This window comes from Pelophylax lessonae, assembly GCF_965119305.1.
Source record: "Pelophylax lessonae genome assembly, chromosome: 5".
Lineage (NCBI taxonomy): Eukaryota > Metazoa > Chordata > Amphibia > Anura > Ranidae > Pelophylax > Pelophylax lessonae.
In genome coordinates this window covers 324,186,934-324,247,881 of record NC_138772.1, presented here as the reverse complement: position 1 = coordinate 324,247,881, position 60,948 = coordinate 324,186,934, and the positions used below count along the sequence as shown (strand labels likewise).

At 43.5% G+C, this 60,948-nt stretch overlaps 1 protein-coding gene across 1 annotated transcript; it reads left to right on the top strand.

Annotated features, from left to right (window-relative positions):
- The first annotated feature begins 288 nt into the window (after positions 1–288).
- On the top strand, positions 289–58,023 carry RPP40 (ribonuclease P/MRP subunit p40). Its single transcript, XM_082259658.1, has 8 exons — positions 289–517; positions 27,370–27,514; positions 28,797–28,865; positions 41,587–41,682; positions 41,770–41,895; positions 50,349–50,541; positions 52,144–52,278; positions 57,790–58,023. Exons 1-8 carry the CDS (start codon positions 401–403, stop codon positions 57,986–57,988), a joined length of 1,080 nt encoding a protein of 359 aa, XP_082115784.1. The 5' UTR covers positions 289–400; the 3' UTR covers positions 57,989–58,023.
- The last annotated feature ends 2,925 nt before the right edge of the window (positions 58,024–60,948 follow it).

The window sequence follows — 60,948 nt, the reverse complement described above, 5'->3', positions numbered from 1 at the left end:
TATATATATACATCAGACTAGATAGACCACTTTGTCTTTTTTTCCCTGACGTCACTTTTTTACGTTTCTATGTTAAAAATAAAAAATAAAAAAAAATGACAATTGTTCTAATCTATCTCCACTCTGTCCGAAATGTTAATTAAATGTGCCTTTAGTTGTACTGTAAGTATCAGTGATCACAATGTTATGGCTGATCGGTGCCCAATACTGGCTCTAGGAGTAGTGCAGTTAGCTCTCCTCCCAGCAGATGGCAGTGTGGTTCAGTGTAGCCCCAGGCACAGACGGCCGTACACGAAGGCAGGCAGGAAATGCTGGGGAGATCCTCCTCTTCCTCGTCTCATAGTTCGGGTGTTGTCAGTGAGCGGCGTTGTCACGTTTGTTACCCTTAGAGGGGTTTAGGATGCTTCCTACGTTAAAGACGTGTCCCCGGCACCTGCTGGTGTGTGAGAAGTCTAGTTTCCTGGTGGAGAAGTCCCGGCATGCCTCCCACGTGGAGACACACTACTATAACTATGCTGTGAGTAGCCCATGTGCCTAGTGTGCATGCTGTGTATATATGTATATATATATGAGGGGGGCAGGAGCAGGGGACAGGGGCATGGTGCCTTATACATGCTATATTAGACTTTAGCATTCTATAACATTGATTTCAATGAGCCAAGCTGGTCTAGGATGCATGCTGCTTTGTGGGTCCACATTCTGCAAGCACAGTGTATCAGCAGAAAGTCCATTCCTCATAGATCTCCAGTCTAGAGCCCTATAGAAAACAAGGGGGACGGTTTGTCATTTTATTGTTGTGATCTAAAATCAATGTAAACAAATGCAGCATAAAGTACATATGTAATATCAGCACCATGAGATTTGTGTGGAGAGGAAAGGTCTGTAAATAAACTGGCACCGTCCCCTGGGATAAGTATAAAATAGTATATGTGTCCAGGTTGGTAGGTGATTGATCAGGGAAGGGGGAAAAAAGGACAGGATGGGATAAATCCTACCAAACCCTGGAAATGGGGATTTGAGTGTGCCTGAAATACAAAAAATAACCAAACATGAAAAAAAAAAAATTATATAGTCTGTTTATTAAAAATGTATAACAATATTAAATATATAAATCAATCTTCAACAATCATGTTACTAAAACGACGTGTGTCTGGAATGCATCACATAAAACGTTTGTGGATCGACGCATTTCACTACATTAGCTTCCTCAGGATCCAAACATTATGCACAAACAGACAATCAAGATATCATGATATCTAGAATAAAATAATACAATTCAGTATACAGCATATACAATACTACAAATAAACACTGATCATACCTAGAGTAAAGCAATACGTCATATCATTGGAAAAATAAATAAATAGTTAAAAATTGGTGAAAAAATAATATAATGTAAGCTAATGTAGCGAAACGCGTCAATCCACAAACGTTTTATGTGATGCATTCCAGACACACATTGTTTTAGTAATTTAGTAACATGATTGTTGAAGATTTATTTATTTATATATATAGTATTGTAATACATTTTTAATAAACAGACTATATCATTTTCTTTTTATTTTATTTTTTTCATTTTTGGTTATTTTTTGCATTTCAGGCACACTCAAATCCCCATTTCCAGGGTTTGGTAGGATTTATCCCTTCCTGTCCTTTTTCCCCCTTCCCCGATCAATCACCTACCAACCTGGACACATATACTATTTTAATACCAGCACCACTTCCCTTGCAACCGATTTTTGCTCTCTTCCAGAGCTAGGATCTTCAGCATTCCATTCTTCCGGGCACGTCCGATGTCTGGTCCTGCGCGTTGATTCACTCTGCAGGCCATCACTTCCCTGAGTAAAAGCAGGCAGGACACATTGTATAGTAAAACACTGGCTAGGCACACAGTTAACATTTTGATCACCCTAGATGTTTAACCCCTTCTCAACCAGTTTCATTAGTACAGTGACAGTGCATATTTTTAGCACTGATCACTATATCAGTTTCACTGGTTCCCACAAAGTGTCAAAAATGTCAGTTAGTGTCCGACTGTCCACCACAATATCACAGTCCCACAATAAGTCACTGATCAATGCCATTACTAGTATAAACAAACAAAAATTCCAGTATATATACCATAGTTTGTAGATGCTATAACGTTTGTGCAAACCATTCCATATACGCCTGTTACGATTTTTTTTTTTACCAAAAATATGTAGCAGAATATATAGTGGCCTAAATAATTACATTTTTATTTTTTTTTTATTGGATATGCGTTATAGCAAAAAATGAAAGTAAAATGTAGTTGTTTTTTTAAATTGTTAGTCTTTTTTGTTTAATAGCGCAAAAAATGAACAACACAGAGGTGATCAAATACCACCAAAGGAAATCGCTATTTGTTTGAAAAAGTTATATAATCTTTATTTGGCTAAAGCATTGCATGACTGCACAATTGCCAGTTAAAGTAAAGCAGTGGCGTATCACAAAAAATGGCCTGATCATAAAAGGGGGTAAATCCTGCAGAGGGCAAGTGGTTTTTCATGCCATGATTAAGCCGAACTTCCAATCAGATCACCTAGGTGTTTCAAATGGAAGTAGGAGCAGGCACTTGTCAAAACTAGGTACCCACTCCTTGAAAAACCAAAAACTATTTGCATTAAAGCAGGAGTAGATTTTAGTATATATATTTTTTTTCTTTTTAGAGGTCCCCTGCAGGTATATGCCATAATATGGTAGCATGCATAGCTTATTAGCACATTATGGCTGATGTACCTGTCAAAGAAGCCCTTCAGTGCCGAGGAGTGATGAATTCAGTGGGTCCCAGGCACTTCCATTTTCGCTGTGATGAAATCTTTCCCGCACATGCGTGTGGGAGTCACATCTCCATGGTACAGATCGGGGGCTGTAAATGTCCACTGAGCTGTGCATGCGTGGCTCAGTGTACATGACAGCTGAAAATGTCAGTATATTGTTTAAACGTGACTGGCTTTACTACCACTTTAATTAATGGCGGGGTGGGGAGGAGGAGTAGTGAAATAGCAAGAACCTAACTGAACTGAAGTTCCACTTTAAGCCATCTTTTGTTATGGATCATTTTAGGTAAAAGATTGGATTGTTTGTAAGGTTATTGATGTCTTTGTCCCTCTCTAGTAGGAGATTTCCCCTCGTATACTATATGGGTCACTGGGGTAAAAAGTGAGAAAAAATGTCTTCAACAGGGAAACAAACTGCAATGAAAACACATTACAATGGGAAATGGTTAGAATTGGAGATGAGCTCAGGCATCCTCTAAACTCCTCTCTAACCTGAACCCGGAACTCAAACTTTTTTGTACTTGAGTGAGCTTTGGGCCGGGTCATTTCTTGCCCCGCAGCTCATGCGCCCAAGCTTAGTTTTGTTTACTTGCAATTTGAATGCCAGTTTTGGCGATTTCTCCTTCCTTTCTATACAGAAGACTGTTCTCACCAAGACGTGAAGCGAGGGAAGATATAGAGCATTTTTACCACTTAAGGACCAGGTCTATTTCTGACACTTGTTAATTACAAGTTAAAATCAGTATTTTTTGCTAGAAAATTACCGAATGTATCGGCATATAACACGCACTTTTTTCTCCTAAAAATGGAGGACAAAACAGCAGTGCATGTTATATGCCGATATATAAAAAAAAAAAAAAGGCCAAGCAGTGCTGAGAGGCAGAGGGGGGCGGGCCGAGCAGAAGGAAGGACGAGCGGGCGCTGTCATAGGAAGACCCACCTCCTATGATAGACAGTACAGTGGTCCAATGCCGGGATGTGCGATGTCTTTCATAGGCGCCGGGACTTCCTATGACAGCAGCCTTTTGTCCTCCCTTCTCTCTTTGACCCGGCCCGCCCCCCTCTGCCTCTCAGCGCTGCCTAGCTTTTTTTTAAAAAAATATATAGCCGATCTGTGCAATGTCGCTGGCGAGGCTGCATTGCTGGACACTGCGCTGGGGAGGCTGCATTGCTGGACACTGCGCTGGGGAGGCTGCATTGCTGGACACTGCGCTGGCGAGGCTGCATTGCTGGACACTGCGCTGGCAAGGCTGCATTGCTGGACACTGCGCTGGCGAGGCTGCATTCATGGGCATTGGTAAGGCTGCATTTAATTAAAACATTTTTTGCTGTTTATTTCAAATTTAAGCTTTTTTCCTAAAATTCCCCTCCTAAATTTGAGGTGCGTGTTATACGCCAATAAATATGGTACCTTTTTTTTTTTTTTTTTAGAGAATAAAATGGAGAATGTTGCAATACCTGATGGCACACCATATTTGTGCAGCGGTCTTAGAAACGCAATTTTTTGGGAAAAATACACTTTTGAATTGAAAAATAAAACAGTAAAGTTAGCCAAATTTTTTTATAATGTGAAAGATAATGTTACGCTGAGTAAATTGCTATGTAACATGCTTCAAAATTGCGCACGCTCATGGAATGGCGACAAACATTGGTACTTAAATCTCTAGAGGCGACGCTTAAAAAATTTCTATAAGTTACCAGTTTAGAGTTACAGAAGAGGTCTTGAGCTCATGCTATAACGATCGCGGCAATACCTCAGGTGTGGTTTGAACACCGTTTACCAATGTGGGCGTGACTTGCGTATACGTTAGCTTCTGCACGCGAGCCCGAAGGGACAGGGCCCTCTAAATTATTATTATTTTTTTAATTTTACTTTTTACTTTTACACTGTCCCTTTAAAAAAAATATTTTTGATCACTTTTATTCCTATTACAAGGATGTAAACATCCCTTGTAATAGAAATAAGCATGACAGGTCCTCTTTAATATGAGATCTAGGGTCAAAAAGTCCTCAGATCTCACATCTACACTTAAAAAAAAAATAAAATAAATAGGCCCTTTAAAGCTGTTGGACAGAAGCAACATCTCTCCCTCTGCCCATAAAAGTGATCCTGTGGCGAATCTGCTGCTGGGAACACTTTTATGATAAAGCGGACCGCCGGCCATGTAGAAAAAATCCGGGGTATCTGCTGCCATAACCCCGGTATTTAAAGTCAAAGTAGCGATGTAAATAGATGGTGGGCTGTCCAAAAGTGGTTAAGTCCTGATAGAGATTTCTGTCCGCAGCTAAAAGCATTTTTGTTGGCTTTAAAGAATAACAATACTTTTTTTTTTTTTTCCACTTAATCCTACTGGCCATTTTCACTTTCTACTGCATATACCCCTAAATACAGATCTCAGGTCAGGGAGCAATGTGGAAGGAGAGCTATGGCTTCTGGCCCAGCATATGCAAAGAGATTAAGCTAATATTGTTATCCTTTAATCTTGAGATGCATATATAGTATAATTTTAGGGAAGGCATCAGCAGCCCCAGGCATTGAGAATGCCTGCAGTGCCTCTCAGTAGAATGCCTCTGCAGTGCAGTTCAATGCCTGCCTAGATGAATGCCTGCAGTGGTACCCTGCTTTCCTTAGGTAGAGGGTGTGGGACCGATCAGAGAGCTGAAGTGCATGTGTTGGAACAAATATGAGGCCTGAAGTTTATGTATTTGGGCTGATGTGAGGTCCGGAGTGCATACATTAGGGCTGTTTTTGAGGTCTTGACATTTCATACACTGGGGCTGATCTGAGGTGTATGCATTGACACTGAACAATCGTGTGTATACTAGTTAAATCAATTTTTGCACTCATAGTTGTATGATGGCAAGGTAGACTCCTAAATTATTGCATATTAATTGAGTGCATCTTGCCATTAGCAGTACAATAAACTGCAAAGAAACTAAGGCCGGCCACAGACGGTTCGAATCTCGGTTCCAAGAACCGGCCAAGATTCTAACTGTGTGTGGGCAGGCTGAATGTACCAAGCTGATCGATCTATCAACTTGGGTAAAACCAGCCTGCAAGATTCACTTGCGATTATCGCTAGCGGCTGCTATAGCCAATAGCGATAATCACTGTCTTCTCCTGATGGGGACAACTTCCCCTGCCTGCCCCCTGCTCGAAACAGACAATTGCTCAGCAGGAGGGATTCCCCTGTCAGCACTGTCTGTGTTGCTGGGGGAATTGTGCAAACCCCGGGGTTGCAGGAAAGACAATCGCACTGTCTATGGCCTGCCCTAAGGCTGGCAATACACAGTTCAAATCTAGATCGGTTCAGCAGGAATCGGCCGAGATTCAAAACCGTGAATGGGCAGGCTGAATGTACCAAGTTGATCAGCTTGGGTACAACCAGCCTGCTGGATTCTCTTATGATTATCACTAGTGGCTGCTATAGCAGCTAGCAATAATCACTGGCTTGTCACTGTCCCTGCCGGGAGCAGACGGTTGTTCGGTAGTAGAGTTGCACGATTCTGGATAAAATGAGAATCGCAACTTTTTTGCTTCAAATAAAGATCAGGATTCTCTGTGTAACATCATATTTTACATTGTACAAAATATTTGGTTAGTTTAGTTTTTTTTAAATTCATTAAAATGTATTTTTTCCCCAAAAAACTGCAATTGAAAGGCTTCTTTGCAAATACAGTGTGACATAAAAGATTGCAACAATCACCATTTTTTTTCTCTAGGGTCTCTGCTAATATATATATATATATATATATATATATATATATATATATATATATATATATATATATATATATATATGTTTGGGGGTTCTTAGTAATTTTCCAGCAAAAATACTGATTTTAATTTGTAAACCAGTGTCAGAAAAAGGCTTAAAGCGGAGTTCCACCTTGGAATTTTTTTTTCATATTCGTCACATATGGGGTATTAGACTTTGCTCCGAAGGAGTAGCTAGGCAACAGAATATGTTAACATTAAAGCTTTTAACATATCCCACCCTCAAGGGGTGGTCCCCTCAGTCAATACCCTCCTACTTCCTGCAACCATATCTCAGTTTTAATGTCTAGCTTGTCAGGAGTGGCTGGCTTTTCCTGTGCTGGGGCTTTCTGCCCCAGACTCTTTCTTCTTTTTGAAATTTTGTTTGAGTTTTCTCTCTACCTTTACTTAGCTGTTATTTTTGTCAGCGTTAGTTAGTTCTTCTGATGAAGAGGATCATGCGGGCTGGGTCTCGGGCTGATCCCCCTGGTCGCAGGTCGTGGGTCAGTGGCTTCCCAGCCTGCCATTGAGCGTTCAGCCAGGTAACGCTCCTGGCACAGTGAACGACCCATCCCTGTTCGGTGCAGGGATGATTGGTGAGGTGGCTACCTCACTGGACGCCGTGCGGTTTCTTAACCCCCATTTTGTGCGTCTTGAATTGCGACTCTCCCTGCCTCATGTGCAGCGGCTTGTTCGCCTGTGCGGGTCCCCCACGCCATTGAGAGGTAAGTGTATCTATGTGGGGACCTGTCTGTCTGGGGGGGTGTCAGTCTGGGACTGTGTAACCTGCCTCTATTCACACTGCTTGTCTCCCTATCTCTCGGCTGCATGCTGTGGGCTGCAAGGGGGGGGGGGGGGAGCTGTGTGACACTGTGTGTCAGCCTGGTCAGTGTGAAAAGCTGTGTGCTGTGGGGCATGTTTTTTTGGCATGTTTGGGCATATACAGCGATCGCTGCGGCGATCTGACATGTGTTCTTATACATGGATGACATGTGTGCATTACTGCACTGTGGAGCGGCGGTTTCGGCGCCAAACGGCGCCATTTTGCCTACACTCGCTCCGGCCGCATGTTTTACATGCATGGCGGCCATTTTCTTGTAGCCTCCATAGGCTTTCATAGAGCGCCCTGGCAGCATCACTTCCTCTTTCCTGGAACACCGATCGAGGCAGCAGCAGCGGCGAGGGTCTCCTCAGGTTTTATCCTTCTGTTCTTGCTATCCATTGCCTGTGTTCAATTTGCATATTCCCTGTGAGGGTCTCATTGTGCTTGAGTGTGGTGCGGTGGGCTGCGCTTGCCGCGCTTGCTTAAAGGGGCAGTTTACCCTTTATTGTCTGGCATTACAGGGGCAATGGATTCTCAGGAGGGCAAATTTCCTACCGCCTTGGTGGAAAGCCAGGGGACCGCTGTTTCCCCCCCCAGGGGGGGATTTAGCCACTATTGTGGCTGGCCTTGCTGCTCAGGTGCAGATGCTGGTGGCTGCGCAATCTACTAAAAGACCCAGAATTGCTTTTTCCTCTGATTCTGAGGGTGAAGGTGATGGGGTTGTTATGGCGGGGGCCTCCTTATCGGGGTCCCGCTCCTCCCTAGATCTAGTGGGGTCCGAAGTGGAGGCTGAAGTTGAGGGGGTTGATAATTCTCCCCCTGGCTCGCCTGAAGAGCTTGCAATCATGGATGAATTGATTGCTTCCATAAAGCAAACACTGCGTTTGCAGGATGAAGTGTGTCCCCCCGCTGCCTTGGCGGCCTATGGGACGCAGAGAAAACGCAGGACACCGCAGGTTTTTCCCTGCAATGATGATTTTCAGCGCGCTGTTAAGGAACAATGGCGCAATCTGCGCAAACCTTTTGCTGTACCAAGTAGGTTCAAGCTGCGTTATCCTTTCTCGCCTTCCACTGATGAAAGGTGGTGTGTGCCTCCCCCAGTGGATCACGCAATTGCGGTTTTAAACAAGGCCGCTGCGATTCCTGCAGAGGATTCCCCTGTGTTCCGTGATGCCACGGATAGGAGATTGGAGTCTCTTGCCCGTCATACTTATTCTGTTACGGGTTCTATGCTTAAAGCTCTGTTTGCTTCTCTCATGGCGGCCCAGGCGATCGCAAGTTGGACGCAGATGCTTAGGCGCGTCCTAGTGGCCGACTCGGCCTCGCCGGCGACCCTGGATATGGTGGATCAAATCCACCAGGGTGTCATGTATCTGTGTGATGCGGACCTGGACCTGATTCCATTGGCTGCACGTGTGCACAGCGTGGCGGTGTTGTCTCGCCGCCTGGTTTGGTTAAAATGTTGGTCGGTGGACCAATCTTCGCGTAAGACCTTAGCCAATCTACCTTATGATGGGTCTCGCCTTTTTGGGGAGTCCTTGGATGTGTTGATTAAGGGGATCACCGGGGGTAAGAGCACTCTCTTGCCCCATTTCCCCAAGGCTAAGGGGGCTTCTGGGAAGAAGCATGCTAATTTTCGACCCCCTCAGGGGTCCTTTCGTGCCTTTCGGCCGCACTACAAGGGCAAGCCGTTCAAAGGTCAAGGCTCTCAGAAGAAGCCCTGGTCTGGGAAACAGAAGTCCGGCCAATCCGGATCTGCAGCCCATAACAGTTCGGCCTGAAGGGGCGCCCTCACCCAGTTTTGGGGTGGGGGGACGCTTGCTCGGTTTTCTTCAACCCTGGTTGGCCCGTGTGCGGGACAGGTGGGTTCAGGAGATCGTTCGATCTGGTTACAAGATCGAGTTTCTCTCTCGGCCGGAGAGCAGATTTTTTCCCTCAAATCTTCAACTGTCTCCAGAGCGTTTGCGGGACCTGCACCTGGCGGTGCGGGACCTGAGGGCTCAGGGAGTGGTGGTTCCGGTGCCTCATCGGGACAGATTTCGGGGGTTTTATTCCAATCTGTTCACCGTGCCCAGAAAGGAGGGCAAGGTTCGTCCAATTCTGGACTTGAAGGCTCTGAACCGCTCTGTGCGGGTTCGCAAGTTCCGCATGGAATCCCTGCGGTCGGTGGTGGCTGCCCTGGTTCCGGGGGAATTCATGGCCTCCATCGATTTGAAGGATGCGTATCTTCACATCCCCATTTTCGAGGGTCACCAGAGGTTCCTTCGATTTGCCATTGCGGAGGATCACTACCAGTTCGTGGTGTTGCCTTTTGGTCTCGCCTCGGCTCCGCGGGTCTTCACCAAGGTGCTTGCACCGGTTCTGGCATTATTGAGGGCCCAGGGCATTTCTGTCCTGGGGTATCTGGACGACATTCTGGTTCGGTCTGCGACCAGCCAGGGTCTGGAGAAGGACCTGTATGTCACGATGCAAACTCTGCAGGAGTTTGGTTGGACGATAAATTTTCCAAAGTCGACACTGAGTCCGTCGGTTCGTCTTCCCTACCTGGGAATGATTCTGGACTCGGTGCAGGCGAAGGTCTTCCTGCCGGAAGACAAACTCAGAACTCTTCAGGAGGAAGTCAGGTCCCTCAGGGACGTTCCGCACTCGTCTCTGCGGACGTGCATGAGATGTCTGGGATTGATGGTCTCGGCCTTCGAGGCGATTCCCTTCGCCCAGTTTCACACGCGGGGTCTCCAAGCGGAGATCCTGTCCAGGTGGGACGGGCGACCTCAATCTCTGGATCTTCAAATCTCGTTGAGTCATCGCACCAGAAGAAACCTTCTGTGGTGGCTCCAGTCCCCGATGGTGTCCGGGGGCAAGTCGTTTCGTCCTGTCTCGTGGACGGTGATCACCACGGATGCCAGCCTGTCGGGCTGGGGTGGTGTTCTGGGCGTTCTATCCGCCCAGGGAACTTGGTCGGAGGGGGAATCTTCCCTTCCGATCAACATTCTGGAATTGCGTGCGATAAGTCTCTGTCTTCATCGCTGGACGGACCGGCTGCAGGGCTGCCCGGTTCGGGTGCAGACGGACAATGCCATGGCGGTGGCCTACATCAACCACCAAGGGGGCACCAGGAGTGCCCGAGCGGCTCGAGAAGTGGCCGACATTCTGTCTTGGGCCGAGACTCATGTCCCGGCGATAACGGCGGTTCACATTCCGGGAGTGGAGAATTGGCAGGCGGACTATCTGAGTCGCCAGACCCTGGATCAGGGGGAATGGTCTCTCCACCCGGCTGTCTTCCAGATGTTGTGCGCGAAGTGGGGTCTTCCAGATGTGGACCTGTTCGCGTCTCGTCTCAACAACAAGGTGAAAAGGTTCGTGGCAAGGACGCGCGACCCTCGGGCAGACGCGTCGGACGCGTTAGTGGCCCCGTGGCATCAGTACAGGCTGATGTACGCGTTTCCACCGATTCAGTTGCTGTCCAGGTTCCTTCGCAGGTTACACTCGGAACGCAGCACGGTGATTCTTGTGGCACCGGACTGGCCTCGCCGGTCCTGGTACGCAGACCTTGTGAATCTGGCGGTCGACGCTCCGTGGCGTCTGCCTCTTCGAGACGATCTACTGTCTCAAGGACCGATATACCATCCTGCTTTACAGTCGCTGGTTTTGACGGCCTGGCTGTTGAGACCGAGGTCCTGAAGGAGAGGGGTCTCTCTCCAGAGGTCGTTCATACTTTGATCAACGCGAGGAAGTCTTCCTCGGGGAAGGTTTATTACCGTACTTGGAAGGCCTATTTTGCCTGGTGTGAGTCCAGGGGGTTTTCACCCCGCACGTACTCGGTTCCCCGTGTGCTGTCTTTTCTTCAAACGGGTGTTGATCAGCGTTTGGCGCTGGCTACGATAAAGGGTCAGGTGTCTGCACTGGCCGTTCTGTTTCAACGTCCCGTGGCTTCCAACTCCTTGGTTGGCACTTTTGTTCAGGGTGTGCGGCATCTGGTTCCTCCTAGGAGGGATCCGTTGCCCCCTTGGGACTTGAATCTCGTTCTGTCTGTGTTGCAACGTGCTCCTTTTGAACAGATCAGGGAGATCTCGTTGTCTATGTTGTCCAAAAAGGTCGCCTTTTTGGTGGCGATCACTTCGGCTCGCAGAGTGTCGGAGATGGCAGCTTTGTCCTGCAAGTCTCCGTACCTGGTTGTTCATTTGGATAAGGTGGTCTTGCGACCTAATCCTTCTTTTCTTCCGAAACGAGTTTCGGAATTCCATCTTAATGAGGATATTGTCTTACCTTCGCTGTGCGCGAAGCCTAAACATCCAAAGGAGGTGAGATTGCATTCTCTGGATGTTGTTCGGGCGATAAGGGTTTACCTTAAATCGACTGAGCCTTTTCGAAAGACGGACTCCTTGTTTGTTCTTCCAGAGGGTCCTCGGAAGGGCATGGCGGCTTCGGCCTCTACCATCGCAAAATGGATCAGGCAGACCATTGAACAGGCCTATGCTTTGCAGGGGAAGGTTCCCCCTGTGCCTGTGAAGGCGCACTCTACTAGATCTTTGAGTACGTCTTGGGCCTGTCGTCATGGGGCTTGTGTAGCCCAGGTGTGTAAGGCGGCGACCTGGTCGACCGTGCACACGTTCACAAGATTCTACAAAGTAGATGTTCAGGCATCGGCGGATGCTTCCTTTGGCCGCAAGGTTCTTAGTGCGGCAGTTCCCTAGGGTCCCTTGTTGGGGACCTCTGGCTGTTGGGATAAGTTTTGTATCCCCTGGTTTTTTGTCTTTTCCTGGGTTGTTGCTCCTGTTGAGCACTTGTTTTTTTCTGTTGCCCAGCTGGTTTCTTTCCTTTGGTAAGGTTCCTTTCTTTGATGCGGAGACTGCGTTGCCTTTCGGCGCGGATGCGTTTCCCACCCCTCATGTTTGCACTGCTTTGGGACGTCCCCATATGTGACGAATATGAAGAGGCGGCGACTGTCGGAGGACGTAAGAGAAAACGGAATTTTTGTAAAATCTTACCTGTAAAATTCCTTTCTCTGAGTCCTCCGACAGTCGCCGCCCCCGCCCCTCTTTTGGGGTTTGGTTGTATACTCTACTGCTATTCCACTAAAACTGAGATATGGTTGCAGGAAGTAGGAGGGTATTGACTGAGGGGACCACCCCTTGAGGGTGGGATATGTTAAAAGCTTTAATGTTAACATATTCTGTTGCCTAGCTACTCCTTCGGAGCAAAGTCTAATACCCCATATGTGACGAATATGAAGAGGCGGCGACTGTCGGAGGACTCAGAGAAAGGAATTTTACAGGTAAGATTTTACAAAAATTCCGTTTTTCTTCTCTACGAGGTAAGTAAAAAAAAAAAAAAAAATGCGATTATCCATTTGTTTTTCAAGTGACCCGGAGCGAGAAGATGGAGGTAAGTATAAAATTAGGGTGGAACTCCACTTTAAGCTGGATACACATTATACAACTTTTGTTGATAGATTTCCCTCAGATTTACCTTCAACTATGTAGTGCAAGGGCCTTCCTGATTGCATACAAATTGAAAGTGTTTAGGTCTGACCTCATAGTATATGGTTTTGGTAAATTAAAAGGAAAAAAAATCTAAAGAAAAGTGTATAGTGTGTATCCAGCTTTAGTGTTTAACAGGTTAAACTTCCCTCCTTTACAAACAGAAGTTCATTCCTTTGATCTAAAAGAAGGAAATGATACATTGTAAGACATTGTATTTGTAGTTAGCAATGTTGATAAATATTTGCTGGGGCTCTTCTTTTTTTTTTTTTTCTTTGACAGCTGTGAGTGAGCAGAGAACAGCTCTGTAAGAATCGAGGACATGCCGTTTTGAGATCGGGGGGGGGGGGGGGTGTATCGAGATCGGGATTTTTTTATTTACGATTAATCGTGCATCTCTACTCGGTAGGAGGGTTTCCCCTGTCAGCACTGTCTGTGTTGATGGGAGAATCATGGGCACAGGAAAGAAAATTTGCACTATGAGGCACTATTGTTTACTGGGATGCTGGTTATCTAATGTTTTTTATTAAATTTGTGGCCTTACTCGTCACAGACTACGTTATGTGTCTGAGATTTTTTTCCACTTGACCGTTGAAAAAGGCGATTGTCCGAAATGCGTCTGGTCGTCTTTGGAACTCTCAGCCACCTGCAGTCCAAGTGACGTAATACATGGCCACATGTTCTTTTAAAGTGTTGTTTGTATTTCTTTTTGGTCTAATGTTCACATACTTTTTTGTACAACATTAATACATTTATAAAATTATATTTACTACTCAAGGTTTGGCTATTGCCTACAAAGTCCCACACCCAAAGGGAATTTCCTTTTTTAGTCTCGTAACTCAGGGATGTTGGCAATATCCACTCTAACCACTGGACCCAAATTTATATTGTCTTTTTTAACAAAAGGTTGCTGATCCCTGCCTTAGGGATTCTGTTTTTTCTATCAAACATTGTTTCACAACCTTTTTTTAGTCACGGCACCCTTGTGACACCCAATTTTAAAATGTAAAAATGAAACAAATAGTTTTACGTATTGCAGCAACATGTGCACATGCAGGACACCCAATGTGGGTTTATTCTTCCAAGCAAATACACATTTGCACTCTGATACTGACTAGTATTCCAATGTTTCTCTTCTCTCTGTTTCTCTCACACACTTGTCTAACGTGGCCTCAGTGCTGATGGAGATGGGCAGGGGTGAGGCAAACAAGGATGCTGTGCAGGTGCTTGATGACCTTCTTGTCAATTGATAATTCAATTGGTTGTTAAAACGCCAGTGGCTGGAAGGTTGTATTGGTGCACAATGAAAACTTGTGGTTTTGTGTAACTAAAAGGCAGGCTTCATTAAATTTTTAGCTTGTATACATTTTTTGAGCAATTTTTTAGATATTTTGCTAAGGCACCCTGGTTGAAAAAGGCTTCTATAGTGTTTGCTTACTTCAGTCTGTTTTGTTTGTAATCTTATAAACCCTGTGTGATGTAGGTAACCTATTCCTAACCATACTATAGACTACGTGATGTCTCATGTAAAATATAAAATATGTGAGTCCCTAATCAGATTCAAACCTGCTTTGGAGGCTCCACTGATTGATGATACAGAAAGGAGAGAGAGTTTTAAAGCATAATGCTGTAAAAAGTACACTGTTGGTGACCTTGTGAGTTGTACTTTGGATTCTTGCTCATAACTGTGTTTAAGGGGAATTGAAAGAAAACTCCAATTCTAGCACAGCTGCAGCGTTTGCTGAAAATAATTAGTAGCTCCCTGATTGTCTTCATAAGTTACCTATATTTGGTTGATTTAGGTTCAGTCAAAGGAATCCTCTTTCACAGTTAGGTTGGGTTTACACTAGTGGGATGCCATCATATGTGATTCGCACCGCATTGCGGTCTGTGTGATGCGTATTCAGACATACAAACTGTCTAAAATCGCATCGCATTAGTAGCATTCAAAATGGTGCAGGACCCTTTTTTTTTTGGTCCGCACTGGAAACTGATCGCATGGGTGTTCACAGTTTACACTGCGATCTGTGAACTGATTTGGGGGTGTCATTAACTTTTACATTGACAGCCGCAGCGGTTCGCAGATGTCAGTGTGAAACACCTGTGCTCCAGGTGCGATGTGGGAACCTGCACAGGAATCTCAAGGTTTCCCGCATTGCACCAGTGTGAAACAAGCCTTACTGGTTGTGTAGTGCATGAAAGTGGAGTTCCAGCCATCTTCGTGTTTATTAAAAGTCAGCAGCTACAAAAAGTGTAGTTGCTGAATTTTAACCACTTTACGACCGCTCACATTGCTGCTGCTACTGCGGCAATGTGGCTCGTTATCGTCCAGCGATGTAGACCTACGTCGCTGGACTCCTCCCCTTGTGGGTGGCGTGCGCGCCGCCGGGGGCTGGCTGCCGCTGTATTCAGTTACAGTGGGAGTCGGGCAAGGGGAGGAGTGGCGGTGATCACCGCTGCTCTTCCCCGATCGTCGGGGATCGAGTGTGGAGATCCGCCCGCTTGTGTAAACAAAGCGGGCGGATCTCCTAAGTGACAGGCAGGGTCAGATTGCAGGATTCAGCATAGCTGAACCTGCGATCTGTCCCTGTGTCACATAGTCCCCTCCCCCCACACACGTCAGTAAGCACCAGGCATACATTAACCCCTTGATCACCAATAAAAATTAACCCCTTTCCTGCCAGTGTCATTTTTACAGTAACAGTGCATATTTATAGCACTGATTACTGTAGTAATGTCACTGGTACCCCCAAAAGTGTAAAAAATGTCAGTCAAGGGTCCGATCTGTCTGCCGCAATGTCGCAGTCCCGCAAAAAAAATCACAGATCGCCGCCATTACTAGTTAAAAAAAAAACAATAAAAATGACATAAATTTCCCGTAGTTAGTAGCTGCGATAACTTTTGCGCAAACCAATCAAAATACGCTTATTGCGATTTATATGTAGCAGAAGACAAATTGATTTTTTTTTTTTTTGGGGGGGGGGGGAATTTCATATAACAAAATGTGAAAAATGTTATTTTTTCAAAATTGTCGCTCTTTTTTTGTATATAGTGCAAAAAGTAAAAATCGCACAGGTGATCAAATACCACCAAAAGAAATACATTTTGGCCTAAATATATGGCAAAAATTGAATATATTGGATATTTTTTAACTGTCAAAGTAGAAAAATATTGTTATTTTTTCTTCAAAATTATCGCATTTTTTTATTAATATCGCAAAAAATGAAAAGCGCAGAGGTGATCAAATACCACCAAAAGAAAGCTCTGTTTGTGGGAAAAAAAGGACGTAAATTTCGTTTGGGTACGGCGTTGCATGACCGCGCAATTGTCAGTTAGTCGCACAGTACCGAATCGCAAAAAGTGGCCGGGACGTAAGACAGCAAAATCCTCCGGTGGTAAAGTGGTTAATAAACACACACTTACCTGTCCCACGGTCCAGCGATGCGGCCAGGGTTAACCTTGGTTCTCTCCGTCTTCTCCTTGCGGCGCCGGCATCTCTGGTGTGGGCACCCAGCTGTGACCGCTTGCGGCTTCACAGCCGGGTGCGCACTGCGCATGCTCGAGTTGCGCTGCGTGTGCTGAATGGACAGGCAATCTTCTGGGACCTCTGACGTGTCCCAGAAGATTGCAGGGTGGGAGGGTCAGAGGAGAACTTCCGCCCGAGCCGCCTAGGCGGTCCGAGCTGGAAGTGGGAGCCGGTACCTGTCAAATCTAGGTACCCGCTCCCCCCCCCCCCAAAAAAAAAATGACATGCCAAATGTGGCATGTCAAGGGGTCAGGACCACTTAAAGCGGAAGTTCTACTTTTGAGTGAAACTCCGCTTTAAGCACACTTCTTAGAATTAGGGAATGTAAAATTCAAAATGTTTTAATGATAGTTCCACCAAAGACTTTGTCTTTAGGTGAATTTCCATGAGTATAAAAACTACCTAATAAATAGTATAAAAAATGGGGAAAATAATCTTATCATTTTAATATATTTTGATGGATTGGTCCTTGGTATCAGTAATGGACAGTGATGCTTCTTCACTCGTTCTTATTTTTTCAGATTTTACAGATAGTGGTTTCAGCCTGTCATTTTCTCATTTACATTAATAGAGCTCATTGAGAAGGAGCAGGGACAACTACTTCAGTTAATTAATTTTACAATGATAGAAACCCCTTCATGTCTGCAGTAAAGCACATTTGCAATAAGTATTTCTCTTACGTCCTCCGACAGTCGCCGCCTCTTCATATTCGTCACAATGGGGTATTTGACTTTGCTCCGTAGGAGTAGCTAGGCAACAGAATATGTCAATATTAAAGCTTTTAACATATCCCACCCCCAGGGGGTGGTCCCCTCAGTCAATACCCTCCTACTTCCTGTATCCATACCTCAGTTTCATTGTCTAGCTTTCAGGAGTGGCTGGATGTTTCTATGCTGGGACATTTTGTCTCAGCCTTTATCTTCTTTTTTTGATTTTATTTGAGTTTTTTCTCTCTCTTTACCTAGCTGTTACTTTTGTCAGCATTAGTTAGTTCTTCTGATGAAGAGGATCGTGCGGGCTGGGTCTCGGCCTGGCCCCCCTGATCGCAGGTTGTGGGCCAGTGGCTTCCCAGCCTGCCATCGAGCGTTCAGTCAGGTATTTTTCCTGGCATATGTGAACGACCCATCCCTGTTCGCTGCAGGGATGCTATGGTGAGGTGGCTACCTCACTGGACGCCATGCGGTTTCGCACCGCAGTTCTACTGCGTCCTGGCTGCAACTCTCCCTGTCACATGTGCAGTGGCTTGATCGCTTGTGCGGGTTCCCCACGCCATTCAGGAGGTAAGTGTACTTTGTGTGGGGACCTGTATGTGTAGTGGGTGTCAGTCTGGGACTGTGTAACCCTGCATGCCTGTTCACACTGTTGGGCTCCCTGTCTGGTTTAATGCTGCTGTGGGCTGCAAGGAGGGGGGCTGTTGTACACTGTTCAGTGTCAATACTGTGATTATCTGTGTGACATGCTGTATGATTATAGGACATGATGTTATACATGTTGGTGCATACATGCGGCGGCCGCTACGGCGGTCCGCCATTTTTATTATAGCGGCAGGCGTGTGCTGGCCATATCTGTGTGATAGGAACGGCGTTTTTGGCGCCAAGCGCCGCCATTTTGGCAGCGATCGCTCGGGCCGCATGTCAGCGCTGCATGCTCTGCCTTTGCTAGTCCCTCACCGGCGGCCATGTTTGTGGAGCCTTCCATAGGCTTTATAGGAGCGGTCTGTGTTTCCTCACTTCCTTTCCCTGAGCAACAGCGATCGGTGCAGCAGCTGAGTGGTCTCTCCAGGTTTATCTTCCTTATCCCTGTATTCCTTGCCTTTTCTTCCTAACACACTTTTGGGGGCATGGATTCTCAGGAAAGCAAATTTCCTCTCACCTTAGTGGGGGGGGGCCAGGGGACTGCTGCTGCTTCCCCCGAGGGGGGTGATTTGGCTACTGTTGTGGCTAACCTTGCTTCTCAGGTGCAAATGCTTGTGGCTGCTCAATCCACAAAACGGTCCAGAGTTTCAATTTCCTCTGATTCAGAGGGTGATGGTGATGGGGCTGCTATGGCTGGGGTCTCCTTTTCGGGGTCCCGTTCGTCTCTGGACCTTGTAGGGTCTGAAGTGGAGGCTGAGGTTGAAGGGGTTGATAATTCCCCCCCTGGCTCGTCTGAAGAGCTTGCACTCATGGATGACTTGGTTGATTCTATCAAACAAACACTGCGTTTGCAGGATGAGCCTTGTCCTCCTGCTGTCCTGGCCTCTTATGGGACGCAGCGAAGACGCAAATCATCGCAGGTTTTTCCTTGCACTGAGGATTTTCAGCGCGCTGTAGTGAACAATGGCGCAATATACGGAAGCCTTTTGCTGTGCCAAGTAGGTTCAAGCTGCGTTATCCTTTCTCACCCGCTACTGATGAACGTTGGTGTGTGCCACCTCCGGTGGATCACGTGGTGGCGGTTTTGAATAAGTCCACTGCGATTCCTGCTGAGGATACCCCGGTGTTCCGGGATGCCACAGACAGGAGGCTGGAGTCACTTGCCCGTCATACTTATTCGGTTACCGGTTCCATGCTGAAAGCTATTTTTGCTTCTCTTATGGCAGCTCAGGCTGTCGCGGATTGGACGCAGGTACTTAGGCGCGTCCTGGTGGCTGACTCTGCCCCTCCAGCGACGCTGGCTATGGTAGATCAAATCCATCAGGGTGTCATGTATTTGTGTGATGCGGACTTGGATATAGTCCCGTTGGCTGCACGTGTGCACAGCGTGGCGGTGTTGTCACGCCGCCTGATTTGGCTGAAGGGTTGGTCTGTGGACCAATCTTCGTGCAAAACCTTAGCTAATCTACCCTACACGGGATCTCGCCTTTTTGGCGAACCCTTGGATGCGCTGATAAAAGGGATCACGGGTGGTAAGAGCACGCTCTTACCCCAATCCCACAAGGCTAAGGTTGCTCCGGGTAAGAAGCATGCTTCTTTTCGTCCCTCTCAGGGGTCCTTTCGTGCCTTTCGGTCGCACTATAAGGGCAAGCCCTTCAAAGGTCAAGGCTCCCAAAAGAAGCCGTGGACAGGTAAGTAGAAGTTCGGCCAGTCCAGATCCGCTGCCCATAACAATGCGGCCTGAAGGGGCGCCCTTACCCAGTTCTGGGGTGGGGGGACGTTTGCTCGGTTTTCTTCAACCCTGGATGGCCCGTGTTCGGGACAGGTGGGTTCAGGAAATCGTTCGATCTGGCTGCAAGATCGAGTTTCTCTCTCGGCCGGCGAGCAGGTTTTTCCCTCAAATCTTCAACTGTCTCCGGAGCGGTTGCGGGATCTGCACCTGGCGGTGCGGGACCTGCGAGCTCAGGGAGTGGTGGTTCCGGTGCCTCATCGGGACAGATTTCGGGGGTTCTATTCCAATCTGTTCACCGTGCCCAGGAAGGAGGGCAAGGTGCGTCCAATTCTGGACTTAAAGGCTCTGAACCGCTTTGTGCGGGTTCGCAAGTTCCGCATGGAATCCCTGCGGTCGGTGGTGGCTGCCCTGGTTCCGGGGGAATTCATGGCCTCCATCGACTTGAAGGATGCGTACCTTCACATTCCAATTTTCGAGGGTCACCAGAGGTACCTTCGATTCGCCATTGCGGAGGATCATTACCAATTCGTGGCGCTACCTTTTGGTCTTGCTTCGGCTCCACGGGTGTTTACCAAGGTGCTTGCACCGGTTCTGGCTTTGTTGAGAGCCCAGGGCATCTCTGTCCTGGGGTATCTGGACGACATTCTGGTTCGGTCTGCGACCAGCCAGGGTCTGGTGAAGGACCTGTCCGTCACGATGCAGACTCTGCAGGAGTTTGGTTGGACGATAAACTTTCCGAAATCGACGCTGTGCCCGTCGGTTCGTCTTCCCTACCTGGGAATGATTCTGGACTCGGTCCAGGCGAGGGTCTTCCTACCGGACGACCAGCTCAGGACTCTTCAGGAAGAAGTCAGGTCCCTCAGGGACGTTCCGTGCTCGTCACTCCGGACGTGCATGCGATGTTTGGGATTGATGGTCTCGGCTTTCGAGGCGATTCCCTTCGCCCAGTTTCACACGCGGGGTCTCCAAGCGGAGATCCTGTCCAGGTGGGACGGGCGACCGCAATCTCTGGATCTCCAGATTTCGTTGGGTCATCGCACCAGAAGGGATCTTCTGTGGTGGCTCCAGTCCCCGGCGGTGTCGGGGGGCAAGTCTTTTCGTCCTCTCTCATGGACGGTGGTCACCACGGATGCCAGCCTGTCGGGCGGGGGTGGTGTTCTGAGCGTTCTGTCCGCCCAGGGAACTTGGTCGAAGGAGGAGTCCTCCCTTCCGATCAACATTCTGGAATTGCAAGTGATAAATCTCTGCCTTCGACGTTGGACGGATAGGCTGCAGGGCCGTCCGGTTCGGGTGCAGACGGACAATGCCACGGCGGTGGCCTACATCAACCACCAAGGGGGCACCAGGAGTGCCCGAGCGGCTCGGGAAGTGGCCGACATTCTGTCTTGGGCCGAGACGCACGTCCCGGCGATAACGGCGGTTCACATTCGGGGGTGGAGTACTGGCAGGCGGATTATCTGAGTCGCCAGTCCCTGGACCAGGGGGAATGGTCCCTCCACCCGGATGTATTCCAGATGTTGTGCGCAAAGTGGGGTCTTCCAGATGTGGACCTGTTCGCGTCTCGTCTGAACAACAAGGTGGAAAGGTTCGTGGCAAGGACGCGCGATCCTCGGGCAGAAGCGTCAGACGCGTTGGTAGCTCCGTGGCATCAGTACCGACTGATGTATGCATTTCCACCGATTCAACTGCTGTCCAGGTTCCTTCGCAGGTTGAACTCTGAACCGCACACGGTGATTCTTGTGGCGCCGGACTGGCCTCGCCGATCCTGGTACGCAGACCTCGTGAATCTGGCCCCGTGGCGTCTGCCTCTTCGAGAAGATCTTCTGTCTCAAGGACCAATATTCCATCCTGCTTTACAGTCGCTGGCTTTGACGGCCTGGCTGTTGAAACCGAGGTCCTGAAGGATAGGGGTCTCTCCCCTGACGTCATTCACACTTTGATCAACGCGAGGAAGTCTTCCTCGGGGAAGGTCTATTACCGTACTTGGAAGGCCTATTTTGCCTGGTGTGAGTCCAGGGGGTGTTCCCCTCGCACATACTCGGTGTCTAGGGTGTTGTCCTTCCTTCAAACGGATGTTGACCAGCGTTTGGCGCTGGCTACGATCAAGGGTCAGGTCTCTGCGCTGGCCGTTCTTTTTCAACGTCCTGTGGCGTCTAACTCCTTGGTTAGCACATTTGTTCAAGGGGTGCGGCATCTGGTCCCTCCTAGGAGGGAATCTCTGCCTCCTTGGGACTTGACTCTTGTTCTATCCGTGTTACAACATGCTCCTTTTGAACAGATCAGGAGGATCTCGTTGTCTATGTTGTCCAAGAAGGTCGCCTTTTTGGTGGCGATCACTTCGGCTCGCAGAGTGTCGGAGCTGGCAGCTTTGTCCTGCAGGTCTCCGTATTTGGTCATTCACTTGGATAAGGTGGTCTTGCGACCTAACCCTTCCTTTCTTCCGAAGAGGATTTCGGAATTTCACCTCAATGAGGACATTGTCTTGCCTTCGCTCTGCGCGAAGCCTAAAACATCCGAAGGAGGTGGATTTGCACTCCTTGGATGTTGTTCGGGCGATTAGGGTTTACCTAAAATCGACCGAATCCTTTCGCAAGTCGGATTCTTTGTTTGTCCTTCCAGAAGGTCCTCGGAAGGGCATGGCAGCGTCGGCTTCCACCATCGCCAAATGGATCAGACAGACCATTGAACAGGCTTATGCTCTGAAGGGGAAAGTTCTCCCCATGCCTGTGAAGGCGCACTCTACCAGATCTCTGAGTACGTCTTGGGCCTGTCATCATCGGGCTTCTGTGGCCCAGGTGTGTAAGGCGGCGACTTGATCGTCCGTTCACACCTTCTCAAAGTTCTACAAGGTGGATTTTCAGGCATCGGCAGATGCTTCCTTTGGCCGCAAGGTTCTTAGTGTGGCAGTTCCTTAGGGTCCCTTGTTTTTGGACCCTTGGCTGTTTGGGATATATTTTTTATCCCTAGGTTGTTTGTTTTTTCCTGGGTTGTTGCTCCTGTTGAGCGAGTTTTTTTCATGCTGCCCAGCTGGTTTCCTTCCCTTGGTAAGGTTCCTTTCTCTGATGTGGAGACTGCGTTGCCTTAGGCGCGGCTGCGTTTCCCACCCCTCATGTTTGCACTGCTTTGGGACGTCCCCATTGTGACGAATATGAAGAGGCGGCGACTGTCGGAGGACGTAAGAGAAAACTGAATTTTTGTAAAATCTTACCTGTAAAATTCCTTTCTCTGAGTCCTCCGACAGTCGCCGCCCCTCTTTTGGGGTTTGTTATGTACCCTACTGCTATTCTACTGAAACTGAGGTATGGATACAGGAAGTAGGAGGGTATTGACTGAGGGGATATGTTAAAAGCTTTAATATTGACATATTCTGTTGCCTAGCTACTCCTACGGAGCAAAGTCAAATACCCCATTGTGACGAATATGAAGAGGCGGCGACTGTCGGAGGACTCAGAGAAAGGAATTTTACAGGTAAGATTTTACAAAAATTCAGTTTTTTCTCTTCTTTAAAGCGGAGTTTCACAAATTTTTGTGTTTATTAAAAATAATGTATCTGCTGACTTTTAATAAACACACACTTACCGATTCGGCAATGCGGCCACCCGAAACCTCGCTTCTCTCCCTCTCTTCTCCATGGCACTGGAAGGTCCTGGGGGACCTGTCTCACCCCCCCCCCCCCCCTCAAAAAAAATGACATGCTAAATGTGGCATATTTGGAAGGGGGAGTGCTTAAAGCGGAATTTTCCTTTTTGAGTGGAGTTCCACTTTAAGAAACATTGTTTTCTCCCTATATTTTAGACATTTCTACAGGGTGATAGAGTATCTGCATGTATTACAAGTATATGTGTAGCTTTGTGCAAAAAAAATTAAAATGCACATACCCTGGTGCAGCACTAGAAAATACAGTAGCAATACAAAAATACATACAAAAATTGTATTATCAATCAAAAACATATAATATTGTGTGAATATTAGAAGTGAAGTGAGTAAACAAGTGTTTTTGTCAATACCTTGGACAGAGGCGGTCAAGGAGGTTCAGGCTGCAATTAGGGCTGCAACTAACGATTATTTTAATATTCAAATAGTTGCCGATTATTTTTTCGATTAATCGGATAAAAAAATAAAAAAACTCAATATTCCTTTTCTTTCATTTATTTAAAATAATAATGAGCAAACAGAGTGTAAGTGCCGGTTCACACTTGTGCGATGCTGGAAGGCTGCGTATTCGCAGACGGTTCCCGCATCGCATCTGCACAAGAGGCAGTTCACACTGCCATATGCGATACGCAGGGGGTGTCAATTAAATGTTAACGACACCCCCAGTTTGATCGCATATCGCAGTGCGATCTGACAGTTCGCACAGGATCGGATCGCACAAGTGTGAACCACTGTGCGATCCGATCCTGATGCGGCTGAAAAAAAGGGTCATGTGCGACTTTTGTGCGGGTGCAGTGCGAATCAGCGCACCCGCAGTAGTGTGAACGAGCACTTAGTGCCGGTTCACACTTGTGCGGTTTGCGAGATCGCATGTAATTCGGAGCGCACTGCTCCTAAATTACATGCGATCTCGTGTGCGGATGCGAGTTCAGCCATACAATTTGTATGGCTGAATTCGCAGCGCATCCGCAGCAAACTCGCACATGAGGCATTTTTAGAGCCGCCTCAGGATCGGATCGCACAGTGGTTCACACTAGTGCAATCCGATCCTGTGCGAACTGTCAGAACGCACTGCGATATGCGATCAAACTGGGGGTGTCGTTAACATTTCATTGACACCCCCTGCGTATCGCATATGGCAGTGTGAACTGCCTCTTGTGCGGATGCGATGCGGGAACACGCTGCATATTCGCAGCCTTCCCGCATCGCACAAGTGTGAACCGAGCCTTATACCAAAACTTTTTTTTTTTTTTTCTTAATTAAGCTCCTATATACTGTAAATAATATAAATGCTTATCTAGATAAGAGTTGATATTCCTTATAAGGTGCAATATTATAATAGAAAAATAAGTGAATAAAAACATCCATGTCAGCCATAGATATGAAATAGGGAGCATAGAAAGACCCCCTATATGTGCTATATGGACGTTTTTAATCACTTATTTTTCTATTAGAATATTGCACTTTATAAGGAATATTAACTCTTTTATCTGGAGAAGCTTATATTTTTTGGCGGGCTACATTGCATGTACAGTCACAGGACACTGTAGCTCTAATCTCGGCACTCACGTTCTGCTGCTTCTGTCCTCTTTCCTGCCTCACCTCGAGCTGCTGACTCACTGACTCCTTCACTGACATCAGCAAGAGGGCGGAGAGGAAAGGCAGAGAGGAAAGGAGGGGGGAGGAGGGAGGAGGGGGAAGTCACGAAAGTACAAATGTAGGTGACCCTTTTTGTGTGGCTAGATGAATATATTTGGAGGTCAACTTTTAAAAGCATTTGGTTTCCTTACCCCAACAAACGGGGAACATTTCAATGTAGAGGCAGTGGTCCCGAACAGTGGGCATAGGTCTGCATTAATTGGGCAGAGAAATGTGCAAGTTGCAGACTGAAACATTCCGTGAAAAAGACCTGTATTGTAAATGGTAACATAAGTTATGGGCACTTGATCATCAATCTGCTTATTTAGGATTGTCCCTTAGGAGTGGGTTAGAGTCCTAGGTAAATCGTGAAAAATAGCTGCGCTATGCACTGAAATATAGCTATCACTGGTTAAGTAACATCAATCAAATGAATGAATAAAGAAAGCAGCTACACATCAAATGACCCTGATAAAATCATAAAACATAAAAGCAAGTAAAATTGTAGCGCTAAAATTTGGTAATAAAAAGTCCATAAATTCAGAAAGTCTTTAGAATCAATCCAAGTGCTGGATAACCACGTGCAATAGGAACTTATAATAAGTGATCATTCCTTTTTCCAAAGGCCACGTGACAAAACCACCACCAAGATAGGTATAAAATACCCTTACCAGAAGTAACCAAATAATGAGCCGTAAGGAAATACAAGGACCTCCAGGGATATAAGATCAATCACGATGGATATCCTGGGCACATTAAATCACAAACGCCAGAGTCCTCTTGTTGTCATGCTCCAAAACATATAAAAGAAGCCTCTCATAGTGCAGTACGTTCAAAGAATTTATTGGGTAATAACAGAATATATTGCACTTACATTCTGGCAGAGTAATAGCAGCATATAGAAGCGTGCATGTCGAATGTTTCCAACCATAAAGATGGCCGTCGTCGACTCCCTGAGGAAGTCACGTGATGTGACGTAACTCGTAGGAGGAGCCGCCAAACACCGGAAGTGACGTTAGAGATCGGAGCGAAGTTCTCCCGACGCTGATTTAACAGTTTTATGCGCTGTAGCTACCTGCTAATTGTAAGTGCAATTGATCATTTTATGAATAAACCGATTTTAAATACTGCACCATGATGGCCTTTTATGTTTACCGAGCCTGAGGTCGAGATAGGAGGTGAAGACCCCACAAAGTATAAGCACCTTATAACGGACAGAACAGGATTACCCGGAAGCAGGAATAGGATATTGGAAAGAGTGAAAGCCCCTAATTATCACCCCGAAGGCTTACCTATATACATAGGCGTATTTTACACCTTATCAAGGTGAGAGTTTAGAGCACCTAGATGTGACACCTGGTGGAGGCAGCAAGTCACAGCACTTTTATCTGCACAGAAGCACGTTTTGGTTTTTAAAGTTGAAGAGATTGAGTTGAATTACACCATATTGTGGATGATATTTAATGGACACTAATGAACACTGCACCTTATTCATTTAATTTATATTGATTTAAGAGTGAAAGCACAAAGCACTTTATATTTTTTGGAGCAACTATTTGCACATTTTTCAATTGGAATACGTATTTATTGGTTGTCTTTAATATTTTTTGAAGATTGAAAGCACTCAGCACTTTTAAATATGTTTAACACGGTATAGAGGGAATACAGATTGTTTTTACATTTATTTATTTACGTCATCACGCTTATATTTGAAGTGGAAATATACCCCAGCCAAAAGAATATGTCATTTTAAAAAAATAGCACTCTATTGAGTTTAATAATTTAAATATCTATCACATCATCTAATATTTTAACATTTCACTTCTGAAGCGCGCCACAAACCCACATTGTTTTAATCCTGTTTCAACTGGTTCCTGGTACCAGTATCGTGGTGCAGCAATAAGAAGGAAACATACACTACCTCAGATAGCGCAGGAACCACCCATACACATATGATTAAAAAAATAGTTCTGAGTTCAATGCTGTTTATTTAAAATTTTAAGCTTTTTTCCTAAAATTTCCCTCCTAAATGTGAGGTGCATGTTATAAGCCAGTGCGTGTTATACGCCAATAAATACGGTACTTTATTCAGAAACATTATAACTGACAAGTGTACATACTATATGTTTATGATAGAACTATAGGCAAAACTTTTATTTTTTTTATTTTGGATAGCGTAAGAGAGTGTTATAACCCCCCCCCCTTTTTTTTTTTATGGCCACGTGTGTCCCATTGGAAAGATTTACCTTTTACTTCCTGTCCCATAGCCAAAACAGAAAGTGAGAGAATATCCATGCAAATTAGGGAATTGACATGGGGCCATCCAGGCACAAGAACTAGTGTCCCCATTGGAAGATTTCTCCTCTATTACTGTTCTGGGAAAAAACTAAATTTGGGATTTCCTTTTACTTTCACTTTTAATGGTAATGATAAACAGGTCAAATAGAGAGGGTGAATCTCACTAACGGGGGAAAAACCTGACCGGTATTCTAATCGATCTCCACACTAACCATAACAAAAAAAAAAGTTGCCTTTAGTTGTACTTTTAAAGTCTTATTTTGTGCTGCATTGAATATTGAACTTACCGCTACATTTCAACCCAACAGGTGTCTATTTTGTTACCAGAATGTGGACATTTACCAGGAAAATTAAAGAATACAATTGATGGTTTGGGGAATTATTATCTTGTAAAAGACTTGCCTCTACATGAGTTTATAACGCAAGAATTCAGAGAGACATTTTTTAAAAAAGGTAAATCATGTAAGGAAAAAATATTCACGTCTATGCTTGAAGTTGATTTGTGGCTTTTGGATTACTGTTCTCTGCATGTTACTTTCTGTGTTATTAACTGGTTTTGGGCATTACTACACAGCCAAAAAAACTTAATTTATGGGTTCATAGGTGGTGCATCCAGAACTGCTTATCTGTCTCTGTGTGCAAGTAAATGCTCAGATGTGCATTTACATCCTCACAACCATGGCATCTGTCAGTCTGTCCTTTTGTACAATCTGTTGGCCATGGTTGTTCACAAACACCTGTGACTCCTGGGCGTTTGTCTCTTGGACTCTAGAGGAGAGAGACGAAACATGCGAGAGTTTCAGAATTCTATCCATTTGTTTGTCTTTGAGAATAGAACATTAATTTGTTTCCCACCGGGCAAGGTAAGATGAGTAAGGAGGACCTTGCAGAGAGAGGAAGACCTTGTAAAATTGGGAGACACAATGCAGTGGTGGGTCTCGAGGATGGAGTATGGCCTCAATGGGAGTCAAATCCTGAAGAGATCGTAGTGGGTGTGGGGTGAGTCTGTATAAATCGTGAAAGTTGGGCATATTGCCATTGATCCATGAAAGATGAAGTTGGTGATTCACACAGAGAACAAACACACACTGTTTAATTTAAATTGTCCCTTCTATTTCTGTATGGGGATGATGGCGTTGTAATTCTTTTAATAATAAAAATAAAAATCTAAGTACCTTTTTCCAAATTGATATACAGCTGTCACATGACCCAGCTCTTTCCCAGCTTCTCTACAGGGAAAGATATGCAGAAGGAGTTTTTAGTCCTCTGCTACTGGTCACAAATATGTTCAAAATAAAAAAAACTGTTTTTGAAATCCAGATTAAAAATAAATAATGAATATCAATAAACTTTTTAAGTTGTCATACAAATAAATATTTGAAATTCACAAGATTTTGGGAGACAGGTTTTTTTTTTTTTTTTATTTATTTATTTATTTATTTTTTTAATTTTTTTTCCCCCCCAACAATTGAATGTTATGTCTTACTAAAGCATGTGTAAGATGAGACAAATGTTGTCACGCGCCTCTTTTCACGAACGCACAGTACAGCAATAAACTCGCGATGAGGCGCAAATGTTATCGGTGGGCCCAGTCTTTGCATCAATCTTGCCATACACTCTGGACCCCAATAAACCAGAGAACACTAAACTTTTATGATACTTTGTAAATCCAGCTTAGGAATTCCTGCTATTCGCATTGGTGGCTGATCTACCCTTTCATTATCTTCATTTTCAGGTTTGTTTTATGCACTTTCATACAACACAAGAATTGATCAGGATAATGTTGCAGCCCTGCTACCAACAGGTATTGTACATTTTTGGGTTTATAAATGTACAGTATGAAACTGTAACAGTTAAAAGTAAATATTATTAAATTTGAAGTAAATCTGAAGGATTTTTTTAAATGTATTTATTATTGGGAAAACTCAGTTTAAGGCTTGGTTCACATTGGTGCAATGGAAGACATTGAATGTGATTAGCAATGCGACGTCTGTGCGATGCAAATTCAACCATACAGATTGGTTGGCTGAATTTGCATCACATTTGGACCAAAGTTGTGCAGGACCCTTTTTTTTTTTTTTTGGTCCGCCCCAGAATCACACCCATGCGATCTGATTCCTGTCTGATTTGACAGTTTGCACTGTGATATGCGAATCTGGGGGTGTCCTTAACTTTGTATTGACACTCCCAGCGGATTGCATATGGCAGTGTGAACTGCCTGCGAGTTGGGTGTGATGCGGGCTTTAGAAATACATGTTCAGGGTTTGCTCCCCCAACTTTTTGCTTGTGTATTATGTATTCGGTCTGACCGGACCCCACACACACCTGTACTCTATCAGAGTCCACTATCAAGTATATATAGGAGGAGTCTCTTGTAGTGCAGTAGCACATCTCTCCCAGCAAGGAGTGTTGTCTCCAAGGGTTAGAGAGGCTGGATTCATCCTTTTTTTATGAATAGTGTAGGACCCGCTGATAATGGGGTACTTTGACGTAGGGGTGGGCTTGAGCACGATATGGCCATATGGTGGGACCAAATCCCCATTTTTATTTATGGATTGCCTTCATATTTGATAGTCAATTATTTTGCATGTGTGCGCTATTCTTTTTTAATATACATGTCACTTGGTTCATAGCTGCACCAGCTTTAGAAATACATGTTCAGGGTTTGCTCCCCTGACTTTTTGCTTGTTTATTATATATCCACTTCCGGACCAGCGACATACCCCTACATCTCTGGAGTTTGGGTTGTTATACCATGATGATGCCTGCAGGCATCACCCCGATACAAAAGAACCTACCGCCTTCGCTAAATAAAAAACTGTAAGAGCAATCTGAACTGCTAACTAGCTGCTGGACTGCTTTTAAAAGTAGTGACCAGGAGACCCGAGCGACCAGCCAGTGCGTCCACCACCTGGTCAGGAAGCCGAAATAAGCCAAAAATGGCTTTGCTCGACTCTCCGCTATGATAACCTGGCAGAAACAACTTGATATTACTTTCGGTTTACCAAATTTTGGTGTTTTGGATACTTTTAAGGGCAGAGGAGGGATTTGGAGTCTTATAAACCCCAGATTTCTCCATAAAGAGTATCTGTCGCATGCTTTTGCTGTCACGAGGATGTTTACATTCCTTGTGACAGCAGTAAAAGTGACGAAAAAAAAATTAGAGCAACAGTGTAAAGACTAAATAGAAAAAAGCGCCCCCTTTCCCCCTTGCTCGCTCGCAAAGGTGACCGCACACGTTGGTCCCGCACACACACAAACAGCGATCCTCCCACACATGTGAGGTATCACTACAAAAGATTATGGGCAGTATTTCTAGCACTCGACCTCTTCAGTAAATCTAGACTGATAACCTGTGAAAGATTTCAAAGCGTCGCCAATGGATAGTAAAATTGACATTGTTTGTCACAGTTGCACGGACGTGCACACTTTTAAAGGGTGACATATTTGGTATCCATTTACTTGACGGAACATCATCTTTTATATTTTACCAATTAAAATTAAAAAAAGTTTATTTTTACCAATTAAATTGCATTTGAAATACGGCTGCACAAATACCGTGAGACATTAAAAAATTGCAAAACCCACTAATTTATTCTCTCAGGTCTCTGCTTTAAAAAAATATATTGTTTAGGGGGTTCTAAGTAATTTAATTTTCTAGCAAAAAAATCTGATTGTTACATGTAAACAAAAATTGCCAGAAAAGGACCAGTTTGCAAGTGGATATACAGCTATATCTATGGTTCTGTTTCCACCTGGTTCATATTTGTTTTTTTAACCAATATTGATTTAGACCAAGTTAGAGTGCTAAATTCTGGGCGTCTTTGGACACCCAGATTTTTTCCTGTGTTTATCATTGTTAGAGCTCATGCACACTGCAGCTCAAAGAAGCTGCCTGATTTTTTTTCTGCCTGGAAACTCCCCTCCATGTTAGCCAATGTGTTCATGCACACAATGGCTTTTTCACGAGTTTACAGGCATATGCGCTTACAAGAAAAAAAAAAAAAAAACCCATCAAACTCGTGTTTTAAGAGGAGCTTTCGAACAGAAAAGACACCCAAGCGCCCACAAATGCGTAAAAAGCACAAACGGGCATTAAAAAGTTCAGAGACGCTCGAAAACACACAAAAAAATTTGAAAAAATTAGCTGAGGGGAGGGTTTATGTGAAAAAAAGATTATGCTCCAAAAAAAGCTCAAAGAAGCTCAATAAAGACATGCCAACAAGTCCAAAAAGGTACAAGCTACTTCAAGCTTAAACAAAAGCTCAAATGCCTGTAAAAGCAGCTTTGTTTTTTGAGCTGCAGTGTGCATGAGCCTTGAGAAGGGGAAGATTAGGCGTAAACTAAGAGGATATTTTTTTAATTCACCATGGTTTGCAATGTTTTTTCACTAGGTTTAGCAGTTTACTGATTTCATTTGTTAGCTAAAATGTCTTTTTAAGGGCTTGTTTAAACAAGTACCCGGGCGTTGGTAAAAATGGATGGTTGAGCCAAAAATGATGCTCTTGTTCAGTCGGCAGTACCAACACCGAATGCAATCCATTTAAAGTAGAACTATAGGCAAAACTTTTTTATTTCTTTTATTTTGGATAGCACAAGGGAAGGTTCTAACCGTTGTCAGAAATTTATTTTTTCCCCCATTTGTGTCCCATTGCAGAGATTTTCCTTCACTTCCTGTTCCATAGCCAAACAGGAAGTGAGTGGAAATCCCTGCAAATTAAAGGGAATTCCTTGGGGACCCCCAGGTTCCCAGCAGGGCTGTGGAGTCTAAATTGAGGAGTCGTAGGAAATTTTGGGTACCTGGAGTCGGCAAACAATGCACCGACTCTGATTCCTACTAAATTTAGATTGGAATTTAAAAAAAAAAAAGCAAGTTTAAATGTCCCAATTCACAAAAAGTTATAATTAATGACTTAGTATAAGGAAACTTATAATTGAGAAGGCCAAATGTTAAAAGGAAGAACTACAGAAAGTTCTGAAAGGACTTTTGTCTTCCTTAAAATGGACGCATGCACACGTCACAGAGTCAATTATTTTGCTATTAATGTTAGATTTGTGGATGAAAATAACAAAACAATAACACGGACCCTCAGATTAAAGGACACTCAGGCACATCACACCAGTGATTACCTTCAGAAGCTAGTGGAGGGTGTTCTAGAAGATTTTGAAATTACAAAGGAACAGATTTTATGTGTTGTGACAGATAACGCTTCTAACATGTTGAGCACAATTGAGAAGATGAACGCAGATGAAGAAGGTAACAAACCGATATTGGAGTTAGAGGAAGTTTTTAACAACCCCCTATTTCCCCCTGGACTAAATATCAAAGCCTTCCATTGGTGGCTTAACAAGGGCCTATTTCGCATTGGACACTTCTTTAACTCCATGGGGCCCCTTTCTTTCCCACACTATGTCAATTTCCTCAAAATGCCTCTCACTGAGAGATATCGCCACTCCCAGATATCACATTTCCTCCACTCCATATAGGACGATAAACCTGACCCTCCACAAATCACTCTTTATGAACGCTGGTGCTCAGAAGCCAGGGACCAAAGGGGAGGGATTTCCCTCATCTATTCAATACTATCCAACAGCGATGTCAAACCTGCATATGCGCAAGCCTGGGAGAGGGACCTGGAAATGAAGTAGGACCTGGACGACTGGGGTTTTCGCCTTCAACGCTCCTTTACAGGTATACTGAATGTTTCTCTCATCGAAGCTAATGTTAAATTGCTCACCAGGGCTGTGGTTCATCTGGTGACCACTTGCACACTTGGTGGGCCTGCCCCAAGATTAGGCTATCCTGGAGTGTAGTGGAGGGGTCTAGGGTCTGCTCTCTAAACCTGCTCAAACTCCTCCATTTTATGCTCTTGGGAGCCAAACTCACCATAGTCAGAGCATGGAAAACACCCAGGGTGTCCATCAGGGAAACCATACTTAAGATCTCCTAGATCATGTCACAGGAAAAAATCTCTGGTATTATCAATAATAATGTGGTTAAATTTGAGACCATCTGGGAACCCTGGGCTAAATATGTACAGGTTTCCATTTGATCTGACTGCCAGACCCTCTTTCTTTTTCCTCTTTTCTCTCCTTATTTCAGCTAACCTCTTGAGCCTCCTATGCTCTTATTCCCTTCTACCCCCTTCCAGTCTATCCTACCTTACTCCCCCCCCCCACCCTTCTTTGTCGCCCTACCACTCTTGGGGGCTTTCTCTGGAAGGGGAATGTGCTGGACCCATATGTCTCGCCACCCATTGGGGGCATGGTGTCCCCTCATACTTCCCCTCCTGGAGATACCCTCCGCCTTACCTCGTTGTATATTGCCTGTGGTTTATTCTTGGGCTTTGCAGCCCTCTATATGGGGACTTGACCCTCTGCATCCTGTTTCAGCTCGCATGTTGGGGGTGGATCTTTGGACTACCCTCTTTGACCTCAACACAGTCGGTTAATGGATATGCCCCCCCTCGAATGTTAGTACTCCTCAATTTTATATGTATGGTATTCAGGACCATGTCTAGCATGATCGTTTTACCATGTTTGTTGTATTTTGTATTTGACTTTTTCTCAATAAAAATCAATGAAAGAAAAGAGTTAGAGGAAGACAGCTCTGCAAGTATTGGAGAAAATTTAGAAACTGAAGAGAATGCTGACATTTTTTTAGACAACTTTGTTGAAGAAGCATTGAAGCTTGCTACTATTCATCATATGCGATGTGCTGTTCATCAGTGTTAATTTTGGCAGCAAATTTCAATTTAGTTTTAGTCTTAGTCTTAGGACTAAAATGGCATTTTAGTCATCTGAATTGTTTTAGTTTTAGTCGTATTTTAGTCTACTAAAATTGTGTTAATTTAGTCGACGAAAACGTTTTAGTCGGTTTTAGTCGACAAAATTAACACTGCTGTTCATACACTGAAACTTGCCATAAGAGATGGATTAAAAGATCGCCATGCAGCTACACTAATTGGCAAATTACGGCAAGTAACTGTTGCAGCCAGGGCCCCGAAAACGGATGCAATTTTGAAAAGATGTGCAGGAAGTGAGTCATTTTGGATCAAACAACTCGCTGGGGAAGCACTTATTTAATGGTAAAGCGTTTGCTTGAACTTAGACTTCATAGAAGAAATGGACAATGAAAATCTTGCATTAACTGAAAGCCAGTGGACACAAACAAAAGAGCTGGAGAACCTTCTTTCTCACCCCTTCACTGTCACCAAGAGGTTGCAATGTGATGATCTAACCCCGGGTAAATTCCTCTTGGAATGGAAGAGCCTGTTATATCGCCTGAACAAAAATGGAGGGTTAATAGCTGAGGGCATTGCATCTTCAATGATGAAAAGAGAGAGTCTTTTGCTGGAAAATGAAATCTTGTTAGTTGAAGAAGCCATCCTTGTTTATCCAGAGATCGTTAGTGATGTGGCCAGAATAGTTACTGCAATGCCACCCACCCAAGTCAGTGTCGAAAAATTAATACAGAGGAGTCGGAAGTACAAAAAACTGAGGAGTCGGAACATTTATCTACTGACTCCACAGCCCTGGTTCCCAGAACTAGTGTCCCTGTTGGAAGATTTCCCATCTATTACTTTTCTGGGGACAACCCAAAATGTGGGATATTCATTTACTTTCACTTTCAATGATAATGGTAAACAGGAGAAATAGAGAGGGTGAACCTTTTTAACCACTTCCCGCCCGCCCTATTACAGATTGACGGCGGGAATGTGGTTGAGTTATCCTGACCGGACGTCATATGACGGCGGCAGGATAACTCCGCTCTGGGCGCCCCCCGGGGGCGCGCAGAGCGGCGATCGGTGATGCGAGGTGTCAGTCTGACACCCTGCATCTCCGATCTCGGTAAAGAGCCTCTGACGGAGGCTCTTTACCATGTGATCAGCCGTGTCCAATCACGGCTGGTCACATAGTAAATAGGAACAGCCGTTGATCGGCTTTCCTTAGTTCGTGCCTGACAGGCACGAGTAAAGGAGCGCCGATCGGCGGCTCCCCTGACAGGGGGGGGGGTCGGCACTGGTAATCAGATCATTGATTACCAGTGCAGACCCTCGGGGGGGGATGCCACTAGATCCACCAGGGATGCCCACTATGACCCCAGGGATGCCCACTATGACCCCAGGGATGCCCACTATGGCCACCAGGGATGGCAATCAGGGCTCAGGGAGCCCCCCATTGCCCTCCCCATCAGTGATGCCCACCAGTGTCCTCCCTATCAGTGCTGCCCACAAGTGCCCATCACTGCCATCCTTTAGTGTCGCCCACCAGTGCCCATTATTGCCCACCAGTGCCGCCTATCAGTGCCCATTAGTGCCCATCAGTGCCGCCTGTCAGTGCCGATCAGTGCCGCCCATCAGTGCCCATCAGTGCCCACCAGTGCCGCCTATCAGTGCCCATTAGTGCCCGTCAGTGCCACCTATCAATGCCCGTCAGTGCCACCTATCAGTGTCCATCAATGCCGCCTATCAGTGCCCAGCAGTGCCGCCTATCAGTGCCCACCAATGCTGCATATCTGTGCTACCTATCAGTGCCACATATCAGTGCCTATCAGTGCCGCCTATCAGTGCCACCTATCAGTGCCACCCCATCAGTGCCACCCCATCAGTGCCACCCCATCAGTGCCTCCTCATCAGTGCCTGTCAGTGCAGTCTCATCAGTGCTCATCAGTGCAGGAAAAAAATTATTTATTTACAAAATTGTAGAACATAAACAAAATTTTTTTTTTTTTTTTTTAAACTTTTCGGACTTTTTTTATTTGTTTAGCAAAAAGTAAAAATCGCAGAGGTGATCAAATACCACCAAAAGAAAGCTCTATTTGTGGGGGGAAAATGACATAAATTTGGTGAAGGTACAGTGTTGCATGACCGCGCAATTGTCATTCAAAATGCAACAGCGCTAAAAGGGGAAAATTGGCCTGGGTGGGAAGGGAGGGAAGTGCCCAGTATTAAAGTGGTTAACATGGGCACAGGCAGCAATAAAAACATGACAGGTGTTCTTATCCCTCTCCACTCTATCCAAAACTAAAACGTTTTGCCTTTAGTTATACTTTAAGTAAATGGGCAAACAAAAATGCAAGCCAAACGCTAGGCTCATGGCTGTTGCGCTGTGTCCCTTTTTGGTTGTCCGAAGAAAAATATTGAAAACAGGTATTCAGGAGGCAGCAGTATCGCCTCTTTAACCACTTAACGTCTAGCGACGTAGAACTACGTCGGCTGACTTTGCGTGGTTGTACCGGGGCGATGCCTCTAGCTAACTTATTTATAAATTTTAGTAGTAGTGCGGGTTTTAATCCATTACACATCCTGGTACCGTTTTTTAGAGCCGACGGTTGGCTTTCCGGCGGTAATGACCGATGCGGCTCGGGAGCCACTCGATCGTTACCCCGGCGAGCAGAAGGGGACGTCCCCCTCCCGCCGCCTTCCACGGCTTTGCCTGGGTCTCCTGTCCCACCGGGAGACCCAAGAACCCAGGGCACGTGCGCCGGCTGGATGGAGTCCCGATCAAAGCCAGAAGCGGCTTTGATCGGGTCTCCGATGACGTAACCCGGAGGCGGCGTCCATAACGTCACGTCCGGGTCACTCTGCTGCTAAAGGCGGCAGATTCAAAAAGTGACAGTATTCAAAAATGCTGTTTTCGGCGTTTTGAATACATGGAGTGTAGTGGAGGGGTCTAGGGTCTGCTCTCTAAACCTGCTCAAACTCCTCCATTTTATGCTCTTGGGAGCCAAACTCGCCATAGTCAGAGCATGGAAAACACCCAGGGTGTCCATCAGGGAAACCATACTTAAGATCTCCTAGATCATGTCACAGGAAAAAATCGCTGGTATTATCAATAATAATGTGGTTAAATTTGAGACCATCTGGGAACCCTGGGCTAAATATGTACAGGTTTCCATTTGATCTGACTGCCAGACCCTCTTTCTTTTTCCTCTTTTCTCTCCTTATTTCAGCTAACCTCTTGAGCCTCCTATGCTCTTATTCCCTTCTACCCCCTTCCAGTCTATCCTACCTTACTCCCCCCCCCACCCTTCTTTGCCACCCTACCACTCTTGGGGGCTTTCTCTGGAAGGGGAATGTGCTGGACCCATATGTCTCGCCACCCATTGGGGGCATGGTGTCCCCTCATACTTCCCCTCCTGGAGATACCCTCCGCCTTACCTCGTTGTATATTGCCTGTGGTTTATTCTTGGGCTTTGCAGCCCTCTATATGGGGACTTGACCCTCTGCATCCTGTTTCAGCTCGCGTGTTGGGGGTGGATCTTTGGACTACCCTCTTTGACCTCAACACAGTCGGTTAATGGATATGCCCCCCCTCGAATGTTAGTACTCCTCAATTTTATATGTATGGTATTCAGGACCATGTCTAGCATGATCGTTTTACCATGTTTGTTGTATTTTGTATTTGACTTTTTCTCAATAAAAATCAATGAAAGAAAAGAGTTAGAGGAAGACAGCTCTGCAAGTATTGGAGAAAATTTAGAAACTGAAGAGAATGCTGACATTTTTTTAGACAACTTTGTTGAAGAAGCATTGAAGCTTGCTACTATTCATCATATGCGATGTGCTGTTCATACACTGAAACTTGCCATAAGAGATGGATTAAAAGATCGCCATGCAGCTACACTAATTGGCAAATTACGGCAAGTAACTGTTGCAGCCAGGGCCCCGAAAACGGATGCAATTTTGAAAAGATGTGCAGGAAAAGGAGTCATTTTGGATCAAACAACTCGCTGGGGAAGCACTTATTTAATGGTGAAGCGTTTGCTTGAACTTAGACTTCATAGAAGAAATGGACAATGAAAATCTTGCATTAACTGAAAGCCAGTGGACACAAACAAAAGAGCTTGAGAACCTTCTTTCTCACCCCTTCACTGTCACCAAGAGGTTGCAATGTGATGATCTAACCCCGGGTAAATTCCTCTTGGAATGGAAGAGCCTGTTATATGGCCTGAACAAAAATGGAGGGTTAATAGCTGAGGGCATTGCATCTTCAATGATGAAAAGAGAGAGTCTTTTGCTGGAAAATGAAATCTTGTTAGTTGAAGAAGCCATCCTTGTTTATCCAGAGATCGTTAGTGATGTGGCCAGAATAGTTACTGCAATGCCACCCACCCAAGTCAGTGTCGAAAAATTAATACAGAGGAGTCGGAAGTACAAAAAACTGAGGAGTCGGAACATTTATCTACTGACTCCACAGCCCTGGTTCCCAGAACTAGTGTCCCTGTTGGAAGATTTCCTATCTATTACTTTTCTGGGGACAACCCAAAATGTGGGATATTCATTTACTTTCACTTTCAATGATAATGGTAAACAGGAGAAATAGAGAGGGTGAACCTTTTTAACATGGGCACAGGCAGCAATAAAAACATGACAGGTGTTCTTATCCCTCTCCACTCTATCCAAAACTAAAACGTTTTGCCTTTAGTTATACTTTTAAGTAAATGGGCAAACAAAAATGCAAGCCAAACGCTAGGCTCATGGCTGTTGCGCTGTGTCCCTTTTTGGTTGTCCGAAGAAAAAGATTGAAAACAGGTATTCAGGAGGCAGCAGTATCGCCTCTTTAACCACTTAACGTCTAGCGACTTTGACCTACGTCGGCTGACTTTGCGTGATTGTACCGGGGTGATGCCTCTAGCTAACTTATTTATAAATTTTAGTAGTAGTGCGGGTTTTAATTCATTACACATCCTGGTACCGTTTTTTAGAGCCGGCGGTTGGCTTTCCGGCGGTAATGACCGATGCGGCTTGGGAGCCGCTCGATCGTTACCCCGGCGAGCAGAAGGGGACGTCCCCCTCCCGCCGCCTTCCACGGCTTTGCCTGGGTCTCCTGTCCCACCGGGAGACCCAAGCACCCAGGGCACGTGCGCCGGCTGGATGGAGTCCCGATCAAAGCCAGAAGCGGCTTCGATCGGGTCTCCGATGACGTAACCCGGAGGCGGCGTCCATAACGTCACGTCCGGGTCACTCTGCTGCTAAAGGCGGCAGATTCAAAAAGTGACAGTATTCAAAAATGCTGTTTTCGGCGTTTTGAATACATGGAGTGTAGTGGAGGGGTCTAGGGTCTTTTAGACCCTCGATCCCTCCATAAAGAGTACCTGTCACTGCGTATTGCTGTCACAAGGGATGTTTACATTGATTGTGACAGCAATAAAAGTGATCAGATTTTTTTTTTTTTCAAAAACCTGTGTAAAATTAAAAAAAAATAAAATAGGAAAAAAAAAAATTTAGCCGTCGCCGTTAGCTCGTATATGGAAGTCGCGCCGCAAATGAAGTTGCTGTTCAAACCACACATGTGAGGTATCGCCAGAGTGTGAGCAATAATTAAAAAAAAAAAGGGCTACACTCTAACTCTAAACTGGTAACCGTTAAAAAATTTTAAAGCGTCGCCTATGGAAAATTTTATTGACTGTAGTTTATCGCCATTCCGCGGGTGTGCGCACTTTTAAACCGTTAACATGTTGGGTATCTATTTACTCGGCGTGACATCATCTTTCACAATATACAAAAAAACGGGCTAACTTTACTGTTTCGTTTTTTAAAATGCAGTGAAATGTGATTTTTCGTAATCTTTCCAAACAAATGGCGTTTTAAAGACTGCTGCGCAAATACCGCGTGACAAAAAATATTGCAATGACCGCCATTTTATTCTCCAGAGTCTTTGCTAAAATATATATATATATATAATGTTTGGGGGTTTTAAGTAGTTTTTTAGCAAAAAATACTGACTTAAACTTGTAACAAAAAGTGTCAAAAATAGGCTTAGTGGTAAAGTGGTTAATGACTGGCTGCCACTCCTGTACCACTCTGGGTAGCAAGGGCTACTGCCCATGTAAGTTGGCCCTAAAAGTGAAAGTACAGTGCATTGCGAAAGTATTCGGCCCCCTTGAACTTTTCCACCTTTTGCCTCATTTCAGGCTTCAAACATAAAGATATAAAACTGTATTTTTTTGTGAAGAATCAACAATAAGTGGGACACAATCATGAAGTGGAACAAAATTTGTTGGATATTTCAAACTTTTTTAACAAATAAACTGAAAAATTGGGCGTGCAAAATTATTCAGCCCCCTTAAGTGAATACTTTGTAGCGCCACCTTTTGCTGCGATTACAGCCATAAGTCGCTTGGGGTATGTCTCTATCAGTTTTGCACATCGAGAGACTGAAATTTTTACCCATTCCTCCTTGCAAAACAGCTCGAGCTCAGTGAGGTTGGATGGAGAGTGTTTGTGAACAGCAGTTTTCAGTTCTTTGCACAAATTCTCGATTGGATTCAGGTCTGGACTTTGATTTGGCCATTCTAACACCTGGATATGTTTATTTGTGAACCATTCCATTGTAGATTTTGCTTTATGTTTTGGATCATTGTCTTGTTGGAAGACAAATCTCCGTCCCAGTCTCAGGTCTTTTGCAGACTCCATCAGGTTTTCTTCCAGAATGGTCCTGTATTTGGCTCCATCCATCTTCCCATCAATTTTAACCATCTTCCCTGTCCCTGCTGAAGAAAAGCCGGCCCAAACCATGATGCTGCCACACCATGTTTGACAGTGGGGATGGTGTGTTCAGGGTGATGTTGCTTTTACGCCAAACATAACGTTTTGCATTGTTGCCAAAAAGTTCGGTTTTGGTTTCATCTGACCAGAGCACCTTCTTCCACATGTTTGGTGTGTCTCCCAGGTGGCTTGTGGCAAACTTTAAACTACACTTTTTATGGATATCTTTAAGAAATGTCCTTTCTTCTTGCCACTCTTCCATAAAGGCCAGATTTGTGTAGTATATGACTGATTGTTGTTCTATGGACAGAGTCTCCCACCTCAGCTGTAGATCTCTGCAGTTCATCCAGAGTGATTATGAGCCTCTTGGCTGCATCTCTGATCAGTCTTCTCCTTGTATGAGCTGAAAGTTTAGAGGGACGGCCAGGTCTTCGTAGATTTGCAGTGGTCTGATACTGCTTCCATTTCAATATTATCGCTTGCACAGTGCTCCTTGGGATGTTTAAAGCTTGGGAAATCTTTTTGTATCAAAATCCGGCTTTAAACTTCTCCACAACAGTATCTCGGACCTGCCTGGTGTGTTCTTTGTTCTTCATGATGCTCTCTGCGCTTTAAACGGACCTCTGAGACTATCACAGTGCAGGTGCATTTATACGGAGACTTGATTACACACAGGTGGATTTTATTTATCATCATTAGTCATTTAGGTCAACATTGGATCATTCAGAGATCCTCACTGAACTTCTGGAGAGAGTTTGCTGCACTGAAAGTAAAGGGGCTGAATAATTTTGCACGCCCAATTTTTCAGTTTTTTATTTAACAAAGTTTGAAATGTCCAATAAATTTCGTTCCACTTCATGATTATGTCCCACTTGTTGATTCTTCACAAAAAATTACAGTTTTATATCTTTGTTTGAAGCCTGAAATGTGGCAAAAGGTCGCAAAGTTCAAGGGGGCCGAATACTTTTGCAATGCAGTGTACATACTGTTTGTGTTTTTACATTTTCAGTAGTGTTTCTGTTTTCTTTTCAGGAAAGCTTATTATATCAGTAGATAAAGACACATATGAAGAACTAGGTTTGCAGGGCAAGCCATCTTTGTATTCTGGAAAAAAACCTATGAGATATAGTAAGTTTTTTATTGTCTTTCTTTTTGTGCTCTCACGTATCTTTTATAGTGTCATCATCTTCATCATCTTTATATGTTATTTTGCAGTTATTACTCTAGATTTGACAGATGAGGCACTCTCCCAGGATGGCAAAAAACTCCAGCGTGTGAGATGGGCCTTTACTGAGAAGAAGCCTCTGAAATTTGATTTCCTCCTAGCATGGGATAATGCAGGTGAATAATTTCTGCAACTGGTACACTAACCTTCCTTACTAAAGCTCTGTATGTTCAAAGATAACCTAAACCGACTAGGTGCGTAATTTAACAATGATGTTTGAGTGTCAGTGATGCCTGTAAGTACCTATGTTAAGCCCTGTACACAAAGGTTTTTTTTTTTTTTTTCATTCAATCCATAGGGCTGAATGAGAAAAACCTGATAAGCTTACTCTACTAACTATGCTACTAACTGGATCTCTCCACTGAGCTATTTGTTCTGCCCCCCACCCTGCAGAACACACCAGCCATTAGCTACAAGCACTAATTGGATGCCAGACAGGCTGCTGTACACACTGGCCAAATGTTAAAAGCTTTCTGTTGAACTGGCTGATACCGGTTATTACTCGGCCCTTGTGTACCAGCCTTTATTCTTCAGACCCCTATGGGGCTCCTTGGATCCTGGAGCCTCAGTCCTAATGTTTGCATGTTAAAGCGGGAGCTCTGGGCATAAATAAATCTACTTTGTGTGCCCCAAATGCCTTTCCATCCCCAGTGATTGCCTTGTTAAAATAGTTTCCCACTGAGGCATTGGCATTTAACCTTTGAATGACACAGACCGGAGTAGGCATCATAGTGGGCGCGATTTAACATAAGGTCCTATGTAAAACCTAGGTCTTGAATCCAAAGGAAGGGGGCCACAATTCTGTTTGAAGACTGACTTAAAGGGGGCACAATTGGTTACCTTAGTTACTTTTTAGGTTAGATTATCCTAATAATATACTGTACATTGTTATATAGAATATGTTCTATCATTTTGACAATTTGTACTTGTGCAGTTTGAACTCTATAAAGAACATAATGTATCTGCAAATGACTAAAACTAGATCTGAACTAACTAGATCTCCCCGCTAAGTTATTTTGTTCTGTTACCCCCTGTAATGAGATTGTGCGCTGGGACACGATCTTGTCATGGTATCCTGCTCTGTTGCCACCATTTTGCGTGACTCCAGCAGCTGACGGTTTTCAAAACCAAAAAGGTCATTCCTTCCTCAGCCCCCCACCTTCTCCTAATTAACATGCGAGCTTCAAACAGAGCTGTTATCTCAGCACAGGATACAGACATCCTAGTTGATATGTCTCTTCCTGCTCAGAGCTATGTCGTAATCTGAGCAAAGCCATATGGCTAATGGGTCGTATAACAAAGCATTCAAGAGCTCTGTTATTTGGACGCAGCTACCCACAAAAGTCCTAACTTTACACACAAACAAGATCTGTCTCTAGAAAGTATATATTTGAATCGCAAATAAACTACTGATCAAATTAAGATCATACATGATCACATTCGACCCTAGGGAAGACAAGCTAGCGATCAGATGCCTTACGGGTCCGAGGTTATTCCGAGATAACCCGTGTTTAGTGTCTGTGGATAATAAATTTAATGCCGGACAATAAAATATCAGTTTCAAGAATGTAACCATTACATATTTCGAGATATATGTTCTGTTAGTAATCTGTCTAAGCAGGAGGTGTCTTGGCATTTTGCTCAGCTTCCAGGGCCGCCCATGGCCCCAGTGTTTATTGGTCAAGTACTTCTGGTGACACCCCCCTGGGGGTCAGAGAAAAAAGAGACGCTGAGGGAGCTCTCAGTTCTCAATTTTAACATCAAGCAGAAACATCGCTCAAGGGGGAACCGATCACACATGTTAAGCCTCTGAACTCTGAAACACTAAGGACTTTTGAATGCAAGTATTTTCATTTCTGAATTCTTTATCTATTCTTCTAAATTGCTGAATTGTCTCTTTTTCTTTGTAACCCATTTTTCTGTAAACATTTTTATTTGCACCAATTTTAACCTTTTTTTATAAATAAACCTTTTTTTGAGAACTGTTAATTTTGTCTCTAAGCCCTTAAATTCAAGCTAACCAGAACCTGCCTCTTGGAAGAGCGCTACTGTATAGAATAAACAATCTGAACATTCCTGTCTGAGGTGACAGTGTGTGTTACAGATGATTATTCTAAAGTCATAATTGGTATTTCTAAAATTACGAGCGTCCTCTGGGCTCATTATAACGTAGAGGTGGTGGCAGAGAAAGGGTTAATTGTTTAATTAGCCCAGTGACAATCGCTCTGTCTGCTGGCATCTAGATTGTGGTCCCGCAAGCTGGACAATTTGTGTGCCGGGTGCAGCTGAGAGTGGCATTGTTACGCAAGTGACGGCAGGGTGTGAGATTGCCTGGTCCTTGGTCACGAGTTGGAATGGGAAGGCCAGGGGTCTGATACCCGCCACCGTCACACCCCCCACCCCCCCCAACTGCAAAACACATCAGCTTTTATTGCTATAAGCACTGTGATTGGCTACAGATGATCACATTGTACACCATTGTATACCATGGGAGCGGCACACCAGTGTGCATGTGCCAGGTGACATACAGGTACATTGCCTGGCCTGCAGCTTCCACCCCCCTGCAGTAAAACTACTGTGGCTGGGTGGAAAGTGGTTAAAATCCTTCTAAATAAAAGTATTCAGTATTTTGTATACCAGACCTAATACTATTCTGTATTTTGCTTGTAGTTAAAATATGCATCACAGTATTGGAATATTTAAACTATCCAGATATCAAATATGGGTACAGGCCTTAATAAGTCCTAGAATGTCTTCTGGAGTGTCCAGGGAGCCCAGAATCTAAGTTAATGTCATGCTCAACGTTTTAAATTTCTTAGCATTGTTAATTGACCCTGCTGCATCTTCTGGTTCAGAAAGACTGCCCATCATAGAGGTGGATAGATAAGATGAGTGAACAGTTCAGGTCCCTAAGGTGTTTGCTTTTGATTTTTGGGCTCAGTTGTGGCTATGGAACAGGAAGTGAAGGATAACCTTCCCAATGGGATAGCAATGGCAAAAATAAAACTGCCATGGGTTCTAACCCTCCTCCCTTAATTTTTCCAAAATGAGAAAAAAAAAGTCTTGCCTTTTTAGTTTTACTTGCAAATAAAAAAAGATTCAAAACTTTTCCTTTAAATAAATAAATCTCCCCTACAATATTACTTCTGTCACTAGTTCCCTGTAAATACAGGGAAGGGCCTTTACCTGTTATCGGTTGCAGGGTATTCTTTCCACTGTAATACCGAAATTCACAGCTCATCAAAATCAATATATAAGGTGCTATACTAGAAAACTTTTAACAATCCAAGTACAATATCAAAAAAATGAATAATGTAAATCCATTCATAAATATATACAGTGGGTGTAGAAAAGAATCACCCACCTTTTTAAAATAATCACATTTTGTTGCTTTGTATATTTTCAAGTATAATTTGTGAGAAATTCCCTGAGCTCAGTACTGGTTTGTTTCAACATATAGATATCATATAGGAAGCATATAAAACATTTTGGAGACTTGTCATGGTATTACTATGATGAAGCTTTTATACAAAAATTATTGGTGCAATGTAATCTGTCTTGGGGAAGGAAGGATGTTGGCCAATGGCTGTGTTTATTTTTGCCTCAAAAATCGGTTATTGTGCGTCCAAATAGCAACCAATCAGTACATTCTTCTGATTATAAGAAATGAGTTTGCTTCTCCTTTTATGACAGCCACTGTAAATGGCTTTCATATTGTAGATACTGTCATGAATGTGCATTTTGCGCAGGTCCCCATCCAATCACTAAATGTTTTAAGAAATTATCTTCAGTGCAACAGAATGTTAAAGAGCCATTTCTCAAACTCTATCACCGGTGAAGCTGCGAAGAATGCTACCATGGCTGGAAATGTATCCAGACTAGCAGAAAGCTCCGCTATTAATGGACTTTAGGGGGGTTTATTTATTACTCCATTTAATAAATTAGGTTGCAGAGAAGTGGATAATATAAGAAATGTATATACATTTTTTAAAAAAAGATTTTGAAAGAATTACAAGCAGGAAGAATTTCCAGGCCTTTTCTAGTTCCTCCTTTTGTTATTTTTAGGTTATCACCTTTAGCAATTTAGCTCCTTTAGCAAGATCCAAATGAATTTTGACTTGCACACCAGCTTTTATATCCGCATGGTGGTTCACTTTAAATTTTGGATGAACTTTGTTCAGTTTCTTACTCCTCTTTGGAGGAAGTGATTGATATTCTGCAACACTTGGGACCCTTGGCTTTAATGGCGAAAGCGGATATCAAGTCTGCATTTTGGTTATTGCCGATACACCCTTCCTGCATATTTTTAATATTTTTCATCATTGTTGGAATGGGTGGTCTCTGTTAAATCCTATTCTTTATTTGTTCGTCATTATTTAGACGATTTCTTATTTTTAGTACCTAGAGACTCTCCTGCTTGTTTAAACTTATAAATTTTTTTACATTTTTCACTAATTTGGGATACCTGTGGCACAGGAGAAGACTGTCTTTCCTACAAAATAATTCACAATATTTAGAAATCACAGTAGACACAGTTTCTATGGAATTTCATCTTCCGAATTAAAAAATAATTAAAATTTTAGAGAATTATAAAAAAAAAAAAAAATGACCCTAAAGAAATGCAGAAATTGTTAGGTCTTTTTCTGGGCTCAAAAGCCCATCTTCTCAGGTCAGAATAACTTCAGTAATGTGTGAAGCGCTGTTAGTTTGGGGGAAATCTTTTACAACACTTTAATGGCAGATCCCTATGGCATCAAAAATGTTTTATGTTCCGGTTTTTGTTTTACGGAATTAGCAGGTTCCACTGGTTTTGCTGCCATTTGGAATTGTCATTGGTGTGCAGAAAGGTGGCCTGGTTCTTGGATTTGTACAGGATTAGGTAAAAATATTGTATTGGAATTGTTTCCAATTATAGTTGCAGTTGAATTTTGGGGGATGTTTTTCAGAAATAGGAGGATTTTGGTAAGTACAGACAACAATGGTGTACTCCTATGCTATTAATTGTTTAACATCCAAATCCCCACCAGTCATATCCTTATTAAGATATTCGGTCCCTAAATGTTTTGAGTTTACACATATGGTTATACAGCTTGGAGGTTTAAATATTTCCTCCCATTCTTTCAGGATAGGAGCTGCTACAGAAGCAGCTACAATTGGACTGAAGTCTAAGCAAATCCAATAATTAAGTAGAAGGAAATCCAATGCTTATGCATTTTATATATATATACGGTATATATATTAGACCGAACGGTTTTCTTAGACTTATTTTAGGTAAGCAAGGAATCGTATGGACACTTTGCCATTCGTTTGTATAAGGGGCACATCGAAGAGCAACAGGCAGAATTTATACAGCCAATTTAGACCTGGACCCGCTTCTCTTTCAAGTTTGTTGGTTTGGTAGACGTGGTATTTGGTGATTAGACCAATAGTATGGCCTCTTCCGGATTTGTTAATTTCACATCAGGGTGGAAATTACGTTGGTTGGATCTAATTTTCCAAATAAAACACAATATTTAACTTTTCAAGTCATTGTTACCAAATGCTGTGATTATTTTCTCAGAGGTTGTGCCTCATTTGTGTTGGTTAAACATTGCATTGAAACCCTTTAATTTATGTAATTAGGAAATGTTTTTTTCTTTCTGTCATTTAGATTTAGAAGGCGGAGTTCCAGGCCTGTACAGAGATGAGGTACATCTCTCTGATATCAGTCTGGATATCTTTAATAATGCATAGAAATGGCCCTAGTGTGGGTTGGTAGCCAGGACGGTTGTTAAAAAATGCCCCCCTGACTGTTTGGGACAGTTAATATTAATGCTGTTTTTTGTTTTGATAATTCAACTCACACTGTCATAGATGAGCTGATATGGATTGATATGAAGTTTTAAAATTATTTTTTATGTATTCAGTTTGGTAAACCAATAAAGTCTGAGGCCAAAGATTTTTTTTTAAAAGCATGTTGTGGTTTTGATTTATTTGCATGTCAGAGTCATAGCTTATAGCAATCCCATATTTCAATGGAAAAAGGTATCTGAGGCACTGGAATCTGTAAGCGCTGGCTGGCTATTGTTTGACACTGCAGTGAGATGCAGCATACACTTGAGCACAAAGCTGAAAATCCTCATCAAAAACACTTTTAGCACTGTTGAATTTTTGTAGGATGTTGGAAACATTGTGAAATACTTTATAATCAGTAAAAGTTCATTTAAATGTTCTCAAGATTCCTATGTGATAGTCATTCTGAAATTATATTTTCACTTTGAAGGGGTCTAAAGTAATCACCAAATATTTTTCAGAAAGCAAAACTTTTTAAAAATGTGTTATCCAGTATCATAGAAAGCAGCACTCGAAGTTTATTTTGTGCTATTTTATATTTTACCCTAAAAAGAAAGAAAGCCACAACCAAAAGTGGTATTAACCGCTTGCCGACTGCTCACAGTATATTTACTGCGGCAGTCAGCCCCTCACAGGCAGAGTGACGTAGGTCTACGTCGCTCGCCTGTGAGGCTCTGGGGAGCGAGCGCGCGCCCACGGACCCCCCCGCGCATGTGACCAGCTGACCCGATGTCCGCCGGTCACTCGGCGATCGTCGGGGGAGAGGGAGAATGTCAGGCAGCTTGTGTAAACAAGCCACCTGTCATTCTCCTCGCTGTAAAAACACTGATCACATGGATCTACTATGTAGATCCGTTGATCAGTGTCCTTACAGCTCAAGCCACAGCCAATCACAGTAGAAAGCACGCCCCTAGGGACACATACAGCCCCTCCCTCCCAAATAAAGTTAACCCCTTCACTACCAGTGTATTTTTACAGTAACAGTGCATATATATAGCACTGATTACTGTAGAAATGTCACTGGTAATCCCAAAAGTGTCAAAAATGTCAGTCAAGGGTCCGATCTGTCCGCCCCAATGTCGCAGTACCGCAAAAAAAATCGCAGATCGCCGCCATTACACGTTAAAAAAAAAACACCAAAAATGACAGAAATCTTTCCCTTTGTTAGTAAACGCAATAACTTTTGCGCAAACCAATCAAAATACGCTTTTTGCGATTTTTTTTTTTTACCAAACATAGGTAGCATAAAACAAATTGGCTGTAAATTTTAAAAAATTTTGATTTTTACATTTTTTTTGGGGGGAATTTCATATAAAAAAATGTGAAAAATATTGTTATTTTTGCAAAATGTACGCTCTTTTTTTGTTTATAGCGCAAAAAGTAAAAATCGCACGGGTGATCAAATACCACCAAAAGAAAGCTCTGTTTGTGGGAAAAAAAGGACGCCAAATTCGTTTAGATACAGCGTCGCACGACCGCGCAATTGTCTGTTAAAGTCACGCAGTGCCGAATCGCAAAATACCCCCTGGTCGTTTAGCAGGAAAATCCTCCGGGGCTTAAGTGGTTAAACCCAAAACCAAAAATAAAATATATTGCAAAAGAAAACGAATGCAGCCATCACATCTAAGAATTAGTAAGCTGCAATATAATGTTTGCTTTTGGGTTTAATACTTTAAGAGATGCACCACCTGTACTTTTTAATTGTGATACAGAGAGTTGCTCCTCCTGGCTGAGCCAGATAAAATTGCATGGCTGAGGGTTGTAATTTAGTTTAGCTTTCAAACTGCAGTGGTTTAGATCCTTGCTTGCTAGGAAGAAATTCTGTATTTTATAATTAACAGCTTTGCAGTGTTTGTACTTTATATTTTTTTTAATGAATTCAAAGTCATTTTTGTATTTTAAGTATTATGTTTTATATATTATAAGACAATAAAGTGCTGTGCTCCCCTCCTCACGTGCCCTCACTTACCAACTCTCAGGCTATTCACAACTCTGTCATGTGCTCCAGCAAGGTGGCACATCTCTCATATTCATTACCATGTAAGGAGAAGCAGGAAATATCCATTGTGTAATTTCATTTTATTAAAAAAGAATTAAAAACAAAATTTAATTTAATTTAAAAACAAATTGAACACTTGCATGTATAATTCTTGAGTAAAACACATGTAACGCACTGGTTTGGAACACAATGTCTGCGGTTAGCGTTCCAAATACCGGACGTGATGTCACCGGAAGTTTCTGCCTGCTTATGCATTTTGTAGTGAAACGCATAAGGCAGGAGGAAACTTCCGGTGACATCACAGGAATCTGAGGATAACCATTTTCCAAACAGGCATTTTTTCGTTGGTGAGTGAGGGCACATGAGGGGAGCACAGCACTTTATGGTCTTTTATTGCACATCATTGGCACAAGGAAATTCAAGCATGGATTGCACTTTAAAGGACTAATTCAATTGTTGACATTAATGACATGTTGCACTATATGAACTCTTTTTGACATTGCATGTATATATAGGTTTTTCACACAATTTGTATGAAATAAACATATGTAGTTTTGCACAACGTTTTTTGTAGACAGCGCTGGGTTCACATGCCTTTTATTTTAATCTTCATTGGTCTGGTTAATGTGTTGAAATGTAGTCAAAGTCTCTTTCAATGTGACTTAGATAATTATGGGCACACATGATTGTGCTTGTTTTACAAGTGAGACCTTTCTGAATACGTTTTTGTCTTTTCAGAAGCACCTACTATAAAGACGTATTTTTCAAAATATATGGTCAAAGAGTGCCCATTTAAGATTAGTTCTACTGTTTCAAGAGATGTGCTTTGTCCTGTATTGAAGAGCAAAGAATTACATGGGAAAGAGGGGGAGTCCTGTAGTGCTGTGGAGATTTTCGAGTGGCTGGGTGCTGTAAGCAATAACATTGATTGGTAGGTACTCTGTTTTTTACAATATAAAGATTATCCACAAATTATCGGCTCAAAAAAATCTTTGGGAAGTTAGCAGAGTTTTTGATGAAAAGTTTTAAAGTAGAACTAAAGGCAAAACTTTATTTGTATTTTGAATAAAGTATAGGGAAGGTATAACCCATGTAAGGTACATTTTTGGCATCTGTGGCTTATTGGGGAGATTTTCCTTCACTTTCTGCCCCATAGACAAAACAGGAAGTGAGTAAAAATCCTTTTAAAGTGAAGGAATCCCTGGTTGTCAATGGCGTCACCAGTACTAGTGTCCCCTTTGGAAGATATCTCCACTATTCCTGTTCTGGGCACAATCCAAAATTTGGGATTTTTACTTTCCATAATAATGGTAACTATGACAATTAAAGAGAGTGAATCTCCCTAACAGGGACACAGTCTGCAATAAAAACCTGACAGTTATAGTCGCTGTCTTTTACTATATGTGAAATGTAAAAGTATACTTTAAAGTTTAATGGATAAATCAAACATTTAATACATCCATTGACAGCAAGTCACTTTTGTAAGCATAACATCTTAACTCTGCCTTTGGTTAGATCATACTTTGAAAGTTGATGTTACAGGCCCAGACCAAGATTAATTTTAAGCTTGTTTTGATTACATTCAGCCTTTGCAGTGTGCGCTCTACAGTGTAGAGCAAAATGCTTGCAGAGCAGAATTGGGAAAAGCAAAAAAAGAAAGCTTTTTCTTACGTTTGTTTTAATTGCAAGGTCTGGGACTCATGATTTCTATACTGTAGTAAAGTCATGTAGTCTCTGGGAAAACTGGCAGCCTCTGCAAAAGTTTAGGAAAGTCTTACCAAACTTGCTGTCCTGACCAGATAGCAACTGTTAAAAGCAGAATGTGCATCTAGAGGCATTCCTGATCTCTTTCTTCTTAGTGCAGCTGTGTATGTATACTGACCTCCACACTGTACAGTGCAGTTTGTAGAGAGTCTGAATGTAAACAAAAAAATGCTTACACAGGCCTAGGTCAATGATGGTAGGGTATAAACACACACAAAAAAGGCTAGGATGTTGTATTTGCAAAGTTGTTTGTTATCCTTGGTTGTAGTAAACTGAACTTCCCAATGAATTGCTCTGGAGGTGGGGGGTGTCAGTACAAGTCTGATCATTGGAGGAGGGCAGGCTGAGTTCTCAGCACAACTTGAAAGTTGACCATGCTGAGCTGTCATGTTTAGTGAAGCCAATTTTTAAGAGAAGATCAGAGGGACTGGCAGGATCACCAGGTATTTCACACAAAGAAAGAAATACAGAGCGAACTGGATACTTTTTCATACAAGTTCAGAGTACAGTGGGCACATATCAGGAATATGGACTGTTTTAGGTTAACATATTGTTTTATAAATGACACCTGTAAAATCACAATAAGTCCTCTGAAATGGTTAGTGCAATATGAAGGAACCCAAGATTAACGTCATCCAGTTTACTGAAGTTAATGACTCATATGTTCTTTATGGTTGCTATGGTTTATCAAACTTTGCTTTCTGCCCTATTGGGTACTTATTTATGTGTGTAATGCATATTTTAATAGTTTACTATTTTCCAATTTCAGCAACAATCAGGCATCCAGTTTCATATCAAGCTTTTGTTGCCCAGAGCCAAATATTTTGGCAGAGAGAGCTTATGTATGCACTATTACTGGATTTATAACACCAGCAAAAATAATGCAGTTGTTACAGCAGCTACGGTAAGACTGATGTGTGCACGATTTTAGGGCCTCTTCACGCCTCTTTACGTAATGGCTTAGAAAACTATCAAATGCATCTAGAGTTGTCACATACATCTGCAACAATATGCACTTACTACAGCTAAGGGAAATTGTATTCCAACACTTCCTATTCCTAGTAGAGTCAAAGCCTTGATGGTCATATAATGGGCATTCTCTGTTGCAAATAGGTAGATGCATGAGGCAAGATGGGGGCAGGTATTTCATGTGCAGCACAACATATTTGAATAGCTTGTATGTAATGTTTTTTGCATACTTTACTATTGATCCTTATGGAATGTAGGCTTTCTGGAAACCACACCAAGAAGAATTTAAAATGGAAAAAAAAAACTGTGCACTAATGTACAAACAGTAGATGTAGCTATACTACTGAAAATAATGGTTGTAACATTAGGTGCAGTATAAGCATGAAAATGTTAAGACCTATTTATATAAAAAGCATTGTTACTTTTGAAGTAGCAATTTTTTTTTTTTTTTTACAGTTTTTTTAGTAAGACATTAGTAATGTTTCACCAAATTATAATTTTGGTAATTCTTTCTTTACCTCCTAACCCCTTGGCGCCGACTGCCTCCAAGCACTTTCACCACTTCAGCCCTTGAAGGTTTACCCCCCTTCATGACCAAGCCATTTTTTGTGATACGGCACTGCATTACTTTAACTGAAAGTTTTGCAGTCGTGCGACACTGTACACAAAATTGATGTTTTTTTTTTTCCCCCACAAATAGAGCTTTCTTTTGGTGGTAATTGATCACCTCTGCATTTTTTGTGCTAAAAACAAAGATCACATTTTGGAAAAAAACAATAATATTTTTTACTTTCTGCTATAAAACACATCCAAAAAAAAAGTAAAAAAAATCAAATTTCTTCATCAGTTTAGAGCAATATGTATTTTGCTACACAATTTTTGTTGAAAAAAAAAGTTACAATAAGCGAATATTGATTGGTTTGCATTAAAGTTATAGTGTCTTTAAACTATGGGAGAGATTTATGGAATACTTTTTTTTTTTTTATTAGTAATGGCAGCGATTTTTAGCGGGACTGCGACATTGCAGCAGTCAAATTTTACACTAAGTGACACCAATACAGTGATCAGTGCTGAAATAATGCAATGTTGCTGTACTAATAACAGTGGCAGGGAAGGGGTTAATATTGAGCGATAGAAGGGTTAAATGTGCTTTCTAACTGTGCAGGGGGTGCTTTGGCTGTGAGAAGATAGAGATCCGTGTTCCTGCTTAGCAGAAACACAGGATCTCTGTCTTCCCTACTAGCAGAACAGCGATCTGCCTTGTTTACATAGCCAGACTGCCGTTCAGTGCCTCGTGAACAATTGGTGGGTCCGGCAGACATTGGGTCTGCTGGACCTGCTGATTGGCTCATGCTGTGTCCAATCACAGTGGGAGCTGGTCCGTGAAGAGCGGTCGGCAAGTGGTTAAGAGTTATAAAAGCTGGGAGGCAAGCATTCAGGTCATGTGGCTGCTGTGATTAGCTTTCACAGCGGCCACATGATCGGAAAGCTCCCAATTGCAAGTATGCATTGGGAGCTTACCTTTCTCTACTGGCTCCCATGCTGTAAGCTTGCAGGAAGCGCTCTCAGCACGGTAAGTAGTTTACAGGGGGTTAAGGCCCACCCACCGAGAGGCCCCATATATGCTTGCTATCGGGGCCAACAAATTAATGGACAGGAATGTCCAGGGATTATTTCATATTAGCGGACATTTAAAAAACGACTCTACTGTACTACTGTAATACTATATTCTCCCAGCTTTATACATTTTCTGTTAGGGAAGGCCTAAGCTCCAGTCCATTAGTTAGCTTCAGCAATCTGCTTGTAGCTAGCGATCTAAGGTCTGATGAAAGCAGTAAAAAAATCCAGGATCTATTTAATCAAATAATGGAAACTAAGAATTTAATAGTACTGGCAGGACACTTGAATAGTTATCCTAAATGTAAAATTACAACATTTTTTTTCTCTTTCATCCACCGACGGACGTAGCTGCTGCTTTAAATCATAGATGGATGGGTATTACGCCCCTCCCACTAGGAGGGACCAGGTAGAGCCAAAGGCTTTGACACGCCCAGGGGGCAGGGTCCCTGGGTTATTACCCCTGGCCTCACCTTTTTATCTTCAGTTTTAGCTGCCTGGTCTTAGGAGATTCGGGATATGCTGCCACAAGAGGTGATTGTACCAGTTCCTCATCAGGAACGCTTTTGAGGGTTCTATTCGAACCTGTTTACCGTTCCACGGAAGAAGGGGAAAATTGCTTTCAATCATGGACCTCAAAACTCTGAACCGCTTTGTGCGCGTCCATAAATTTTGCATGGAGTCCCTGCGGTCAGTGGTGGCGTTCTTGCATCAGGGAGACCTGCTTGCCTCGATCGATATCAAGGATGCCTATCTCCATGTCCCTATTTGCCAGGGTCTTCAACGATTCCTCTGCTTCGCGGTGGGCAAGGACCATTTTCAATTTGTGGCGTTACCATTTGGTCTCGACTCTGCTCCCAGGGTCTTTACAAAGGTGTTGGCCCCTATCCTGGCTCTGCCACGACAGAGAGGAATAGCGATTCTGGGGTACCTGGACAATCTTCTTTTCCAAGCGGACTCGTCTGTGACCTTGGAACGGGATTTGGAGGTGATCATTCACACTCTAAAGCAGTTCAGTTGGAATCTCAACCTTCAGAAATCTGCCCTGGTTCCAACAACCAGACTGGAGAATCTAGGGATGATCCTAGATTCAGCTTCGCAAAGGTATTTCTACCTCCTGTAAAATTACAGAAGTTAAGGGAAGTGATTCTGTCACTTCTGGCCTGAGACCTGGTGTCTCTCAGGTCATCTATGCAGGTTCTGGGCCTGATGGTGTCCTCCTTTGAGGCCATACCATATGCTCAGGCCCACACGAGACTTTTGCAACAGGAGATCCTTGTCAAATGGGACAAGGATCCTCTATCCCTGGACAGTCCGATTCCTTTGAGTTGGAGATCAGAGGACTCCCTGAATTTGCGGCTCAGCTCTCCGAATCTTCTACACTGGAAATCCTTCCTTCCAGTATTCTGGACGGTGGTGATGACAGATGCCTGTCTGACCGGTTGGGAGGGGGGGGGGGAGTGCTGGGCACCCTGAATGTTCAAGGGACCTGGGCGTTCAGAGTCCAAGCTCCCGATCAACATTCTGGAACTGAGAGCAATCAAGTTGAGCCTGTTCCATTGGACAGACAATCTTAAGAGGTGTTCTGTCTGAGTCCAGTCCAACAATGTCACAGCCGTGGCATATGTTAATCATCAAGGGGGCACCAGGAGGATCCTGCGCTGGGCAGAGGACTACGTCCTAGCCTTATCCGCCGTGTACATTCCCGGTGTACACAATTGGCAGACGGACTACCTGAGTCGTTAAAGCCTGGATCAGGGAGAGTGGTCCCAGCTGTGTCTCCGGTGGGGGACCCCGGATGATGACCTGTTCGCCTCCAGACAAAACAGGAAAGTTTTAAAGTTTGTGTCTCAGTCCAGTGATCCTCTGGCTGATGCCGTAGACACCCTGGTGGCTCCCTGGAGCCAGTACGGGCTAATTTATGCATTTCCTCTGCCTAAAATGTTATCTTGCCTGCTACGCAGGGTCGAGTTGGAGGGGATTCCGGTAATTCTGGTGGCTCCAGATTGACTCCGGAGTTCCTGGTACGCCGCCATGATTCGGCTTAAGGTCGCAGGTCCGTGAAAACTTCCTCTGCGGGAAGTTGTTCTATCTCAGGGTCCGATCTTCCATCCTGCTTTACAGTCACTGGCTTTAACGGCTTGGCTGTTGAGAGCAAGGTCTTAAAGGACAGAGGTCTGTCCGATTCTGTGATCCCTACCTTACTCAAGGCTAGGAAGTCCACTTCTCAGAAGATTTATCATCGTATGTGGAAAGCGTACATTGCTTGGTGCGAATCGCTGAAGCCACATCCTAGATCCTTTGCTATCAGCAGGATCCTGACCTTTCTACAGAAAGGGGTTGACCAACATTTGGCGTTGGGCACTCTTCAGTGTCAGATCTCAGCCTTGGCTGTGTACTGCCAACGCCCTTTGGCTATGCACTCTGTGATTCGTTCGTTTCTTTAGGGGGTTCACCATTTGGCTCCCCCCAGGAGGTCACCATTTCCTCCTTGGGACCTTAATTTGGTTCTATCGGTTCTTCAGAAATCTCCTTTTGAGAACATAAGACACATTTCCTTGCTCTCCTTGTCACAGAAAGTTGTCTTTTTGATTGCTATCACCTCTGCGTGCAGGACTTCTGAACTAGCGACGCTATCTTGCCGCTCTCCTTATCTGGTAATACACAGGGATAAGGTAGTGTTACGGCCTAATTTCCATCTGAACGAAGACATAGTGCTTCCGTCACTCTGTCCGAAACCTTCACATCCTAAGGAAATTGCCTTGCATTGCTTGGATGTGTTTTGTGCGATACGGGTGTATCTGGAGACTACTGAATCCTTTCGTAAGTTGGACTCTCTTGTTTGTGAATACGGATGGACCCCGTAGGGGTCAGGCTGCGTATGCAGCGACCATCTCTCGATAGACGGTGGTGAGGGCGTATTCTCTTAAGGGCAAGTTTCCTCCTTTCCCTGTCACGACCCACTCTACGCAGGCGTTGAGTGCCTCCTGGGCTTTCCCCCATCAGGTGTCAATGATGGAGGTTTGCAAGGCGGCCAATTGGTCCTCTGTACATACGTTCACCAAGCTTTACAGAGTGGATGTGTTAGCATCCTCAGATGCGTCCTTTGGCCGCAAGGTTTTGCAGGCCGCCATTCAAGGGGCAGTCTAACGTCCGTCGGTGGACGAAAGAGAAAATGGGATTTTTTACTTACCGTAAAATCCATTTCTTTGAGTCCACCGACGAACATAGCTCCCACCTCTCTTTTCTCAGAAGAGTTGGGTTTTGGTTATTATTCACTGCTTGCAACTAAACTGAAGATGCAACGGTGAGGCCAGGGGTAATAACCCAGGGACCCCACCCCCCTGTGTGTGTCAAAGCCTTTGGCTCTACCTGGTCACTCTTGGTGAGAGCAGCTACGTCCCTCGGTGGACTCGGAGAAATGGATTTTACGGTAAGTAAAAAATCCCATTTTTCTTCATTCCTTCCTTTACTTTTTGGTAAGAAGTTAGAGTTTTGGCATGAGACTTGAAGTGTGCAACTATTGCTCTTGGGACTTTGACTAATTCAACTTGAGAAGATGATTTAATGGATAGAATAAAAGCCCGTGTAGTAGATATTGTATTAATGGCTTCCCAGAAGGTCTTGCACTACAAGTAGCTGTGAACTTCCTTGCCTTTTTAAAGTCTACCAAATCTGTTGAACTCAGTGCTTTTAAGTTAATTGTCTTCATTTTAAGAAAGTTTGAATATTTAATTACAACAGAGCAATGAAATAGAAAGAAATGTCTTTCAGATATCGGAGATGTATTTCAATAGTATTCATTCACACTTCTGTATTTCTATTCCAGAGAATATTTTGATGAACCAAAATTAAGTCAATGGGCATCCCTTATGGTAAATGGATTTGCTGACAGTCCTGTATCTTGGAAAGAGAGTGAACATGGATTTTTTAAAGGTGGTGAAAATTTGTACAGTTTTGTTGTCTTTAACAATGACGACTACTGGCTACACACAGCTGTTGGGACACACAATGGCTGCCCACCATAATTATCATCACTTGCATGTGTAAAACTTTAACATTGGTGCTTCTCTATTTAATGACTGCTTTCAGATGAATTGGAACCCTATGTGAACTTCCAGGGAGTTCTTTTATTCCTCACAAAGACTGGAAATTACAGTATCAGAACTTTATGTCGTATGATCTGCTGTTGAATCTGAAAAAGCGGCCTGAACAAAGTTTCTGATTGCACTCTGTGAGTGCTGTTTGGGTGGAATCCAGTCTGCTATGTAAACAATGTGGCAAGTTTGGGGGAGATGAGGTTAGATTGAATGTGAATTTACAGATGGGTCAAAATCATCTCGGAGAAACTTGCTAAACAGTAAAAAACTAATTTACACTTCTAATTTATGATTGAAATATTTTGGTAGTAAATACATCATGTTTGAAATAATGACATTGTGACAACAGATGTGTATGTGATCCTGAAAATAAAGGGTGCATTTTTGTTTTGCATGTAAAAGTCACTTTGCCACAATAGAAATGGCAAATGTAAGATTGCTGAGTGAAAACTTACAGTAAAAGTTAGATAAAAAATAACTAGTTAAAGGGTCAGCCTATCCAGATCTGTTATGTCAGTGCTGCAGATTTAAACAAGCTGCTGGCTTCTTAAATCCCTGGGTGGCTCTGTTGGGATATCTGCATTGAAGTTCTAGGTTTGCACACCCACCATGTCCATTTGGAGGGGTCCCACGTACCCTGTTTATTTATTTAATATTATGGACAATGCAAGAGGATGTGCTGGAGCACATAAAGGTGAGTTGGAACACCCAGACAGAGGGGAAATGTCTCTCTGACCATGCGTTGCAGATTAGGCACACATCATCTGCATCAGAAGAGGGAATTTTGTCAGATTCTGCTGCCCAGTGACCACATGGAGAATTGAAAGTTTTTCATTTTTCATTATGATCTGCAAAAGCTCTGCCTATGTAAATCCAGAGTAAGTCTAGGAACTGAAATAGAGCTACAGTAAAAAAAATAACATTTCTAATAGATTGAGGAGAATATGGATGAAGCTCCTGGATGTGGGGTTCATTCTCACCTATCCGTGACACTACCAGGGTTGTCTGAGAACAGCCTTGTTTAGCGGATCCTGGGCACAGAGGTAAATTTATTAAACATAGAGCAGCTATGCATGGCAACCAGCCAGCTTTTATGTTTTATTTTCAAAGCTTAACTGAACAAGCTGAAGACAGAAGCTGCTAGTGCACAATACACAGCTTCTCCAGATTCTGTCTGCTCCAGTTTTAATAAATTCCCCACGTTGTATGAAAGTGTCCACCAAGCCTTTAACAATAGATGTCTTTCCTCTTGTGGAATTTCACTTTGAAAAGAATAACCATGTGCAAGGGAAAAAAATTGTACATAACATACAGATTTAAAACTGTTTAAGAACTCACCTCAAACCATTATAATTTTATCTTTATAAAGCAAAGGGGTTGCTTTACTAAAGGCAAATAGACTGTTCAGTTTGCAAGGAATGGAAAGCAAACCCCCAAATGGGACCTTTGTAGGCAGATAATAAGTAACATAAAATAGTATTCTGATAAAAGCATAGTATTTATTAACATGAGAATAAAAATCACAATACACACCAAATAAGAACAAGCATGATACACCATCTGTACAGGTATATCACCGATTAGGTTAAGTAAACAAATGGGTGTGGTTCCAACCTAATGTTCACACTAACCTATCCATAACCAACATGTTTTGGAACAAAAGCAATTCCTTCTTCAAGGGGTAGGCCTGAACACCATATTTAGTACTATAAAGTATAGATTTTAGTATGTGTTATATCATTTGGTATCATATCCATATAATTACAGTGGCAGAAACAATACTCACATTGCTAAATGCACATTCATGGATATATAGAAATGTTGAATTCTGAGTGCCTTTCTCACGAGGAATACAGCACAGGTAGAGGCCCTGAATATAGGGCTTGCTAGATGTGGGCCATATGTAGACCGACAGAGTAAAAGGTGTGGATAATTGAAAACTCTATGTAGAGCAAAAGATTCAGCAGGAAAATTCTCTCCTAGGTCACTGCTAAAACAGATGCTCTCAAGGATCACTAAAAAGCCAAGCGGTCCTATAAATTACAAGAGGTGGTTGAATATAACAGGGTATCTGTGTCAAAACAAACACAAGACACTAAGCATAACACTGGTCAGAGTGAGACCTGCCATCTCACTCTGGAGACCTTTTTTTTATTTCTTGGAGACCTTTTGCCTGTACTCTGGCCGGTGTCACGCTTAGTGTCTTGTGTTTGTTGTTTTAACACAGATACCCTGTTATATTCAACTACCTTCTGTAATTTATAGGACCAATTGGCTTTTTGGTGATCCTTGAGGGCATCTGTTTTAGCTGTGACCTAGGAGAAAATGTTTCTGCTGAATCTTTTGCGGAATTCTTTGCTCTACATAGAGTTTTAAATCATCCACACCTTTTATTACTCTGTCGGTCTACATCTAGCTAGCCCTATGTTCAGCGCCTCCATCTGTGCTGTATTCCTGGTTTGACAGGCACTCAGGATTAAATATTTCTTTGTATCCCTGAATGTGCATTTAGCACTGTGAGTATGGTTTCTGCCACTGTAATTATAGCATTTGGTATCATACCCATATAACACTTATACTGATATCTATACTTTATATACCTACATTCTGTGGTCAGACCTATCCCCTGAAGAAGGAATTGCTTTTGTTCCTGAATGATGTTGTTTTTGGATATGTTAGTGTGAACATTAGGTTGGATCCACACCCGTTTGTTTACCTAACTGAACCGGTGATATACCTGTACTCCTACAGATGGTGTATCATGCTTGCTCTTATTTGATGTTATGTCCCTTAGACGTGAGGTCTCTTGGGGTGTTGCTAGCAATGCTGCCAGCATCTGCTCAGCAAGTTGCACACACAGGCTCGATGTCTTTCTTAGCCAGGGAGAG

What these genes read in the sequence shown, in the direction of transcription:
- RPP40 (XM_082259658.1), top strand. Translation starts at nt 401, where the DNA reads ATGCTTCCTACGTTAAAGACGTGTCCCCGGCACCTGCTGGTGTGTGAG. An exon ending in CACACTACTATAACTATGCT is followed by an intron (nt 518 to 27,369) that starts GTGAGTAGCCCA and finishes TCAACCCAACAG; the next exon opens with GTGTCTATTTTGTTACCAGA. An exon ending in AGAGACATTTTTTAAAAAAG is followed by an intron (nt 27,515 to 28,796) that starts GTAAATCATGTA and finishes CTTCATTTTCAG; the next exon opens with GTTTGTTTTATGCACTTTCA.